Genomic DNA, 72089 nt, shown 5'->3' with positions numbered 1-72089 from the left:
ACGGCGTCGCAGTAGGATATGGCCACGAAAAGGTGTGTCTTAGCAGAGGTAGCAAGCTAAATAGTTGCTCCTTAGAACAGCAACGTCAGTGGGTTTGCACAGTGCTACTACAGCAGTTCTCAATCACAACCGGTTTGATGGGGGGCCAAGTGACATAAAACACAGTTGGTACTAGTAGTGGGGCAACCTTTGTGCGCCCCACTTTCCATTGTTGCCAAATTCATTCAAGATGGCGGCGATGACGTCATCCAAAATGGCGGCATGTAGACTTGGCATCAGTGTATGACGTCATACAAGATGGCGGCTTTGGAGGGAAAACAGACCAATTGTGCTATGTCCACTACCCTAACCTCCAGAAAATATGGCGAGAATTTTGAATTTTTGCGGGAAAATAGACCAAGTGGGCTATGTCCACTAACCTAAGCCTCCAGAAAAAATAATCACGAAATTCAAATTCCAACAGGATAATGTCTTTATTATTATTGACTATCATTTATTAAAATTCATTATCATTTATTAAAATTTATAATTATTTATTATTATTTATTATTATTATTTGCCTACTTCCACTAGAAAATTTGCCCCAAGTCCAACATGATAATGGCATGGCTGCAAAACAGTACTTGTCTTTATTATTATTCATTATCATTTATTATCATTCATTATAATTTATTATTATTGGCCTACCTCCACTAACATAGAAAATCGTGCCATGTTCAAATTCACACTCCATAATATCTGGAAAACCGTACTTCCATTTATTATTATTATCATTTACTATTATTTATTAGCATTTATTATTATTTATTCAAGATGGTCGATTTTAGTGGCAAGAAAGCCAGTTCCCTTACTTCCATAACAACATGTCTCTCACAAATTGAAATTCAAACACGATAATCTGTCACACCTACAGAAAAAAAAGAGACCAATTGGGCCATGTGCACTACCCTAAGTCCACCTTATCTTACGAATTTTTCACCCTCACTTATTGTTTCGCTTCTAAGCTATGAAAATCGTGTCAAATAGTAATAAGTGCTCCGACTGACTTAGTTCATATCGTCGCCTGTAGAGGAGGCTTCCCTGATCACCGTTAGCCCGTGGCTGCTCCCAGGCGGCTGGGGTCCGGTCGCCGGGCCGGCGCGCGCTCCCCCGCCAGTGCCGCAGAGTCCACCTACGTGAACATGTTTTCGCGGAGCGTGGCCCCGAGCACTTAACGCTGGACAGGATGGAACCTGTCAACCACGTGCCAGACAGAGGACACTATCCACCCCAAATTTTCTTTTCTGAACAGGTTCGAATCTGCCGTACCTACCTCACACAACCGCCCAATATATTTGGAAAGTTCTATCACCTGACACGCTAAAAGCTTACTACCTCCGCAAGTGAATGTAACAAAGTTCGCATGACTAATTAATTAAATTGATCAATTAATTAACCTCTCTGGTGCGGAAAAGTGCCACGTCCACCTAGACTTGGCATCAATTTTCGCCCCTGCCACGCCCACCTTGACTTGGAATGAAATAGTTAAAAGTCCCTACCGACCACCATGTCCCCTTACCGACCCATGTTCGTTGGTTAACATGTACTAATGTGGACTGCCGTTTACTAACATGCACTAATGTGTACTAACCTACATTAACCTATATCACATTTTGTCTATACAAATAAGCCAAGTTTTAATTCTGATGGTCACTTCGTGTTTCGCTACCAACACAAGAAAATTGTGGCAAACGAAGCCACTAACCTAAATCACCTGTGATGATTCAAAAAAAATCGTCAGCTTTGCCTCTCTCACACACCACGAGCGCGAGACCGCCCACGTCACAGCCTGGACCTTTATACTTGCGTCGGACATATTCCTCTGTAAATATTCTAGCTAAACTATGACCCGAATACTGTTATTCAATCCACACGGTCTCGGACATGGCCAGAGCACACCCCAACTACCTAAGCCAAGAACACCGCTCGCCCCACCTGTAGTTAACGGCTTAGGGACGGAGATATGCTGCAATCACATCCCTCGCGCTCTTGTAGCTACTTGCCTCAGCAATTCGATCTAAATAAACCTCCAAGTAGAAAAAATAATAACCAACTCGAACTCTCTCATATTCTATATCGTCCCACAAATACTTAACGTACATTTTATTTAGGCATCGAGTATATCTGTCACTCTCGTACAAAAAACACTCGACCTGATGTACCTGGTCTCATGCTGCACAGTCGGCAGACGCGCAAACAGCTCCTAATTTCAGTACACAATATCAAACTTCTCCTAAATAATGCAGTACACGTAACTGCAAACACCATCAGTACTCGTAATCTGTCCAAATAACGCATAGCAAAATAAATCAAGCCGGCCGGAGTGGCCGTGCGGTTCTAGGCGCTACAGTCTGGAGCCGAGCGCCCGCTCCGGTCGCAGGTTCGAATCCAGCCTCGGGCATATATGTGTGTGATGTCCTTAGGTTAGTTAGGTTTAATTAGTTCTAAGTTCTAGGCGACTGATGACCTCAGAAGTTAAGTCGCATAGTGCTCAGAGCCAAAATAAATCAACAGACGCATGCAATGAATCTGTCCCACACTTAGTAATACGTCCGACAACGCTCAATTCGCTGAAAGGTCTCTGTTCGACCCCTCAAACATGACTTGATGACAGCCGCATTCACACCTAACACCTGAGAAATTCATATCACCTAGACGCCGAACATGACTACACAAGCCTGGCCGCGCCCGTCGTCTGTCACTGTCCTAACTCAGTGAGGTCCAACACACATGTTAAGGCCGCATTCCATTGTTTGCCGCCCTATTTGCGACACATCTCCACCTTCATGTATGTTGTCAGAATATTCGAGATCGAATTCACACAATCTAAAACGATCATCATACTTGGTAAAAAAAAATAAGAGCCCAGTCAACCTCTCCGAAATTGTATAGCGCCCCCCAGAAATAGTTAACGCTCGCTTTTGTGTTTTCTTAGCTTATTTGTAAATTCAAATTCTTACCCTAACAGAACTTGTTCACGAAAATATTACTGAATGCGCTCCTAACCTCCTACCCTTCCAGTTCTCAACATACGCAGATGTTCCCAACCCCCCTATATCCCAGAACAACCGATTAATCATTCCTATTCCTTCTTATGGAGTTTACAGGCCTAATTTCCTAAGGACCCATTATCGAAGTACCATCCTGCTTTTCTTTCTGTGGCTTTCTGTGCTTACTTTTACAGAGATCGCTAAATTACCTCCACAGCCCCCTCAATTTACACCCACACACACCCACACACACACATGGTCATCTTCTCTACTCATCCCATAACATAGGCAACACTAACTTTACAATCCATTATATACAAACCCTACACAATGTAAGCCACAGTAACTTTACAATACCAACTACATGCCCCCAATTCTCTCCATTCCTAAGGAATGGATTATCCTGTCACCTTCACATTCGGAGAGCGCTTGCTCTGTTTTCTCTATGCCTGTGTACATGCACACCTCGCGGAAGGCTCCCAGGACCCAGTCCCATCGGCTTGTGGACCAAGCTTCGAGCATGGAATACTTGTGGAGGTGACTGGATACGCCTGGGTTACATTTACAGGCAATTTTAGAACACAGAACGATAGGATACGTCGTGGTCGCATGGATGGATGTGACATAAAATCGAAAGAAATGCGAAAACTGATTAGCGCATAGGTATAAACTAACTTAATATACACCGAAATTCGGTGAAAATGAGGACGTACTTTCTTATCTTCTGGTTCGCAGGGAGCAATTTGCACATGCAGTAAAGTGTGCTGCAACAAGAGGAATGTAGGAAAACGATGACATTGAAGCGAGCGGAATAAGGAAGGTAGTCAATTTTTTCTCGTTGAGTTCGTATTATAGTGTATGTCTGCTGAGGTAGCAGTGATACACGCGAGTTGTATACTGTAATTGATACTTTTGAAGAGGACAGAGAATCATTCACGTCTAATCTTACTCACCTCTGTGTTAAAGGATAACAGAGAGTGTACTGGATGATCGATTGAGACAGAGCTGTAAATAGGTACTATTTAAACGTTGACTCATTTATTCTAGAGAAAGACAGGTTACTGAAGGTCGATTTTTTTTCCAGTGTTCTATCTGGATGCTTTAGTCACGTGATATAGCCTGCGTTCTAGTCGTATGCAGCTACAATACTTTACACATTATACATTGGATGATTTACGAAAAAAGTGTCCAACTGCGTTGCGTATAAAATCACTCCGTTCTTGTTCTTCTTAACTGTATGCTATTAAATTAGGGCACTTTGAGATCTGTTACTATAGATAGATATGGTGTGCTAAGCTCCAAGACTTGGTTATATTTCGAGAAATGTGGTGCACTTGGAGGGTTTAGGACTAGGAAAGCTCTATTCAGTCAAGAGAGGTGAAGCGTAGCTATATTCGCATGCTCAGTTGAGGATTAATTGGGTAGCGATGTTGTGGGGTATGCTGGTCAATGCCAAGGTGAGGACGGTCTTTTAACGTAGGAGGGCGAGATTGCTCTGTGACCGCCATAGGCAGAGAGATTGATCGAGTACTATGCGCAAGGTCTCAGAAATATGTATAGCGTTGTCTGGTTTTTATGTGTTCGAGAATTAAGTGTGAATGGACGTACTGAACAGTCATCTATCAATGCTCGCAATGATACTTGCAAAGTAGACGAGGTATGGTTTAGCTGTGATACTGAAATTAGGAAAACATGCTGTCACATGATTGGCCACTGTTGATCTTGCTGTAAAATCTTTCGTAATATCAGTTGTGTTGGATAATATTACAGTAGATCCGTAGTGTCTTATCCATACCATCCATGCATTGGGTACCACATAATGATTGAGTGACAATGCTTGTATGAGTTGGTGAACAAATTTTGGTTGATGGACCGCAACTTCTGGGGTTGCTAGCACCGAAAACGGTGATCCCGTACTTGTGCGTAAAATGAACAATCACTAGGGATGGAAGGCAGAGTTATCATTGCGAGATATGAGTTTAATTGTAGAGGCCGTCAATCACTTTCGGGGGGTAGTTTGGAAAGTCACCACAAGGCCACCAGGCTCTTCTAGTTTCCTTGTGTTGGGGCTGTCTTTTATTTAAAATCATTCAATGTTATGCTATCGACTGTAAAAATATGATTTACAAGGTGCAAGGTATAGTTTCCTGTGAGAGGCCGTGCATCAGTCCGTCTTAATGTCTGTCCAGGGCAGGAATTCTAGCTAGTCAGAGGTCTACGGTGCGCTAAAGTACTAGGACTGTGCTTAATATCGACGCATATGAGGTGAATTTTATAATATTAAATTAAAAATATTTTTGGTCTTCTAATACGCAAGTCTGGAGATGTCTGTTTAAAAAGGAGCAGGCTCTGATTAGAAGGACTGACGCGTTTCTGCCAACGGGAAAAGGCTCTCGAATTAGCTGAACTGTTCTGAGGGCGACTTGGGTCGACTGAGGGTGCATTGATGTAAAATGGCTATTTTGTATCCTATAGGAAAGTGAATTTTATCTTTATTACAAGGACAAGGTGCGAGTCGGAATATTGTTATCATTGGTCTGTGTTTAAGCATATAATATTAAATGCCCTATCCTCGGTGAGAGAGGTGTGTATGTAGGTAAAAGTATTTACTTATTTGACTACACGTATGTGTAATTTAGTACATTTAATTGTTCACCAATTATCACTATCTGTGGAAAAAGGAATTATTATGTTCTATTGAGCTGGGTTGTATGTGGGGGGCGTAAATGCTTGAACAAAATTATTATAACGGGGTGGGTGGCATATAAGTAGAACAAGTTCTGTGAAAGTGTGTGTCGAAGGACTGAGCGAGAAGGATGACGCGACTCGTCTATGACTGTATCATTAGGACATGTAAGTAAATGTTGGATAACCTAAATTGAGGTCTTTTTTTTCTTTTTAATCATATGTATGACTTCTGCTTGGAATTATGTTTCTCTATTTGTTGTAAATGCATACTAGTATATGCTCAGAAAGGGAGAATTATTTTTATTATTGAGTGAGTTTTGGCAGGAGTGAATAGGCTTTTATATATGAGAGTGTTTAAGATTTGTGAGTGGAAATTGTCAGCGCGGCGTGAATGACGTCGGGTTTGCTGGCTGGGTGAGAGACAGTGTTCACATGTCGAGTTGGAGATGCAGAGGAGGATAGAGATCTGCGCTATTCAGCAATCCATTTGTGCAGTGTATGTTTGTTAGACAATAGCTGCAGAGCAGGTATAGAGAGAGCCCACTTCGGCATGCTGGTCCTGGGGCTGAGTGGACGGCTGTTTAGATGGATAGATATGTGGCTTTGAAATGCCGCCAACGGCGCTCGCATTTCCGGCGAATGGTCAAGACAAGGTCCTGTTGCAGTAAATGAGGTCGTTCTGTTTCTAAACAGGCTGGAGAAGGTAATGGATATGTCTTTCTCGGACTTAAATTGCAGATATCAGATGCGCAAAGATCAGGAAATGGGATCAGCTGAACGATGTGTAGGGTGTGACCAAATCCAAGTTGGAATTTTACTGTAGCATGCATGTTCGGGAAAGGTGATACGTTTCGCACTGCGTGCAGCCGTGTTGAATAATGGTAATTGAGTAATCAACTGACATGATGACAGAGCGCTCTGGTGGCTGTGATAAGAGCTAAACACAGATGAACTTGGAGCCATTTTTGTTAGGTGGTGGTGGTGGTGGTTAGTGTTTAACGTCCCGTCGACAACGAGGTCATTAGAGACGGAGCGCAAGCTCGGGTTAGGGAAGGATTGGGAAGGAAATCGGCCGTGCCCTTTCAAAGGAACCATCCCGGCATTTGCCTGGATGGTTCCTTTGAAAGGGCACGGCCGATTTCCATGAATTGTATGATCTTCCGCCAAAATTCAAACTTCCTACCAAAATCGGACGTCTTGAATGAGGCCCTCTGCTGGTGGCGATGTGTACTAACCCAGTTGGACTCCGGACCTCGTGGCGAACACACATGCATGATATAAATAATAATAAATACTAAATTATAATAAATAATAATAAATGATCATAAATGATAATAAATAACAATGAATAGCTGGAGCAGCTGTCTGAATGCAGACACATGTTGGAGTGTATCGATCTGAAAGAGTTAACTTTGATATCCTCCATACGACTGAATAGCGAAGTAATAGTATGTGTTGGGCGGCTTTGGTGGTCAAGTCAGAATTTGAGATGATGATTGATTTGGGTTGGAGTGTTATTCGATGGGATGTAGAGTGTTCAGTTGACTACTTCTGCACATTTGCTTCCTTTATTTAGTTGAGTGAAGATCGATTGTGGTGTGTTGGATACACGCTTGTCTTTTCTCTAGACCTGGGACAGACCTTAGTTGACGTGTAAATTATAGCCAAGATCTCGAATATGTTACATGACTGAGACCGGTATTCGAGAGTGGAAATATCATTTTGCGTATGTTTGTTTCTAGTTAGTCAGTGGTTTACAGAATGCTGCACATAGATGAAGTTCGGCGTTTGTAGAGAATTAATTTGAAGTCTATATCTTGGGAATTATGATGAACTAGTGATCGGTAGGGTGTAGCCTAGTGCATAATATTGAGAAGTACAGCTAAAATCGTGTAATATTATGGAGAAAGTACATATGTTCTTGCAGTCTATGAGTCTGAGGTTGTTTGTAGAAAAGCGAACAGATAAGGAAGGAGAGACAGTAAAGCGTTTGTGCTGAGGGGGGGGGGGGAATGATACTGAATGATACTGAATTTGTAAAAAGAGTTCTGAGGGTGACTTAGGTCTGCTGATGTAAGAGGAAAGATTAGCTCTGGGTGTCGAGTCTGTAGAGACGGTGCTTTCCTAGGATTGGAGAGCATTGGAGTATATAGACGCTGTAGGAATAGGAAAATTTTTTCGCGTGCTGTATAGATATACTGGATAAGTGCAATGTTTTGTGTCAAATGTGTATATACTGTATTGTAAAGTTAATGTGGTTTACATTGTGTAGCGTTTGTATATATTGCACTGTGAAGTTAGTATTGTTTACGTTTTGTGATGAATAGAGAGAAAGTCGTAAGGACGGAAGAGATATTTTCAGAGTAACAGGGGTCAAGAGAGTGTATTTCCGATACTTAGCTCTTTGTCGTATGCCCATCAATTGAGACCGCGATCGTAACATTTAACTTTAATTATAATGACATCAACGACTTCGGTATTAGAGAGTGCGAATATCATTGTTTTTTTTGTCTGTTTGTTTGTAGTTACTCAGTGGTTTACAGGATGCTGCACTTCGAAAAATTTTGGTGTGTTCTTGTAGTCTATGAGTCTGGAGATGTTTGTATAAAAAAAGCGAGAAGGCAAGGAAGACGAGAAAGTAACGCATATGTGTTGAGGGGAAGCGATCGCCGAAATTGTGGAATAATTCTGAAAGGGACTTCTGTCCGTTGATGCAGAAGGGCTGATTACCTGTGAGTGTCACGTGTGTTGAAAGAAAGAGCAGGTTTACAGCGCTTCCTTAGGAATGGAGAGCATTGGGGGCATATAGTGGGTATTGTAAAGTTACTGTGCCTTACATTGTGTAGGGTTTGTATATAATGGATTGTAAAGTTAGTATTGCTTATGTTATGGAATGAGTAGAGAGGATGTGTGTGTGTGTGTGTGTGTGTGTGTGTGTGTGTGTGTGTGTGTGTGTGTAAATTGACGGGGCTGTGGAGATAATTTAGCGATCTCTGTAAAAGTAAGCAAAGAAAGCCACAGAAAGAAAAGCAGGATGGTACTTCGATAATGGGTCCTTAGGGAATTAGACCTGAAAATTTGATAAGAAGGAATAAGAATGATTAATCGGTTGCTCTGGGATATAGGCGGTTAGAACATTTGCGTATGTTGAGAGCTGGAAAGGGTAGGATATTAGGAGCGCATTCAGAATTATTTCCGTGAACAAGTTCTGTTACGGTAAGAATTTGAATTAACAAATAAGCTGAGAAAACACGAAAGCGAGCGTTAACTATTTCTGGGGGGCGCTATACAATTTCAGAGAGGGTGACTGGACTCTTTTTTTTTTCTACGTAGTATGTTGATCATTTTAGATTGTGAGGGGAGGGCAGCACTGGGACGTGTGCGGACGGTGTGTGTGTGAACTCGCTCTCGGCTATTCTCACATCAGACTTGAAGGTGGAGATGTGTCGCAAATAGGATGGCAAGCAATGGAATGCGGCCTTAACATGTGTGTTGGACCTCATTGAGTTATGACAGTGACAGACGACGCGAGCGGCTTGGTTTGTGTAGTCAAGTTCGGCGTCTAGGTGACATGAATTTCTCAGGTGTTAGGTGTGAATGCGGCTGTCATCAAGTCATGTTTGAGGGGTCGAACAGAGACCTTTCAGCGAACTGAGAGCTATCGGACGTGTGACTAAGTGTGGGACAGGTTCATTGCATGCGTCTGTTGATTTATTTTGCTATGCGTTATTTGGACAGATTACGAGTACTGACGGTGTTTGCAGTTACGTGTACCGCATTATTTAGGAGAAGTTTGATATTGTGTACTGAAATTAGGAGCTGTTTGCGCGTCTGCCGACTGTGCAGCATGAGACCAGGTACATCAGGTCGAGTGTTTTTTGTACGAGAGTGATAGATATACTCGATGCCTAAATAAAATGTACGTTAAGTATTTGTGGGACGATATAGAATATGAGAGAGTTCGAGTTGGTTACTATTTTTTCTACTTGGAGGTTTATTTAGATCGAATTGCTGAGGCAAGTAGCTACAAGAGCGCGAGGGATGTGATTGCAGCATATCTCCGTCCCTAAGCCGTTAACTACAGGTGGGGCGAGCGGTGTTCTTGGCTTAGGTAGTTGGGGTGTGCTCTGGCCATGTCCGAGACCGTGTGGATTGAATAACAGTATTCGGGTCATAGTTTAGCTAGAATATTTACAGAGGAGTATGTCCGACGCAAGTATAAAGGTCCAGGCTGTGACGTGGGCGGTCTCGCGCTCGTGGTGTGTGAGAGAGGCAAAGCTGACGATTTTTTTTGAATCATCACAGGTGATTTAGGTTAGTGGCTTCGTTTGCCACAATTTTCTTGTGTTGGTAGCGAAACACGAAGTGACCATCAGAATTAAAACTTGGCTTATTTGTATAGACAAAATGTGATATAGGTTAATGTAGGTTAGTACACATTAGTGCATGTTAGTAAACGGCAGTCCACATTAGTACATGTTAACCAACGAACATGGGTCGGTAAGGGGACATGGTGGTCGGTAGGGACTTTTAACTATTTCATTCCAAGTCAAGGTGGGCGTGGCAGGGGCGAAAATTGATGCCAAGTCTAGGTGGACGTGGCACTTTTCCGCACCAGAGAGGTTAATTAATTGATCAATTTAATTAATTAGTCATGCGAACTTTGTTACATTCACTTGCGGAGGTAGTAAGCTTTTAGCGTGTCAGGTGATAGAACTTTCCAAATATATTGGGCGGTTGTGTGAGGTAGGTACGGCAGATTCGAACCTGTTCAGAAAAGAAAATTTGGGGTGGATAGTGTCCTTTGTCTGGCACGTGGTTGACAGGTTCCATCCTGTCCAGCGTTAAGTGCTCGGGGCCACGCTCCGCGAAAACATGTTCACGTAGGTGGACTCTGCGGCACTGGCGGGGGAGCGCGCGCCGGCCCGGCGACCGGACCCCAGCCGCCTGGGAGCAGCCACGGGCTAACGGTGATCAGGGAAGCTTCCTCTACAGGCGACGATATGAACTAAGTCAGTCGGAGCATGGACCACGTGCCGAGTGCACAGAGTGTTGCCGCGATCTCGAGGATGTGTACTAACTCTATTGGAGAACAAGTGATGACGGTACTGTTTGAAATAAAGACTTCAGTCCTTTTGCCACGAATTCACGGGAGGTGACTTACATTAGTAAAAGTGCACTTTATTACTATTTGACACGATTTTCATAGCTTAGGAGCGAAACAATAAGTGAGGGCGAAAAATTCGTAGGATGAGGTGGACTTAGGGTAGTGCACATGGCCCAATTGGTCTCTTTTTTTTCTGTAGGTGTGACAGATTATCGTGTTTGAATTTCAATTTGTGAGAGACATGTTGTTATGGAAGTAAGGGAACTGGCTTTCTTGCCACTAAAATCGACTATCTTGAATAAATAATAATAAATGCTAATAAATAATAGTAAATGATAATAATAATAAATGGAAGTACGGTTTTCCAGATATTATGGAGTGTGAATTTGAACATGGCACGATTTTCTATGTTAGTGGAGGTAGGCCAATAATAATAAATTATAATGAATGATAATAAATGATAATGAATAATAATAAAGACAAGTACTGTTTTGCAGCCATGCCATTATCATGTTGGACTTGGGGCAAATTTTCTAGTGGAAGTAGGCAAATAATAATAATAAATAATTATAAATTTTAATAAATGATAATGAATGTTAATAAATGATAGTCAATAATAATAAAGACAAGTACGGTTTTGCATGCATGATCCTGTTGGAATTTGAATTTCGTGCCTATTTTTTCTGGAGGCTTAGGTTAGTGGACGTAGCCCACTTGGTCTATTTTCCCGCAAAAATTCAAAATTCTCGCCATATTTTCTGGAGGTTAGGGTAGTGGACATAGCACAATCGGCCTATTTTCCCGCCAAAAGCCGCCATCTTGGATGATGTGATGCACTGATGCCAAGTCTACATGCCGCCATCTTGGATGACGTCATCGCCGCCATCTTGAATAAATTTGGCAACAGTGGAAAGTGGGGCCGCACGAAGGTTGCCCCAGTATTGTTACTGGCCATAATAGCAGTGCCAGTAACGTTTAACTTTCAGCTGAACGCTGTTGCTACCAAACTTGAGTTTTTCATGTAAATTCCAGAAGCATCCCTACCTGCCGAATAGGAGAAGGAAAGGAATCTAAATATGGTTCGCCAGAAGCTCTTTGGAGGTGCAAAGCTAGTCGTGAGATTGGCCGGAGCTTGTTAAGTGCCTGTGGATTGATGGATCGACCGCAGGAAGGGAGAAACAGTGCACAACCAAGATTCTTCCAAAACCCATGTTTTTGTACTGAGAGTGATTTCTCAGTCAGATCGCTGAGGCGCCGGCTCCGTATCAATCGTGATTAGTCTCACTAAGCTCCGATATGTTTGCTGTTTTCAAGTTTGTACTTAACATGCTTCTAGTGTTCTTGCTTCTGTTAGCGCTCATCTCTTGGATTCAGACACTGTGACTTCTGCTGCGCAGCTAACTGCCTCCTTTGTTTTTTCTGCTGTTTATAATTAGCCTTCAGTGTAGTAATTAATACGATCGCTAATGAAGAGTGTTAATCAGACCTTTGAAGTCCACGAGTCTCCTGCGGCAAGCGTTCTGTCGCGTCCGAAAATGCGCACCTCTTGTAGGTTCCCTGTGACAGTGTCTGGCGCTGTTCCAGGTCATCATCCTGCCTTCACTGGGAATTATTCTTCCTGCATTTGCTCCTCACCGCTCGGAAATTGCAGACTGACCTCAGACCCCAGTATGCCCCCTGTCTTGTGTTACGATACGACGTATTACACTTGTCACACATATTGTTGTTTACGTGCAATGATTTATTTGCTCACTAAATTTTTTGTACACTTACACAACGATCTACAGCCTGTAACTACACATTTGTGCATACACAATGATCTACAGCCTGTAACTACACATTTGTGCGTTTTGTCTCTCGTTTGCGTAGACACATTTCAATGTTTACCTGTTTGTTGCATTTGTTCCGTGTATGAGCGTTACGAGAGCACAGGATCTTACAATGCCGTGCACTCAGTTTATATTCTTACAACTAAAACAAGGAGACTATAGTTTTGAAGAGGAACGGAGGTGAGTTAGTATACTCTTTAAATTATATTTTAAAAAAAATTCCACTCTAACGTCACTAAATTAAGTTAGGTCTGAATATCTTGCTGAAAAGTCTTTTTTTCCCTTTCCAGTTAGTTCACTGAGTCATAAATGATTGCTGAGACCATCCGGTCCAGTACATCAATGTTCATCCAAAACGATCTTCAGACCCGTTTCCAGCGCTAATTGGAGCTATTGCACGTTTCCGTGTTGAGTGATGATTATATACGTCTTTTTATGTTCTTTGGAGGTTGATAAAGTAGATTGCCCTTTTTGATTCTCTACTTATTCACATTTAGTTAGATCTGTTTTGCGTAACAACGATTTAAGTTTTCATGTTTGTGTTTGTCCAAGCCCCACTGTAATGTATAAGAAATGGGTTACTGGTGGAAGGCACACACCCTGTCGCTGGTGGATTGTGCTTCTTTCTGGAAAGCACTAGGGAAAAGAGTAGAGAACAGAATGCTGAAATGAAGGCCGCGGGAAGGCAGAGATAGAGGACTGTCGGAGAAGTGTCCTGTAGTAGCTGCAAAGCCCACCATACAATCGGTGTTATGTGCGAGGCAACTCCGCGTCGAATCTAGGTTTGTTACCACGAGGCAAATCTGACCGAATTTTCTGACCGAGAGCCTTGGTTCGTGCGCAATCGCAATTTGGTGTCTGGTATGGAGACGCAATTCCGAGTCCTGTATCGAGCAGTTGGGGCTTTAGTACTCCGGTCGAGTCACAGCTGCGGCGCGCAGTTCACTGCTTTGCAGACTCCCGATGCTACAAGGTAAGCATTGCGCTGCTCTGGCTTGATAAGAATATTGAAGGGGAATTTCTCACCAGTTACAGAGTTCGCCTCCGCAAAAATCAGCAACAGTACCTCCACATATTTAGGCCGCATTAGCGGGCAGTTTTCTGTTCATCGTCTCTGTCAATCCGGTGAAAGATAGCGTTACCCGCAGTCTAAATAGGAACAGTGAATGGGTCTCCACCCATTCTCGGCTTTGTCAACTGAATTTCAGCAGTTTTTGTATACCTTAGAATTATAAATATTTCTGTTTGCTCGTCGAATTTCACCCTTGTTGTTTTCGACAATAAATCTGTGTAATCACACTGGACACCTTCAGTTTCAGTGGAAATAAGACCCTACAACTCTTTTTAAATTAATTTATGTGGGAGGTTCGTAGAGTAGGTGAGAATCTGACACAATACTTTCATTTCAGTCTCTCCATTAAGGCCAAAATATTAATTAGATATAGTCAGATATTCGTTGCTTATGGTTTAATACTGGTGTAGATAAGAGTCGTTCCGCCACGTTTACCTGACATTGGAGTAGAGGATGGTATCCCACATTACTAAAATAAACTCGCACCACCAATGTTTCTTAAGTGCAACAGCTATTTACTGGTCTTATATAAGACGTTACTGGTTGACTACAAATGTGTAAAAAATAACAATACGTAAACAGTAGTACCATTAACAAGGGAAATTGTCACTTGTAACATTGAACAAGCAAGCATCGAACAAAAAAGTTTTCTCTCATATCTACTACTTACCTTTTATATAATTTAATGTAAACACTTCTCTGTAATAGTGTATTAAAAAGAAGCTAATTTGCATCTAGAAGTAGTTACGTTTCACTACGATTACAAGCAGATGCCTGAAGATATATATAAGAATATAAACATACTTTATATGTGGCAAAACTGTTTCCCCTTATAAATCTTACAACACAATTCGGTTATGATCACGAGAATGCGGAGCAAATGGGACTGTTTCCTTCAGAGAAACTATCCCCCCCCCCTCCCCCCCCCCCCCCCGCCTCACAGCCGTGACGTAAGTCATTTGCTGAAAACATCTGAGTTAATAGTGTGCTTCCGTTTGTTCTGTCGCATGACTGTATCTCTTTTATGCATAATATTTCGGCGAACGATACAGCTGTCGATACACAGTGCTCGGCAGAACACCCAGAAGCACACCGTTAATCAATTATGCCGAGAACAGCTGAAAGACTAAACTGAGGTGACGAAAGTCATGGGATACATCCTAATATTGTGTCGGGCCTCACTTTGCACGGCGTAGTGCAGCAACTCGACATGGCATGGACTCAACAAGTTGGAAGTCCCCTGCAGAAATATTGAGCCATGCTGTCTCCATAGCTGTCCACAACTGCGAAAGTGTTGCCCGTGCAGGAGTCTGTGAACTGAATGACCTCATCATTACGTCCCATATATTTCCCTCACCATTATGTCCCATATATGTCCGATGGTATTCATGTCGCGCGGTCTGGTGTCCAAATAATTCGCTTCAACTGTCCAGAATGTTCTTCCAACCAATCGCGAACAGTTGTCGCCCAGTGACATGGCGCTTCGTCAACTGTTAAAATTCCATAGTTCTTTGGGAATATGAAATTTATGAATGGTTGGCTAAAAATAGTCTCCAAGCAGTCAAAAGTCAGTCAGTTATGGGTTTTGTTGGACCAGAGGACCCAGTTCCTTCCATGTAAACAGAGACCACGCCATTATGAGGCCACCATCTGCTTGCACTGTGCCTTGTTGACGACCTGGGTCCACAGCTTCCTGGGGACTGCGCCACACTCAACTCCACCATCATCTCTTACGAACTGAAATTGGGATTAATCTGGCCAGACCGCGGTTGTCCAGTTGTTCACTAGCCGAGAAGAGGCGCTGCAGCAAAGGTATTGGCGTCTGTCGTTTACTGCCATAACCCACTACCGCCAAATTTCGCAGCATTGTTTTAACGGATAAGTTTCTCGTACGTCCCACACTGATTGCTGCGGTTATTTCACATGATTTTCTGTAGCAGGGAATAGAGGGGAACCAGCGGAAAAATGCTCCTATCAGAGCACAAAAAAAGCAAATATGCTCCTGTTTAGCCGGCCGCGGTGGTCTAGCGGTTCAGGCGCTCAGTCCGGAACCGCGCGACTGCTACGGTCGCAGGTTCGAATCCTGCCTCGGGCATGGATGTGTGTGATGTCCTTAGGTTAGTTAGGTTTAAGTAGGTCTAAGTTCTAGGGGACTGATGACCATAGATGTTAAGTCCCATAGTGCTCAGAGCCATTTGAACCATTTTGCTCCTGTTTATTAAAAGAAAAAGGGGAGTACCGGTTGCCTCATTCTACCTTCCTCAGCACCTTCATAAATGTTCCCAAAAATTTTGGCATGGGAACATATTCGCGCTTCTTTCATGCTGACAGAGAAGGAAATCACGGCAGTGTGAAAGAGACGGAAAAGTAACAAAAACAGAAAGATAATAAGTGGCTGTCGTATAAAAAGAGCAAAGGAGAAAATGGCAGTGTGAGAGAAAGAGACGGACACGTGGCAGTGGAAAATGGGTGACAGTGACAGAACAATGCTAGGAAAGAGAGAAGGAGACAGTGCCAGTCGCACAGGAATAAAGAGAATGGGAGAGTGGAAGTGGGTGAGAGCCATTGCTAATAAGAAAGTCTATGACAATGACAACGAGAAAGCGACAGATAGTGAAAAGAGACAGCAGCAGTGAGAAGGAAGGAATGAGATAGTAGCAGTAAGAGAGAGCAATAGGGAGACAGACACAGTGAGGGAGACAGTATTAATAGGACAAAATGCAGGGGACTGTGGCCGTGACATGGGAGACAGCGACAATGCCAATGGCAATGAGTTAGGCTGAATGAGTGAATGAGTATGGGCAACAGGGAGTGGACGGGTACGAGTGACTTTCATCGATAGCGATAGTGAGAAGTGAGTTGCATTTACATCGTAAATGAAATGTAGGAACAAAAGTGTCGGTTCTTAATTGAAAAATATGCACACTTGATATTTATCTATTACAGCGTCATCTGTCACGAATGAAAGACAATGGTATTATCGTACGCTGCACATATTTTTTAAAGTATAATTTGTATATGCAATGAAAATGGGAGACTACCATTTGGAAATACAGAGTTGACCACGTCAACTGTAGAGGGACGGTTAGGGGGTGGCCAGTTGTAGCGCAGACCTATGTCCCCTTTACTAATATTATTGCCATGGATAAGCGTCTTAATTTGTGTCTTGTCTACTTCTCAAACTCTCGTGAGACATAACCTCAACCATGAAAGTAAGTATTTGTACCACCACTTTTAAAACGAAGAGATCTCTGTGTAGAGTGCGGCTCGGTACCGCGCAGCAAGGTCAAAGCGGGCCCGAAACGGGCGCAGTGCAGCCCCGCCTGTACTCGGCGGCTCGGTGTCTCCGGAAGTCGGCGCCGCTCGCGAGCGCTCAGCGCGCCAGACAATGGCCAATCGGCTCAGCGGCAGGCGCCTTGTCTGCGCCAGCCGGCACAATGCGAGTCCAGAGGAGGCTCCGTTCTGCTCCACCCTGCCGTACTGTGTGTCGCCTCGCCAGACCGCCAGCACGCCTCGCCGCACTACAATTCTGCCAGCGCGGAAGCCACCTCTCAGATGCCCGCCTAAGAGCCGACCGCTGTATAGCGCCTACGACGTCAGCCACGTTGGTCCACACAATGCAGCCAGATCCGACGGCAGCTGTAACTGATTTGGTCACACCCTCCGCTTCCTTCCTCACACCCAGTCGGCCAGCCAGCATCTTACTGCATTACTGTAACACTGGATACTGCCGGGAGTTCTATGCTAGGACCATTTCCTCGTATACCTCAGTCCTCAATTGCACTAGATAACTGCAAAGCAAATTATTTGAAAAAAAAAAAAATACAACAACCAGCCACGTTTTTATAAAGCATATTTTCCTTCTTCGATGGACCAAGTAAGGACCACGCGCCAACTTCAATTCCTTATTAATTGTTCTCTTCTTTTCCTCCAGTACTCTTTCAATTCTTCGCCGTGTTTTTTCTTCTTGTCTTCTGCCCAATTTAGACCATTTGTTTTCGACTCTTATCCCTTGGAATCCTTCCAAATTCAATACTTTCTCCCTGAACACTGTCCATTGTTCCTTCGGCTTTTATATTAATTCTACCTAAATCCTGTTTTTACTCCATGGACCGAACTTGTTGTTAACTTCATATCCCTTTACGTCCCTACCCTTTAGATACGACTAAACACTTCCATCTGCTGGGGCTTGAACGTGATAGCAGTCAGAAACGTACGGTCGTGGCGATTACTGTAGTTCATTTAATGCCGCAGCACGCCACTAGATCGCAGCTTCATCTAGTTCGCGAAGTTGCTAGGCTTGTTTTTTTCCAGTGTCGTTGCGTGAGATGTAGTGGCTTCGTCTCATCTGTAGCCGTTGTGTTACTGCATAATTCTGAAAAATTGCTTGGATTCAATTGGTATCTCGATATCCCTAAGTATTTGTGTATTACCAAAATATCTACTTTGTGTGGTTATTGCGACTGTGGTGCCTGAAAGTGTGTCTACCATCACATTCGTGAGGGTTAGGCGTTGCTCCATTCTTCATTTATTGAAGCTAGTTTTGTTCAACTACAATTTTTGCATGCTTGCATGGTGATTAACGCAATAGTATAATCTTGTATGGAATTACTTAATGTACTTCCAAATACGATTAATTAAACACCACTGTCCTCGAATTGCACATGCTGCAATGTATTGGAACATCTTAGGTAATGAATGGACTTACTGAGGAAAATATATTGAAGTTGTTTAATGGATCAGATTTAGAAGTATGCCAGAGAACATTGGTGCATCGAATTCCGATTTTGTGCAGATGAAATACCAGTTGAAACTATATCAGAATCCTCAAGGAATAATAATCAAACAAAAGAAGAATCTCTCTTAAAAGTTAATTCTGCACGAGTAATAAAGAAACAAAATCTATCAGGCTAAAAATACGTGTGGAACAAACATTTATTTAAACCTAACCATCACCCAGGAACGTTGGATTTTTCTACAATTCTGGTACAATTTATCCCTTGTCTCTAGGTTACTGTAATATATTTTGTTCCGTTTTCAAGTAAATTTTCTTTTTAGTTTCCAAGTCCATTGCGCAACCCCCTTCTGTATTTTACTGTGAATTTTACAAATGAATTCTTTAAGACTGCTAAAGAACTTATCAGCATAATGTGTGGAAGCATGGAAAAATATTAAAATATTAAAATAAATTCATGAACCATGGACCTTGCCGTTCGTGAGGACGCGTGTGTGTCTCAGCGATACAGATGGCCGTAACGTAGGTGCAACTACAATGGAGGGGTATCTGTTGAGAGGCCAGACGAACGTGTGGTTCCTGAAGAGGGGCAGCAGAAATTTCAGTAGTTGCAGGGGCAACAGTCTGGATGATTGACTGATCTGGCCTTGTAACACTAACCAAAAAGGCCTTGCTGTGCTGGTACTGCGAACGGCTGAAACCAAGGGGAAACTACAGCTGTAATTTTTCCCGAGGGCATGCAGCTTTACTGTATGGTTAAATGATGATGGCGTCCTCTTGGGTAAAATATTCCGGAGGTAAAATAGTCCCCCATTCGGATCTCCGGGCGGGGACTATTCAAGAGGACGTCGTTATCAGGAGAAAGAATATTGGCCTTCTACGGATCGGAGCGTGGAATGTCAGATCCCTTAATCGGGCAGGTAGGTTAGAAAATGTAAAATTGAAATGGATAGGTTAAAGTTAGATATAGTGGGAATTAGCGAACTTCGGTGGCAGGAAGAACAAGACTTTTGGGAAGGTGAATACAGGGTTATATATACAAAATCAAATAGGGGTAATGCAGGAGTAGGTTTAATAATGAATAAAAAAAATAGGAATGCGGGTAAGCTACTACAAACAGCATAGTGAACGCATTATTGTGGACAAGATAGACACGAAGCCCACGCCTACTACAGTAGTGCAAGTTTATATGCCAACTAGCTCTGCAGATGACGAAGAAATTGAAGAAATGTATGATGAGATAAAAGAAATTGTTCAGGTAGTGAAGGGAGACGAAAATTTAATTGTCACGGGTGACTGTAATTCGATAGTAGGAAAAGGAAGAGAAGAAAACGTATCACGTGCATATGGATTGGGGGGAAGAAATGAAAGAGGAAGTCGCCTGGTAGAATTTTGCACAGAGCATAACTTAATCATAGATAACTCTTGGTTCAAGAATCATAAAAGAAGATTGTATACATGGAAGAAGCCTGGAGATACTGACAGGTTTAAGATAGATTATGTAATGGTAAGACAGAGATTTAGGAACCAGGTTTTAAATTGTAAGACATTTCCAGGAGCAGATGTGGACTCTGACCACAATCTATTGGCTATGAACTGTAGATTAAAACTGAAGAAACTGCAAAAAGGTGGGAATTTAAGGAGATGGGACCTGGATAAACTGACTAAACCAGAGGTTGTACAGAGTTTCAGGGAGAGCCAAAAGGAACAAATGACAAGAATGGGGGAAAGAAATACAGCAGAAGAAGGATGGGTAGCTCTGAGGGATGAAGTAGTGAAGGCAGCAGAGGATCAAGTAGGTGAAAAGACGAGGGCTAGTAGAAATCCTTGGGTAACAGAAGAAATTTTGAATTTAATTGATGAATGGAGAAAATATAAAAATGCAGTAAATGAAGCAGGCAAAAAGGAATACAAACGTCTCAAAAATATCGACAGGAAGTGCAAAATGGCTAAGCAGGGATGGCTAGAGGACAAATGTAAGGATGTAGAGGCTTATCTCACTAGGGGTAAGAGAGATACTGCCTACTGGCAAATTAAAGAGACCTTTGAAAAAAAGAGTCACTTGTATGAATATCAAGAGCTCAGATGGAAACCCAGTTCTAAGCAAAGAGGGGAGAGCAGAAAGGTGGAAGGAGTACATAGAGGGTCTCTAAAGGGGTGATGTACTTGAGGACAATATTATGGAAATGGGAGATACGATACTGCGTGAAGAGTTTGACATAGCACTGAAAGACCTGAGTCGAAACAAGGCCCCGGGAGCAGACAACATTCCATTCGAACTACTGACCCTGGGACAAACAGTCCTGACAAAACTCTACCATCTGGTGAGCAAGATGTATGAGATAGGCGAAATACCCTCAGGCTTCAAGAAGAATATAGTAATTCCAATCCCAAAGACAGCAGGTGTTGACAGATGTGAAAATTACCGAACTATCAGTTTAATAAGTCACAGCTGCAAAATACTAACGCGAATTCTTTACAAACGAATGGAAAAACTGGTAGAAGCCGACCTCGGGGAACATCAGTTTGGATTCCGTAGAAATGTTGGAACACGTGAGGCAATACTGACCCTACGACTTATCTTAGAAAATAGATTAAGGAAAGACAAACCTACGTTTCTAGCATTTGTGGACTTAGAGAAAGCTTTTGACAATGTTGAGTGGAATACTCTCTTTCAAATTCTAAGGGTGGCAGGGATAAAATACAGGGAGCGAAAGGCTATTTACAATTTGTACAGAAACCAGACTGTAGTTATAAGAGTCAAGGGGCATGAAAGGGAAGCAGTGGTTGGGAAGGGGGTGAGACAGGACTGTAGCCTCTCCCCGATCTTATTCAATCTGTATATTGAGCAAGCAGTAAAGGAAACAAAAGAAATATTCGGAGTAGGAATTAAAATCCATGGAGAAGAAATAAAAACTTTGAGGTTCGCCGATGACATTGTAATTCTGTCAGAGACAGCAAAGGACCTGGAAGTGCAGCTGAAAGGAATGGACAGTGTCTTGAAAGGAAGATATAAGATGAACATCAACAAAAGCAAAACGAGGATAATGGAATGTAGTCGAATTAAGTCGGGTGATGCTGAGGGAATTAGATTAGGAAATGAGACACTTAAAGTACTAAAGTAGTTTTGCTATTTGGGGAGCAAAATAACTGATGATGGTCGAAGTAGAGAGGATATAAAATGTAGACTGGCAATGGCAAGGAAAGCGTTTCTGAAGAAGAGAAATTTGTTAACATCGAGTATAGATTTAAATGTCAGGAATTCGTTTCTGATAGTATCAGTATGGAGTGTAGCCATGTATGGAAGTGAAACATGGGCGATACATAGTTTGGACAATAAGAGAATAGAAGCTTTCGAAATGTGGTGCTACAGAAGAATGCTGAAGATTAGATAGGTAGATCACGTAACTAATGAGGAGGTATTGAACAGAATTGGGGAGAAGAGGATTTTGTGGCATAATTTGACAAGAAGAAGGGACCGGTTGGTAGGACATGTTCTGAGGCATCAAGGGATCACAAATTTAGCATAGGAGGGCATCGTGGAGGGTAAAAATCGTAGAGGGAGGGCAAGAGATGAATACACTGAGCAGATTCAAAAGGATGTAGGCTGCAGTAAGTACTGGGAGATGAAGAAGCTTGCACAGGATAGAGTGGAATGGAGAGGTGCATCAAACCAGTCTCAGGACTGAAGATCACAACAACAACAAATGCAAATGAACTTAAGACCTTTACAGCTGTTAACCTGATTATGGGCTGCATCAGATTTCCTCCGTTCAGATTATACAGGAGAAGTGAGTATGGCTGTCCTCCAGCTTCAACAGTCATGTCAAGAGACAGATTTCTTGCATTTACAAATGCTTTTCACATTGTTGGTTTGGAAAGTACAGCCAGTTCTTGAGGCAGTACGAAATTTGTGCCCGAGTCTTCCACAGGATAGTAACATACTCAGCTGATGAGAAAATCTTACCATTTATTGGTCGCTGTCCACTGAGGCAGTTTACAAGAAACACACCTCGACTAGTCGGATTAAAGAATTTTTTACTCACCACATCAGTTGGTCTTACATTAGACTTCTAAATCTGGCGAGGTGATTCAACTCCTCTATGGACTAAGAAGTTTGGATTAGACCCCTCTGTGATAGTAAGGTTGGCAAAAAAACTCAAGAAAATATCATGTATTTCACAGATATTTCACATCATTGCCTTTCGGGAGAAATTGAGTAAAATGAAGCTCTGCGGAAATGAAACAATTGTGGCCAACAGAACAAAGGGCTTGCTTCTCTCTGAGGCAAGCAAGATGGTTCGTGGACAAACTATAGATCATGACGCTCAAAATCGTGATTTAATACCACAATTAGTCATTTCTTTTCCTGTTCCATTCGATACAGCGAAGGAAAAATGACTATCTATATGCCTCTGTGTAAGCCTTAATTTCTAGTATCTTATCCTCGTGGACCTTACGCGCAATGTATGTAGGCGGCAGTAGAATCGTTTGTCAGTCAGCTCCAAATGCCGGTTCTCTATAGTTTCTCAATACTGTTTCTCGAAAAGGACGTCGCCACCCCTCCAGGGATTCCCATTTGAGCTCTCGAAGCATCTCCGCAACACTTACGTGTTGTTTGAGCATACTGATAACAAATCTAACAGCCCTCCTCTTAAGTGCTTCGATGTCTTCCTTCAGTCCGACCTGGTACGGATGTCAAACACTAGAGCAGTACTCAAGAATAGGTCGCACCAGCATCTTATACGTGTTCTCCTTTTCAGGTGAACTACTCTTTTCTAAAATCATCCCAATAAACCGAACTCGACCGTTCGCCTTCCCTACCACAGTTCTCACAAGCTCGTCCCATTTCATATCGCTTTGCGATGTCACGTCCAGTTATTTAAACCACTTAATTGTGTCAAGCAGGTTACTACAAATGCGGTATCCGAACATTACACGTTTGTTCTTCCTACTCATCTGCATTAACTTACATTTTTCCACCTTTAGAGCCACAGTACTTGATCAAAAGTAGCCGGACACCACCCAAAACATACGTTTATAATACTGCATGCATTTCGCTGCCACCTACTGCCAGACACTCCATATCAGTGACCTCAGTAGTCATTAGAAATCGTGAAAGAGCGGAATGGGGCGCTCCGCGGAACTCACGGACTTCGAACGTGGTCAGGTGAATGGGTGTCACTTGTGACGATGATGCTGATGATGTTTGGTTTGTGGGGCGCTCAACTGCGCGGTTATAAGCGCCCGTACAAATTCCCAACCTTTGCTCAACCCAGTCTCGCCACTTTCATGAATGATGATGAAATGATGAGGACAACACAAACACCCAGTCATCTCGAGGCAGGTGAAAATCCCTGACACCGCCGGGTAGTCACTTGTGTCATACGTCTGTACGCGAGATTTCCACACTCCTAAACACGCCTAGTTCCACTGTTTCCTATGTGATAGTGAAGTGGAAACGTGAAGGGGCACGTACAGCACAATAGCATAGAGGACAACCTCGTTTGTTGACTGACAGAGGCCGCCAACAGCTGAAGACGGTCGTAATGTGTAGTAGGCAGACATCTATCCAGACCATCACATAGGAATTCCAAACTGCGTCAGGATCCACTGCAAGCACTATGACAGTTAGGCGGGAGGTGAGTGAACTTGGATTTCATGGCCGAGCGGCTGCTCATAAGCCATACATCACGCTGGTAATAGCCATACGACGCCTCGCTTGGTGTAAGGAGTGTAAACTTTGGACGATCGAACAGTGGAAAAATGTTGTGTGGAGTGACGAATAACGGTACACAATGTGGCGATCCGATGGCAGGGTGTGAGTACGGCAAATGCCCAGTGAACGTCATCTGCCAGCGTGTGTGGTGCCAACAGTAAAATTCGGAGGTGGTGGTGTTATGGTGTGGTCGTGTTATTCATGGAGGGGGCTTGCACCCCTTGTTATTTTGCGTGGCACTATCACTGCACAGGCTTACACTGATGTTTTAAGCACCTACTTGCTTCCCAACGTTGAAGAGCAATTCTGGGCTGAAGACTGCATCTTTCAACACGGTCGATCACCTGTTCGGAATGCACGGCCTGTGGCGGAATGGTTACACTACAATAACATCCCTGTAATGGACTGTGCTGAACAGAGTCCTGACCTGAATCCTATAGAACTCCTTTGGGATGTTTCGGAACGCCGACGTTGTGCCAGGCCCCACGGACAGACATCGATACCTCTCCTCACTGCAGCACTCCGTGAAGGATGGGATGCCATTCCCCTTAAAACCTTTCAACATCTGATTGAACGTACGGCTGCGAGAGTGGAAGCTCTCATGAAGGCTAAGGGTTGGCCAACACCATATTGAATTCCAGCATTACCGATGGAGGGCGCCACGAACTTGTAAGTCATTTTCAGCCAGGTGTCCGGATACTTTTGATCACATAGTGTAGCTGCCATTCGTCACAAGAACTAGAAATTTTATCTAAGTCGTCTTGTATTTCCTAAAGTCACCCAACTTCGACGCCTTACCGTAGGCTACAGCATCATCAGCAAACGACCACGAATTGCTGCTCACCCTTTCGGCCAAATCATTCATGTATACAAAGAACAACAGCGTAGTCGGCCAATATATTCCTTTCCTCTAAGCATATCTCGCGAAAAGACCAAGAAGGTCAATCAAATCAGAGAGATTCTTGCCCACATTGAGGATTTCTAGCAGTCGTTCTTCCCGCTAAAATTGCGCGGCTGGAACAGGACGAAGGGCCGGCCGCGGTGGCCGTGCGGTTCTAGGCACTTCAGTCCGGAACGGCGTGACTGCTACGGTCGCAGGTTCGTATCCTGCCTCGGGCATGGATGTGTGTGATGTCCTTAGGTTAGTTAGGTTTAAGCAGTTCTAAGTTCTAGGGGACTGATGACCTCAGATGTTGAGTTCCATAGAGCTCAGAGCCATTTTTTGAACCAGGACGAGGGAAAAGTGGCAGTGAGACACAAAACACCCTCCGCCACACACCGCAACCTGGCTTGCAGAGTATAGATGTAGCTGTAACGTAGAATCAGACTACGGCAGGATATTAAGGCTCCATAAGTCATAACTGTTACAGTGTTCGATATTTTTATTTTTGCTACGAAAATCTTCTGGTTTTCACCGATCTTCAAAGGACGTAATACATTTATATCTTTACCAATACTAACTTTTTGTCGTCTGTTTACAAAATTCGCCTCACCAGACAAGAAAGGCAATATTTTATGAATACAACATCAACGAATCACAGTTGGAATCGGTTGACTCATACACAGACTGTCGTTAGAAGACCTGCACCCAGACGGACAAGGCGGTTTGCGATCATTGTTGGCAAACAGGTTGATAGTACCGCGCGTACGTAATGATTCACTTTCGAATTCGAAGGAACAACATCACTGCGCTGCATGGTTGTGAACAGAAGCCTCCAGATGACGCGGCATGGAGTCGTAAAGGTCTGGGATGTAGTCTAGTGATACATCATTCCATGCTTTTTGTACCTGAACGCACAGTTCCGGCAGATCCGTGTATGGAAGTGAAGTGCTGATGAGGCGCTCTATGGCACTCGAGGTTCGCTAGTGCCTATATATTTGTACCCTTTGTCGTTAGAGGCGTGTAACATGGCGGTCTGTAACGTAACCACCTCGCTTCGGGAGAAACTGCGTTCTGTAATGGGGTTCCGAATTCGACGATTTCACCCTGTCCTTCAGCATGATAGTGACAGACCACAGACGAGCGCTACGACATCTGCAACAATCTGACGCCCTGGGTTTCCTGTAGTCGATTACCCTCCATACAGTCCAGACTTGGCCATATCAAATTCTCATCTGTTTCGGAAACTTAAAGAACACCTTCGAGGAACACATTTCGATAGTAATAAAATTATGCAAACAGAGGTGAGATGCCTCCGTCAAACGTTCTACTGTAACGGTATCAACTAAATGGTCTCTCATTGAGTGAAATGTGTTCATCATCAAGTTCACTATGTTGCGAAATAATTATATAGACATAAAGGATAAAGATGTAGAATTAATCTTCCTGGCAGACTGAAACTTTTTACTGGACCAAGACTGGAACTCGGCTCCTTCGCTTTTTGCGAGCACGGGGCCTATCAACTGAGTTACCCCAGCACGACTCATAACCCGTCCTCACAGTCACATTTCCGGTAGTATCTCATCTTCTACCTTCCAAACGTCACAGAAGATCTCAGCGCACACTCCACTGCGGAGTAAAATATTCGTTCTGAGTGCTGTACGATGTTTATAACGTTTGTTTTATTTAAACAGCTGTAAGGGTTATTAATTTTTCCCGAGGACATGCAGCTTTACTGTATGATTAAATGATGATGGCGTCCTCTTGGGTAAAATATTCCGGAGGTAAAATAGTCCCCCATTTGGATCTCCGGGCGGGGACTACTCAAGAGAACGTCATTATCAGGAGAAAGAAAACTGGCATTCTACGGATCTGAGCGTGGAATGTCAGATCCCTTAATCGGGCAGGTAGGTTAGAAAATTTAAAAAGGGAAATGGATAGGTTAAAGTTAGATATAGTGGGAATTAGTGAAGTTCGGTGGCAGGAGGAACAAGACTTTTGGTCAGGTGATTACAGGGTTATAAATACAAAATCAAATAGGGGTAATGCAGGAGTAGGTTTAATAATGAATAAAAAAATAGGAGTGCGGGTTAGCTACTACAAACAGCATAGGGAACGCATTATTGTGGCCAAGATAGACACAAAGCCCATGCCTACTACAGTAGTACAAGTTTATATGCCAACTAGCTCTGCAGATGATGAAGAAATAGATGAAATGTATGACGAGATAAAAGAAATTATTCAGGTAGTGAAGGGAGACGAAAATTTAATAGTCATGGGTGACTGGAATTCGTCAGTAGGAAAAGGGAGAGAAGGAAACATAGTAGGTGAATATGGATTGGGGGGGAAGGAATGAGAGAGGAAGCCGCCTTGTAGAATTTTGCACAGAGCATAACTTAATCATAGCTAACACTTGGTTCAAGAATCATAAAAGAAGGTTGTATACCTGGAAGAATCCTGGAGATACTAAAAGGTATCAGATAGATTGTATAATGGTAAGACAGAGATTCAGGAACCAGGTTTTAAATTGTAAGACATTTCCTGGGGCAGATGTGGATTCTGACCACAATCTATTGGTTATGAACTGCAGATTGAAAGTGAAGAAACTGCAAAAAGGTGGGAATTTAAGGAGATGGGGCCTGGATAAACTGAAAGAACCAGAGGTTGTAGAGAGTTTCAGGGAGAGCATAAGGGAACAATTGACAGGAATGGGGGAAAGAAATACAGTAGAAGAAGAATGGGTAGCTCTAAGGGATGAAGTAGTGAAGGCAGCAGACGATCAAGTAGGTAAAAAGACGAGGGCTAATAGAAATCCTTGGGTAACAGAAGAAATATTGAATTTAATTGATGCAAGGAGAAAATATAAAAATGCAGTAAATGAAGCAGGCAAAAAGGAATACAAACGTCTCAAAAATGATATCGACAGGAAGTGCAAAATGGCTAAGCAGGGATGGCTAGAGGACAAATGTAAGGATGTAGAGGCTTGTCTCACTAGGGGTAAGATAGATATAGATACTGCCTACAGGAAAATTAGAGAGACCTTTGGAGAGAAGAGAACCACTTGTATGAATATCAAGAGCTCAGATGGCAACCCAGTTCTATGGAAATGGAAGAGGATGTAGATGAAGACGAGATAAGATAAATAAGCATTGAGCTCAGAAACCGCACTTAGTTCCAGTAATAATTAGTTACAGCTAAACACATTGTAAGTAGGCTGTTTAGGTTTTTATACTGGTAACACCACGTAGCGCTCTGTATGAAAATACTGGCTGTGCTGTGTGCAGTCTGTGGCTAGTTTGCATTGTTGTGTGCCATTTTAGTGTTGAGCAGTTGGCTGTGAACAGCGCATAGCGTTGCGCAGTTGGAGGTGAGCCGCCAGCAGTGGTGGATGTGGGGAGAGAAATGGCGGAGTTTTGAAATTTGTAAGACTGGATGTCTTGAACTGCTATATATATTATGACTTTTGAACACTAGTAAGGTAAATACATTGTTTTTTCTCTATCAAAATCTTTCATTTGATAAATATGCATATCAGTAGTTAGTGCCTTTAGTAGTTTGAGTCTTTTATTTAGCTGGCAGTAGTGGCGCTCGCTGTATTGCTGTAGCTTGAGTAACGAAGATTTTTGTGAGGTAAGTGATTTGTGAAAGGTATAGGTTAATGTTAGTCAGGGCCATTCTTTTGTAGGGATTATTGAAAGTCAGACTGCGTTGCGCTAAAAATATTGTGTGTCAGTTTAAGCACAGTGATGTATAATTGTTCTAAGGGGACGTTTCAACATCCACACTCTTAAGCTTTACATTGCTACGGGGCGGTAAATAAAGAAGTGCGGTTGAAGCGTTTTCACACGAAATGTGCATATACAAATGTTGGTTAAAAATGTTATTGCAAATTTTGGCTCTCACCTAAGTATCAGGGGATGATTTCCACACTTGGTGCATTAGTGCACTGTTCCACACCCGCGCATATGTTATAGTTTTTGAATTAATTGTTCACTCAGACATGAGTACAGTTTATGCTAGGGAACAAAATTAGGTGATTATTATAGCAAAATCAGTTTATCGCGACACAGTTCAATCACTATTTATTGGCGTTCACACAATGAAATTAGCACTGGTGAGACGGTTCACAGTTTTACTTTAATAATAATTTGACTCCGAGCCCCCAATAGCAGTAATGTAGACTGATATAAACGAACATTACTCAATCAATTCGAACAGAACCAAAAGTCCCACTGTCCTCTTTGTTCTAGCACTTTTGGTGTGAAATCGCAGATCGCCACATGTTCACTTACGCCGATGTATACCTCGTAATTCGCACTCACACAAATAATCGTAGCACTTCCAGTTCACAAAATATATGCTTGCACACTTGCACTATTAAGCAATACTCTTTGTCGAAATAAATCGGCGTGAAAAAGAATTGTCAAACGAACACATGGTCCGCCCTCAAGTGGGGGTCGCTCGCCATCCACCCCCCAAAACGACTGACCAACGACTGACCCTTGGCCGTCTTGTGCTTCAGTTTGGAGTTGCAGCGGATTTCCTACCGCGCAACAACTGGGTTTGTGGAAGTCTGTAATAGCTTACTGCTATTTTTCCTTCTAAGAGTAGGTCTGCACATATTAGATACAGTCTTTAGGTTGTCTTAGTTGCTCAGCACTGGAGCCTTGAGATGATTCGTGGGTTGGCTTGGTTAGTCCAGCCTTAACAAGTCTGGCCACCTGGTGGTGTTTGACCAGTGTGGCCTTTGTCCGAGCTCCCGTATTAGCGTGTTGCGGTGTTGTCGTCGAACTTCTTGGCTGTTCCCTTAAAGCGCCTTCGAAGTGGCAGAATGTCGGCGACGAAGTGTAGATCCTTCGAGGGAAAATCTCGTGGGAGGTGTAGTGCCAGTTTCAGAGCCCTATTTTAGATCGTCTGAAGTCGGCGTAGGTTGGTCTCCAATGTGTTACCCCATACTACCGCTGTATGTTCCAGCAGGGGGCGAATTGTAGCCTTATACAGCGTGAGACCTAAGTGGGCAAGAAGCGTTGATGTTGGGTTTAGCACAGGGTATAGCAGTCGTAGTCTACCCTGTGCTTTCGCGCTCACCTCTTCAATATGTTGGCGCCACGTTAGGCGTTTGTCCATTGTGGCGCCAAGGTATCTGACACTGGCACTCCACTCTACTGGACGTCCTCGGACTGATATGCGTGGCAGTCCCGGTGGAATGTGTCGTCTTGAGATCAGGATGGCCTGCGACTTTTCAGCGTTGTAGGATAGTCGCCATTTGACTGCCCACTGCGTCAGGTCTTCTGTGGCCGTTTTTAGTCTCCTTTGGAGGAGGGCTGCACTTCTGCTGTGGCCGTAGACTGCGGTGTCGTCAGCGTACAGAGCGAGTTTGATTGGCTCTGTACGCGGCAGGTCCGCTGTGTATAACGAATAGTGTCGGGCCAATGACCGAGCCTTGTGGAACACCAGCGAGTATTCGACGCTCCGTGGAAATTCTACTGGCAGCTCGTACGTGAAACGTCCTGTCCTGCAGATAACTCTGCAGGAGACTGACATGCGGCGTCGGAACCCCCAGTACAAAGAGTTTGTACATTGGCCTTTGTGCCACACGGAGTCAAAGGCGCGAGACACGTCGAGCAGAAGAGCGCCGAAGTACTCACGCTGATCAATGGCTCATAACGCCTCTTCCGTTAGACGCAACAGTTGGTGGACCGTCGAGTGACTCTGACGGAAGCCGAATTGCTCACTGGGCAAGATGCCCTGGCCTTCAATGAGCCGGTGGAGGTATGTACAACCTCTCGAAAACTTTCGACAGAGCTGACAGTAAGCTGATGGGACGGTAGTTCCTCGCCAAGCGGATGTCTTTCCCTGGCTTGGGAAGGGCTACCACCTCAGACTGACCCTTGGCCAACACACAAAACACAAGGATGGGGCCCCTCCACGCCCGCACCAACGTGGTGACCATCACAAAAGGTCTACTGTCACCTCCGTATGCATGTTAGTTTTGAATCAAGGCGTCACAAGATGCAGGCTGTGATGTTATCCATGCGTCTGGGTAAGACTACTCATTAACATGGTCCATCAGGAGATAGAAGTGGTCGAAAGCGATCGAAGGGTAGCGGTTGTAAGAGCAGAGGAAAAAAAGTGCCAAGGCCAGCGCCAAGGGAAAAAAACCTCTGCGACAGTAGGACGGGTAGTAAGGGCAGTAGCGGCTTGCTATCTGCGACAGTGCATGCAAGGTGTGGTTGTGTTAGTTCGAGGTATCGTGCATCGTTACCTTTGTCGTTGTTGTAGCTTGTTGCGGCGCTTGCTGCTGTTGCTGCGTCCCTGCAACAGTTCAAGGTCGTTGTGGATTAGTGGGCGATCGGTCATAGATCGGCTCACGGACTGTGTAGGGGTGTGTGTGTGGCTGGTTTGCGTGCTGTGTACAGTACGGTTTCCTTGCGGTTGCCTGTTTTTCGGCTAGTCGCACATCTGGGTTTCCAGTAATAACTGTGTTGCAGGGGCTCGCCAGTACGGTCGTGTTAGCGTTCTATAGACCATAGATGTTCAGTTCCTAGCCAGTAATGTCTTTGGTCTGTTATGCTTCCATCTATGGTTGTGGTCGTAGTTACCCAGAGAAAGGATAAACGGGTTGCGCGAGTGTCTCGTGTTATTGTACAGTCGTGTGGATAGTTTTTGGAATACCTGCAAGATAGTATCTAGCCGGTATTCCCGGTGAAGGTCCGCGATGCGTGTGTAGCGCGGAGCGTTGCTTATGATTTTGAGTACTTTGTTCTGTATGAGCTGCAGACGGCGCAGGCGAGTTGGCGCAGCGTATCCCCAGACAGGGGCTGCGTACGTCATCAGGGGTCTAATAAGTGTCATGTACATGGACCTAGACACCCTCCTGTTTAGTGTGCTACGCCTGTTAAGCATAGGGTAGAGTTGTTTGAGCCTCGCGTTAGCTTTGTTGGTCACGTGTTGAATGTGGTCCCCCCAGAGTAGTTTCCTGTCCAGCCAGACACCGAGGAATTTGACCTTCTCGCGGAAACGTATTGGGCGTGTGTGTAGTGTTATTGGGTTGCAGTGCTGATGTTTGCGCAGTTGCTTCGGTCTTCTAGTGAACAGAACGGCCTCGCACTTGTCGACGTTTCACCAGCCAAGGCTCCGCCGTTCTGAGTGCGGTCTGTAGTCGTGAGTTAATGTTAGACGGCTTCCAATCTTGCGCAAGGATAGCAGTGTCATCCGCGTAGATTGCTACCGTCGTGTTATGTGTAGCTGGGAGGTCGTTGATGTAGAGGTTAAACAGTAAGGGCCCTAGGATACTTCCTTGGGGTACTCCTGCCTGTATACCATGTCGTGTCGATTGTTTGCCCTGCACGTCAGTGTTGAAACTCCTGTCCGTGAGATATGAGTGTATGAGACGTACGAGCCCGTCGGGGAACCCTGCGTCACTGAGTTTGCGTATTAGGCCGTTGTGCCATAGACGATCGAAAGCCTTTTCGATGTCCAGGAACACCGCCCCAGTTGCCTTGCTTGTGTTGTATCCGTGTGTTATGTATTCAACGACGCGGAGGAGTTGTTGTGTTGTTGAGTGGTGATTCCTGAAACCGAATTGCTCCGGTCTCAGGGTGTCGTTTGTGATGAAGTGCCTGGTGAGTCGTTTTAATATTACCTTCTCAACGATCTTGCTGAGCGCGCTCAGCAGACTGATGGGTCGGTAATTTTGTGGGAGGGAGTGGTCTTTCCCCGGCTTCCTGAACATCAGGACCTTGGCCGTCTTCCAAAAGGCGGGGAAGTGTTGGTGTTTGAGTATGGCATTCGTAATGTGTGCTAGGTAGTCTACAGCTTTGTCCGTGAACTCCTGGAGGGCACGGTTTTGAATGCCATCGTGACCAGGGGCCTTCCTAGCGGTGGTATGCATGATGGCCCATTTGATTTCTGCTGTACTAGCTTGTCGGATGTTGGTGCGCGCTGGTTGGGCCAAGATGCGTGTGACCTCCTGGTCCGTATCAAGTGTGAATGCTGGGTCTGAGGGATCCAGGTTCGGTGTGAATGACGCTGCGAGTGTGAGGGCCATCAGTTCCGCTTTTTCTTCCGCAGAATATGCTGGTCCGTCTGGCCCTTGTAACGTGGGGGTGTACAGTTTCTCCCTGGTGAAGTGTCGGGCTAGCTGCCACACGCCAGGCCGCGTGGTGTCTAGCCCTTCGAGTTTCTGGCCCCACTGTTGTGTCTTGAATGTTTGTATTTTTTCCCGGATTATACCCTGGAGCCTGTTAATGTGCCGTTTGAAGTGCTGGCGCCTGGTACGCTGCCAGTGTCTCCTGAGGCGGTTCCTCATTGAGATTAGGCCCAGGATTTCCTGGGGCAGGGCAGCACTGTGTTGTTGTGGTGTGCGGATTGGTATGGTGACCCTTGGCCAAGATGACCGCTCGCTTATATAGGCTCGGACGTCAACACCCCCCCCCCCCTCCCCCCCCCCCTCCACTTGGTTATGCAAGTACCAATCTCACCAGTTAAGATTGCAAATTTTGATACATACATCCCTCGACAAAAATAAGTACACCATCGGAACCACGCTAAAAAGTACATCTTATTTACCATGTTACATTAATTTATAGGATTATTCTATCGCCTGTAAATGAAGTTTTAGTTTTTGCAGGATTTCGCCACTTAGCGCAAATTTGTTTGTTGACATCTGTGCTGCAAAGTTTTAACATATAACTACATATAGCACCGTTTTTAGACGTAATCTATAGCGATCTACACACTGCGCTGTTAAAAATCTTCATATCTATAATAATTAATTAATTATGGGCGATAAATGTTAATAATAATTTATGAAATATTTATGAATCTTAACATATGAATATGGCAATCGATCAGCTATGACGTAACGTTTTTAATGAGTGCTCGCTCATCCTTGTAAGTTGTTATTTACTATTTTTATTAATCTTTCAGTATACGTGATATTAACCGATTTTGAGGTTACTATAACTTTCGCGTCTAGTGACTTGAAATAAAAATCGATCTTTCAGAAGGTGCATATTGCTGACCACAATCCACTGCCGCATTGCTCTTCACCGTAAGTTACACAGTTTTCGCGTAATGCGCGAAAAACTAATCAATGCCCCAAGCTGCAGGCCACGTGGCCGCACGGCCGCAGAGACCATCCCACCGACAGTTGCAAATCTCGCGCGGGCGCGCCACGCGCTTCCGCGAATGCGCGCCATGTAGCTCTCTCGCTCTCCACAAAGCAATCCTTTCATACTAGAAATATCCATCTAGTAACGTGGAAGTGACGGAAAAATTAATAAATATTATTTGATGACGCATATTTCTGCAGAATTTTCCTCTGAAGTTTTTCTGTTTTCGCTAAGTTGTCTAGAAGTACGTTTCACGATGATCGTCAGTGTCAGTTTGTCAGATAGATTTTCACTCTCGTTCAGAGAGACAAATATCTGGAAGTGGTATGCAGCGGTAAGCATCTGAGTGAATGAATGGTAGCAGCAAATAGCCTGCTACCTCAGGTCTTGCATCGTGCGTATAGAAGTCGAAGGAAAGCGGATAGCCTCATACAGACATAACTTTCGTAACAGGCGTGCGCTTACGATGGAGCAAGTCCAAGTGTGACAGCTGTCACAGAAATGTTTCTGAGTCTTAAGGATTATGAAATCCTAAGTGGTCGAAACAGTATATTCTGGAAACAAAATTGTATGTGCTGTGAAAATTATCTCTTCTATTAATTATTGCCGATTTAATATGTTTATTTATCAGAGGAAGACCAATCGATAGACGGTTAAAAGGTGTGAAGGAGTTTTAAAAAAAGAGGTGGGGACTGGACCAGAGTGAATACAGAAAACGGTGGGATACAGGACTAGATGCTGAGGCTTTTTTTCAAATAGACGCAGCCTGGGGATGGAAACTATTCAAGATGACGATAATGATGAGTTATTACTGCGAATACGTATGTGTATTCGAATTAGTAAGATAAATGAATATTGTTATGTTTATTAACTACGTATATGGTATCGTGAGAACTGTTTCTAGACAGCATGAGTGAGCCAGTTTATGGTATCGGAAAAAGAAACATTTGACAATAATTTGTTATTTAAAGGGGTAGTCATTTTGATATTTTTTGCTTTCATAAATTTGTTCTTTTAATAAATTTTTGGTAAAAGTTATTATGTTGTGATTGGTTCATAGCAAAAGCCGCGGGGTATCGGGGTTTATACCGACAATAATTGACTACGATGTATAAAAGAACTCTAAACAGATGTGATAATGTTTCGGAATTATGAGTTGAATTTTACCGTATAGAGTGCCGCAAAGTGGTTTCGACGAGCAAGAAAAACGAAAGTAAGGAATCCCAGATTTTATATGTAAACTGGGACCTTTGAATTAACTAAAATCCGTGTGGCGTATTGTGCTAATCGGAGCTGACAAACGAACGTTCAAAGGGATCGAGTTGTGTGTGGAATATCTGAGTGAGCATTCTGCCATAGATAATTCATTTTATAATCTTTCCAGTAAAAGGCTCGGTTAGATACCATAAGCTGGTTGTTAAGATTGACTGTGATTACGTGTGAGTGTCGAAACTGTAACTTATGATTAGCACGTGCTTGGCGGTGTTATGGAATCAAAGAAGTAACAATATATTGAAGCTTACATTCACAAACTATCTCTCCTTTAATTGCTCAGTTAAACTGAAACTAAAATCTGTAAAGCAGCCTGTAGATACGTGTAATACTACTGGTTCTACAACAGCTTCTCGAGCAGATGAACATTATTCGTTTTGTCAGAGGGCAGTTGTGTGGACTGGACTACAGAAGAAGAAATCACAGCAAGGTGAGTGGACATTTCCGGTTGGAAGTACATTAAAACCGCACCGTCGCACAGTATTGAAAGAAGTGACTGATGACGTATTAGAAGAAATGAGGGTCGGTATGGAAGACACAGGAGAATAAGTATTAGAGTGAGAGTTTAATGGAACTTTTGGAAGACTTGCTATCAAATGAAGATACAGATAAAACTCCATCGAAATTTCTAAAACCGACGGGTATAGTGGCAAACAAACGGCCACTCGGTTGTTGTTCAATATCTATGTAACTGCAGACACACCGCCAGACATTCGGAAAAATATCATCTGCACAATCCCAAAGATAGCAAGCGTTAGTTTAAGCATCCACGTTGATAATATACATGAAAAAGCAAAGAAAACTGACGATCTGTTACATGACGATCAGACTGGCTTTCGGAAAGTAAAAACACCAAAGACGCAGACGCAAGATATAGAAAATATCACGAAATATTTACATGATTTATCGACCTAGATAATGCTTTAGACAGTATAAAACTGTGCAAGATATTCGAAAACCTAAGAAAAATAGCAGTATGGTATCGGGAAAGACGGGTGATACACAATATGAACAAAAACCAAAAGGCAAAAATAAGAGTGGAGGATCAACAATGATGTACTCTGACTACAAGACAAAGATGCAGCCTTTCGCCCCTAGTGGTCCCTCTCGCATACATTGCAGAAGCAATGACAAAAGTAAAGTGTTTATTCTACCCATATTGGTTGGAGAACACAGCAGCTGTTTTCGTAAATTGCGCTGTAGGAAAATACGGCAACCAGCCACCATGGTACAATGAAATCATTTCAAAAAGCTTGTGGCTAGTTGCAGAATATCCTACAGTGTGTTAAGAGAAAGGTTCAGTGGTGGGACTTAAATTCAGATCGAAAAAAATATCTATGACAAGATTCACTGATGTGAGTGAAAGAAAGCAAGAACTGCAAGACCGGTTGAATGGAACAAGGGCGCCATGAGCACTAGAGCTGTAGCAAACCGCATGTATTCGGTACTGGTTAACAAATAGTTTGTCTGACTCGAAGTACCGAATCGCTACTCAGAAATGCATTTTGTTACTCGTTACCGTACTCCGCGTTCGACTCGTACCGCTCGGTTCTGCGCGGCCGTTTGAGGAAGGTTTACGGACGCACGCCCGTCGGCGCAGCAGTTACTATTTGGAGAATATAGTTATAACTGCACAAGCCTTGTTGTCGTGCAAATTTAGTTTCGTTAATACTGTTTTTGAAATTGGAATATTCTGAGTTAATATTTATTGTGAGGTGAGTAATTTATATAAGCATTCTTGACGAATTTGATGTGCGTGGCTCTATGATTTAGATGGCTATTGTTACAAAATATTTTCGATCTTACTTCTTGATCCGTGTTTGCAGATTAATCCTCGATGATTTGCAGGACCGCCGCCCTTAACGCAAACACACTTTTTTTAATTTTTTACCAGTAAATGTTTCAGTTTAATGGTTACTGTTTGTTTTTTGGTCTCGTTGTAATTGGAGTCCTAATTTGAAATAAAGCTCAATATGTTTTAGTTTATTTAGTTGATTGAAACATGGACATTATTTTCATTTCACTGATCAGTTATTTAAAGTACATACGTTGTATATTGCATTTGTAAAAAATTGTTTTTAGCTTCCACATTAAATCATTCAAAGCCTACTATTTATTTAATTTCATTACTAAACCCACTTCAAACGTATTCAAGTATAAAAAATACATCATAGTACCAATATCATGTATTCGGTACTGAGTAACGTTTACTTTGGTGGACACGAAGTACCGAATCATTACTCATAATTTCGTTACTCGTTACCGTACCGTGCTTTGCGCTCGGTTCTGTCGGCCGTTTTCGGAAGATATGCGCTCGCATCGGCACAGTAGAGGCTATTTCGACAATATGGTTTCTGCTGTACAAGCTTTGTTGTGTAAATTTAGCTTCATTCGAAAACTGTTTTTGGAATATTCTCTGTTAATATTTATTGCGAGGTGAGTAATTTATATACGCATTCTTGACGAATTTTACATGATTTAGTTGTTTATTATTTGTTAGTTCACTTCACTTCACTTCAGAGGCGGATGTGGCTGTAGTGTGGGTAGCCACGAGCTAAGTCGTGGGTGGGGGAGTGTTGACACACCACCGAATCGGAGCTGCCAATCTGGAAGCTAGGAAGTGCGCCTATACCATATAACTGCAGTGGTACAATGGATTCATGAATGCGCATTATACAGATTGTCATTTTCAAATGCGATACTTTTTCACTAATATCGATATTATTTTAACTGTTAATGCCACAAAACACAGCACAACAGTCACGCGGTTCGTAAATGTAGTCATACAACTAAGACCGGTCTCACTGGCGGCAATGAGAAACAGGCGACAGTCGTCACGAAATATTCCGATAGTTTCTGAAATTCCATGAGCTAACTTTGGGCCAAGCCTTCAAGATAGAATGCGGGAACAGTACTTATCGTTCATACTCGCTTCCTGACTCTTGTGTCAATCAAGACGATTGGTTAACAGTTCTGTATTGTTCTTGTCAGAGCAATTTACAATGGACAAGAAAAGAAGCAAACTGTGGAACTTTTTCAGCAGAGGTACCAATGATAAGGCAAAATGTGATCTTTTCCATACCTTATATTCCGTGAAAGGTGGCTCTACATCAAATTTAAAAAACATAAAAAAACGTCGATCATCATACGAGACCATAATTACAATTTCACCAAATCCACTAGAGCTCACCTGATCCCAAGAAGGTCGAGAATTTTCTTCTGAAACGCCAGTACCGTCTACATCAAAATGTGAAGTCGCTTCACTAAAACCTCAACCTCGACAACAACAACCAACCATTGCCACCTTTATCAAAATGCCCTTAAGTGTTGCAAGAGAAAAAAAAAATACTGAGTTAGTTTTCAATATGCTAATTAAAGATTTGCAACCTTTTTCTGTGACTGAAGATGCTGGCTTCAAAACTTTAATTGAATACTTGGAGCCCAGCTATAAATTACCAGCAACGTACATACTAAGCACAACATTACTGGATGCTCAGTATGGAAGAGTGAAAAATAAACTAAAAGACGAACTGGGAACTGGGTCTCACATTTCCATCACGACTGATGGTTGGTCTTCTCGGGCAACGACGTCCTATTTAATAGGTAAGTGGGAAGTACAAGACAAAATTTGTGTGTGTGTTACAGATAATGCCGCTAACATGAAATCAGCAATTCGGTTGGCGGGCTACGAACATATGCCTTGCGTCGCGTATACACTTAATTGAATAGTGCGTTCTGGACTAAAGAGCATTGAAACAATTATACAAAAAACTAAAACAATTGTACAACACTTCCATAGAAGTCCAGTGTCTACAAAAAAAATTAACATCAATACAAGAGCAGCTCAGGCCTGAAAAAAACCTTTAAAACTGAAAATCGACGTTGCAACTAGGTGGAACAGCACACTGGATATGCTGGAAAGGATTTCTATTCTACAAGAACCCCTTGAAGCGGCGTTTAGACTTCTTCAAAATACTGTTGAAAGTCTCCTTGAAACTGAGTTGTTAGCTCTACCAGAAGTTATCAAAATTTTAAAGCCTTTTAAACAGTTTACAGAAGAAATGTCCTCGCAAAAGCTAGTGTCTATTTCAAAGGTGCTAGCAGCCACCGATAGTGTAGCGGGGATATTTGACAGTTTGCATATTAATTTAAGTACCGAAACAGCAAAGAACTTTCCGTTTAAATTGAAGACAGAATTTAATAACCGGTTTAAAAACTGTGCTGGACATCCAGTCGTTTCGAAAGCGGCCTATTAGACCCAAGATTTAAGAGGATTGCTTTTAAAGACGAATCTGCTTACGAATGCCAAAAGCTCATTAAAAACTGAATTCAAGAACACCACTGGAAGCAGAGTTGCCCGAGTCTGAATCGGTCATTCCTTTTGACAAAGAGGACTCAATTTGGATAGAATTTGATGCTAAGGCAATGCCAAGCTCTACAACAGCAAGTGTTACCAGCATAATTTCAATGAGGCAATATATGGAAGAAAAGATATTAAGCAGGCAGAGTGTCCTTTAAAATCGTGGCAGGTGCGATCACTTCTCTATCCTGAGCTGTCATGTTTAGCAGAAAAATACTTATCTGTCATAGCTACTTCAGTACCGTCAGAAAGAGCATTCTGGACGTCAGACCAAATATATTGTCTGATAGGCGGAGTTCCCTGAAGCCGAAATCCATGGAAAAAAAATTATTTTCAAATTTGAACCAAAGGCTTCTGTAAGACATTTTTCTGTAGATTTTCTGTCTGTTGTATAGACCACATATTATGTTGATTATTGCACCGTTATTTTTTTGCTAGTGTATTTGCAACAAATTGTCTTTAGCTGTCACATTAAATAATTCAAGACTTACTGGTTTATGTTTTTATTCAATTGCTAAACCTGCTTCAAACAGGTTCAAGTACAAAAAATACACCAAAGAACCAAAATGTAATCGTATGAATGCTACTGGACTCTATACGAGTTATACAGTACCGTCGTTAACGAAAGTAACGAGTAACGATATGGTTGTAACGAGTATTGTTGTCTGTATCAACGAATACATACGGGTAAACATTTTCTCGTTACTTTCACAGCTCTAATGAACTCACACTACATATTGAGAGTAAACCGGAAAAATATTAAAGTAACGATACTACAATAAATTTATCATTAAAGTTGGCGACTAAGCAGCAGACAATGTGAAAGATCTCTGCTATCTTGGAAGCGAAATAACACATGACGGACAAAGTAAAGACAGTGTAAAAGACAGACTAAAGTAGTGGGGCAACAGTAGCATGAGCACACTTTCTAGTGTGGGTTGCCTACATTCAGGGGCAAGCATATATTCAGGGGCAAAGTTATTGTTCTCTTTTGATTCATATGTCCTTAACCGATTGTTCTGCTAAAAGGGTTAAACCGCTAGGGATAATCCAACATTTTGGACGACAGGCCTCCGCCCACTCTCCTTCCTCCTCCTCTTACCGTCACACTCCTCCTCACCCATCCCTCTGGGAACTGCCCTTGCACATATAAGTACATTTTTATATCAGTTTCATTGATTATTTAATTAAGTCGATAAATTAATTAAGCCCTCCCCCTGATAACTCCCTAACCTTCTCCTCCCACTCCACCCCACCCCTACTAGGAAATTGGAGGCTCTGTGCTGGGGAGGGAGGATCTCATGTCAGGAAATTCAATTACATAGAAGAAGGCATGTTGTTTATTTATAAAAAGAACTCAATTTCCAGGGGTTGGATCTCTCCTGCTCAACATTCTCTGGTGTTTGGGGAGATGCAGGTCATGTAAAATACATGCGGAAGAAGTAATTAAACAGATCGCTCTTTTCATCCCGACCATGCAAAGAATACCACCATGAGGCACCCATCACACGTAATTACTCTCTTAAAATTCCTTCGATCACGAACCATGCTACTGTCCTGTTCGCATCTCCTGCTCATGCCACAGTACACGCAGATCATTCGGAGTCTCACTAAACGACTTGTCCGTCACTGGTTGCGCCATGTGCCACGACTGACAGGCTGGATAACACGCTAATTCCCGAAGAAAAGAATCAGGTGGGCGAAACCCTTTGGTACTTGACGTCCGAGAAATTGCTGTCGAAACATCTGCTCTCTCTCTCTCTCTCTCTCTCTCTCTCTCTCTCGTCTTGTAGTGTGCCGCTGCCGGGCCTGCACGCGCTGTCAGTCGTGGCCAGACTGAACTGTGAACAAAGCAGCATTTACCTAGTAAACCCCTGCGGAATACCGGTGCACACGAAACGCTTTCCTTCCAAGGAAAATGCCTGACTGAGAATCAATCCAGAAACACTGCTGAAGTTCATAAATTATTAATTTCCTGTCCTGTGATCATGATGTAGAGTATATAAGGCAGATTTGTAGCTGTCTCTTACAACCAAATTGATGATGTCACAATACTAGTAGAAGGCTGACTCGAAATATACTTAAAAAAAATAGTTACATACAAAGAGAGAGAGAGCTGTAGCTTGCTTTGCAGATGACACAGGAACTAGCAAGAGATATTTCATTCCGCCATGGACTATAAACTGCTCCAGACTTCATGTGCACTTGGCTTGAGGTACTTGAGGTACTCTTCACGAACTGCTACAGGAGTTTTAAATCTGGTGAGGAATATTACATCTTGAAGATGTTACAAATGGTGCTTCAGACGACGTGCCATGGGACTTAATAATTATATCGTTAATATGGCGTCCAAACAATTTCATTCACACAATTTAAAACTACTCAGAATAAAATAAAGACCGACACTGCCAGTAGTTTGCTGGCATTTCATTAAATAATCCAAACCTATTATTATTTGACATCACACTTGGGACTGGTGACGTATGAAATGATAGTTGGAATATCAAATTTCGATGTGAATTTACACCATCACGGTTATAGAGTTCCTGACCACTACATGTCTGTTAATGATATTTTTAAAAAAAAAAGTACTTTAGAATTCCTAAGTTGACTGGTTCTCGCAGCTACACCAGGAAGAAGGAGGGAGGAAAGGGTCTATCGTGTGATAGAACAATAACAACAACAAAAACAAATATCTAGACGATATATTGAGAAACAAGATCCATCCAGTGCTAGATGACCGAGATCGTTGAAAACACTCACATCCAACGTACTTACCTTCCGGACACCCACACGCACTGTGCCATAGTACAGTGCCAGAGCTCAGAGACAGAGGAAACTACCGCCGTAAACGCCACCCATGACTTCAGCCACGGAAGCACGTGTCATCCAGAGGAACCTGAGCGTTAGGGGTTCGAATGCTCTCAGTATTCCCTGCGCAAACAATCGTCATATTGAAGCTTCTCAAATTTCCATGGCGTATACAGGCAAGCTGGGTATTAGTTCACTACTCATCCATCCAGGAGGAGCCGTAAGCCAAATTGCCATAAGCTGGAAGCTTTCTCGGACTCTCTGATGTACAAAGGATGGGCAAGCCCTTACCTGGAGCGAAGGCGTCTACTGAGATGTTGATTCCGGCCTCCGACCTGCTTGCTTGCTGTTATGTTTTCTACAGCCATCTCCAGACTCACAGAAATATTGGGAACCAGCACATATTTATCAGTGTAACTACAATCAAATATTATGCCTGCAGCTGCAGTCTGACATCAACCGATGGACTGGAAATGTCTGCTTTTGACGGCTGTTGTTCTGGAACAAATCTCAATATCTACAGCGTACATAATTTTCCGTGTAAAATGTCTCTCTCATATCCTTACGGGTTTCGTAGTCTTGAATCTATACCTCCCTCACCATGGGACACTCAGTCATTTTCTTTGTACATCCCAGTATATAAGCAACAGTAACTTTACATTGCAACATGTATACAGGGTGAGTCACCTAACGTTACCACTGGATGTATTTCGTAAACCACATCAAATACTGACGAACCGATTCCACAGACCGAACGTGAGGAGAGGGGCTAGTGTAATTGTTTAATACAAACCACACAAAAATGCACTGAAGTATGTTTTTCAACACAAACCTACGTTTTTTTTTAAAATGGAACCACGTTAGTTTTGTTAGCACATCTGAACATATAAACAAATACGTCATCAGTGCCGTTTGTTGCATTGTAAAATGTTAATTACATCCGGAGATATTGTAACCTAAAGTTGACGCTTGAAACCTCCGACGTTCAGTTGCGTGTTGTAACAAACACGGGCATAAATTGGCCAGCCCGTTCTCCTGATCTTACACCTCTGGACTTCTTTCTGTGGGGTACCGTGATGTGCCTACAACCCCAGAGGATATGAAACAACGTATTGTGACAGCCTGCGGCGACATTACACCAGATGCACTGCAGCGTGTACGACATTCATTACGCCAGAGATTGCAATTGTGTGCTGCAAATGATGGCCACCACATTGAACGTCTATTGGCCTGACATGTCGAGACACACTCTATTCCACTCCGTAATTGAAAATGGAAACCACGTGTGTACGTGTACCTCACCCCTCATGGTAATGTACATGTGCGTCAGTGAAATAGACCAATAAAAATGAGTTAGTATGTGGACGTAATGTGCTGTTCCAGTCTCTTCTGTACCTAAGGTCCATCGGCGTTCCCTTTGGATCCCTACGTAATTCGGTGCTCTCCGATACACACGATCGAACAGCGGAGTGGTACTCGAGCGTCAACTTTAGGTTTCAATATCTCCGGATGTAATTAACATTTTACAACGCAACAAACTGCACTGATTACCTATTTGTGTATACTGTATGTTCAGATGTACTAACAAAACTAAGGGGATTCCATTTAAAAAAACGTAGATTTGTGTTAAAAAACATACTTCCGTGGATTTTTTTATGTTTTGTATTAACAAATTACACTAGCCCCTCTCCTCACGTTCGGTCTGTGGAATCGATTTGTCAGTATTTGATGTGGTTTACGAAATATATCCAGCGGTAATGTAAGGTGAATCACCTTGTATATTTCAGACAAGCAATGCAGTTATCTTTTATATGTGTACAGCACCCGGGGTTCCATTTAAAAAAACCTAGGTTTGTGTTAAAAAACATACTTCCGTGGATTTTTTTATGGTTTGTATTAACCAATTACACTAGCCCCTCTCCTCACGTTCGGTCTGTGGAATCGATTTGTCAGTATTTGATGTGGTTTACGAAATATATCCAGTGGTAATGTTAGGTGACTCGCCCTGTATATTTCAGACAAGCAATGCAGTTATCTTTTATATGTGTACAGCACCCGGGGTTCCATTTAAAAAAACGTAGGTTTGTGTTAAAAAACATACTTCCATGGATTTTTTTATGGTTTGTATTAACCAATTACACTAGCCCCTCTCCTCACGTTCGGTCTGTGGAATCGATTTGTCAGTATTTGATGTGGTTTACGAAATATATCCAGCGGTAATGTAAGGTGAATCACCCTGTATATTTCAGACAAGCAATGCAGTTATCTTTTATATGTGTACAGCACCCGGGGTTCCATTTAAAAAAACGTAGGTTAGTGTTAAAAAACATACTTCCGTGGATTTTTTATGGTTTGTATTAACCAATTACACTAGCCCCTCTCCTCACGTTCGGTCTGTGGAATCGATTTGTCAGTATTTGATGTGGTTTACGAAATATATCCAGTGGTAATGTTAGGTGACTCACCCTGTATATTTGAGACAAGCAATGCAGTTATCTTTCATATGTGTACAGCACCCGGGGTTCCATTTAAAAAAACGTAGGTTTGTGTTAAAAAACATACTTCCGTGGATTTTTTTATGGTTTGTATTAACCAATTACACTAGCCCCTCTCCTCACGTTCGGTCTGTGGAATCGATTTGTCAGTATTTGATGTGGTTTACGAAATATATCCAGTGGTAATATTAGGTGACTCGGCCTGTATACTTCAGACAAGCAATAAAGTTATCTTTTATATGTGTACAGCACCCGGGGTTCCATTTAAAAAACGTAGGTTTGTGTTAAAAAACGTACTTCCGTGGATTTTTTTATGGTTTGTATTAACCAATTACACTAGCCCCTCTCCTCACGTTCGGTCTGTGGAATCGATTTGTCAGTATTTGATGTGGTTTACGAAATATATCCAGCGGTAATGTAAGGTGAATCAACCTGTATATTTCAGACAAGCAATGCAGTTATCTTTTATATGTGTACAGCACCCGGGGTTCCATTTAAAAAACGTAGGTTTGTGTTAAAAAACATACTTCCATGGATTTTTTTATGGTTTGTATTAACCAATTACACTAGCCCCTCTCCTCACGTTCAGTCTGTGGAATCGATTTGTCAGTATTTGATGTGGTTTACGAAATATATCCAGCGGTAATGTAAGGTGAATCACCCTGTATATTTCAGACAAGCAATGCAGTTATCTTTTATATGTGTACAGCACCCGGGGTTCCATTTAAAAAAACGTAGGTTAGTGTTAAAAAACATACTTCCGTGGATTTTTTTTTGGTTTGTATTAACCAATTACACTAGCCCCTCTCCTCACGTTCGGTCTGTGGAATCGATTTGTCAGTATTTGATGTGGTTTACGAAATATATCCAGTGGTAATGTTAGGTGACTCACCCTGTATATTTGAGACAAGCAATGCAGTTATCTTTCATATGTGTACAGCACCCGGGGTTCCATTTAAAAAAACGTAGGTTTGTGTTAAAAAACATGCTTCCGTGGATTTTTTTATGGTTTGTATTAACCAATTACACTAGCCCCTCTCCTCACGCTCGGTCTGTGGAATCGATTTGTCAGTATTTGATGTGGTTTACGAAATATATCCAGTGGTAATATTAGGTGACTCGGCCTGTATACTTCAGACAAGCAATAAAGTTATCTTTTATATGTGTACAGCACCCGGGGTTCCATTTAAAAAACGTAGGTTTGTGTTAAAAAACCTACTTCCGTGGATTTTTTTATGGTTTGTATTAACCAATTACACTAGCCCCTCTCCTCACGTTCGGTCTGTGGAATCGATTTGTCAGTATTTGATGTGGTTTACGAAATATATCCAGCAGTAATGTAAGGTGAATCACCCTGTATATTTCAGACAAGCAATGCAGTTATCTTTTATATGTGTACAGCACCCGGGGTTCCATTTAAAAAAACGTAGGTTTGTGTTAAAAAACATACTGCCGTGGATTTTTTTATGGTTTGTATTAACCAATTACACTAGCCCCTCTCCTCACGTTCGGTCTGTGGAATCGATTTGTCAGTATTTGATGTGGTTAACGAAATATATCCAGCGGTAATGTAAGGTGAATCACCCTGTATATTTCAGACAAGCAATGCAGTTATCTTTTATATGTGTACAGCACCCAGGGTTTCATTTAAAAAAACGTAGGTTTGTGTTAAAAAACATACTTCCGTGGATTTCTTTATGGTTTGTATTAACCAATTACACTAGCCCCTCTCCTCACGTTCGGTCTGTGGAATCGATTTGTCAGTATTTGATGTGGTTTACGAAATACATCCAGCGGTAATGTTAGGTGAATCACCCTGTATATTTCAGACAAGCAATGCAGTTATCTTTTATATGTGTACAGCACCCGGGGTTCCATTTAAAAAAACGTAGGTTTGTGTTAAAATCATACTTCTGTGGATTTTTTTATGGTTTGTATTAACCAATTACACTAGCCCCTCTCCTCACGTTCGGTCTGTGGAATCGATTTGTCAGTATTTGATGTGGTTTACGAAATATATCCAGCGGTAATGTTAGGTGAATCACCCTGTGTATTTCAGACAAGCAATGCAGTTATCTTTTATATGTGTACAGCACCTGGGGTTCCATTTAAAAAAAACGTAGGTTTGTGTTAAAAAACATACTTCCGTGGATTTTTTTATGGTTTGTATTAACCAATTACACTAGCCCCTCTCCTCACGTTCGGTCTGTGGAATCGATTTGTCAGTATTTGATGTGGTTTACGAAATATATCCAGCGGTAATGTTAGGTGACTCACCCTGTATATTTCAGACAAGCAATGCAGTTATCTTTTATATGTGTACAGCAGCCGGGGTTCCATTTAAAAAAACGTAGGTTTGTGTTAAAAAACATACTTCCGTGGATTTTTTTATGGTTTGTAGTAACCAATTACACTAGCCCCTCTCCTCACGTTCGGTCCGTGGAATCGATTTGTCAGTATTTGATGTGGTTTACGAAATATATCCAGCGGTAATGTAAGGTGAATCACCCTGTATATTTCAGACAAGCAATGCAGTTATCTTTTATATGTGTACAGCACCCGAAAGAATTGTGGTATGCCCACACTCACACCAGCTACGAGTCTCGATTCTCTTCAGTTATATGAAACTATATGACGTTTAAGCTCTCCAGTCAGCACTTCTGGAAGGCACTGCATCCTGCTAAGACTCTCTCAAACAAGTGCTATACAGCACAGGCGTTCAGCACTGTGTGATAATCAACAATTAATAGGTTGGAAGACACCACCGATACAGGATGGGGTGCTGTATCATCGTCACTGTCGGTAGTGCAACAAGAAAAACACGAGGATACTCTAAGGGGTGCTGGTGAGGAGACGTTCTGTGTATCCATCTTTTACAACGGTATTGCCAATGCTGTTTGTACACAGTAGCACAACCAGTTGAACGCTTGTATTGCAATATTGTCAAACTATTTAAAAAATTAATCAGTCATCCCTTAACTTCGGATATCCTTCTCAATGCCTTGATATCAGAATTCACCATGCCAAATCAATCCTCTCCTTATAACTAGACATACGTAATTTTTTTCCGTGAACAGTAGTTTCATTACTTCCCACAAACGTCTGGTGATATGTCGGTACCTTTACATGTACATTCAAGTAGCATAAGGTTTCTGTCATTCATAGGTGTATAAAAATGTTATGTCCACACTCGCATCAGCTGGGTATCGTTTTTGCACTGTAAAAAAGCCTCCCGCCATCATATATTTGTGGATGAATAAAGGATGTAAATACAATTTAAAAAAGCCATAGTGACTTTTTTGTTTTATCGATTTCATCACTTCCACGAAGCCTTTTCGTGTTACTCATACTTGTAAAGCCAGTCAAGACACGGTATCATATATATATATATATATATATATATATATATATATATATATATATATAAGAAATCATTGCGAGTTCAGTATATACTAGACTACTTCCACCAGGAGATAATTTTCAGGGGCCAAGCAAATGGGTGGAGAAAGTGGAAAACTGCAGTGTGTCGAGTCTAGGCACATTTTAGTTCAAAATGGTTCAAATGGCTCTCAGCACTATGGGACTCAACATCTGAGGTCATCAGTCCCCTAGAACTTAGAACTACTTAAACCTAACTAACCTAAGGCCATCATACACATCCATGCCCCAGGCAGGATTCGAACCTGCGACCGTAGCAGTCACGGGGTTGCACATTTTAGTTCCTGTTGCTAAGCAACGTACCTCTTTAAACTTTGGAGGAGGATCACCACGAGATGGATCTGTTTTTGCAGCTGGCAAAATTGAGTTTGTTACGTAAAAACAAGCTGCGCGGGATAGCTGCGCGGTCTTCGGCGTCTTGTCAAGGTCCGCGCGGCTCCCGCCGTCGGAAGTTCGAGTCCTCCCTCGGACATGGGTGCGTGTGTCGTCCGTAGCGAAAGTTAGTTTAAGTTAGATTAAGTAGTGTGGAAGCTTAGGGGCCGATGACCTCAGCACTTTTGTCCCATAAGACCTTACCACAAATTCCAATTTCAATTTACGAAAAAACAACATGAACCTGTTTGAGCATCATACAAAGATTTTGTTTGTTACGTGTGGCAGAAACGGTGATTTAATCTTAAGAACCTGTCTCGATCCTATAATACGCGTATGGTGATGCTGACTTTTCAAAAAGGAATATCATGTAATGTAGAAACCTTCTACACGCTTGAATCCGAATAATGCTTTATTCCAAGCGTAGAATAGACTTCCGTTTGTCCCTTTCAGTGCACCAGCTTTATGTAACTGAATAATACTATGAATCCATCGTCATTGAGTTAGTCTACTACAAGTGTGTGCAGGATGTCTGTGAATAAGGTAATGCCGTAATTCTAACAGTGTATTTGAGGAGTATTAGTAAGTGTTTTGTGACCAGTATGGTCATGCTTTGGTTATCGCTATTGAAGGGAGATAGTGACTGCACAACTCTGCTTATTCAAAGACAGAGCTGTAGCCGCACATTAGAAAACTATTCTAGAGCTCTTACTTCCTAAATATGTTATGGCAATTAGCCTAGAGGACTACGGATTCGCTGGGAAAAGAGAATGTTATTGCTTACAATGTGTCTGAGCAGGCGAAATTAAAAAAAGGGTGTAATGTGCTCTCGTATATATATAGGAAACTGATTAAGAGTCGTCGCCACGTGAACGCTTTTGATTGCTACACAACTTGTACCATTACTATGTAATATATATTTTATTTGCTACCTGACGTCTTTAAAAGGGATGAACTCATTTCAAAGCATGAGCCCTACTTTAAGCACTGTGACTCGAATGCACTATGCCAGATTGATGGACCACCATCAACGTCCCTTGTCTTAGTTTAAAATTTACAGCAACATCGTTCTATGTTTCTCTTAGTCGTATCGCGGATAATTTGTTATTAAGTCTCTTTAGTCTGGAACCGCGCGACCGCTACGGTCGGAGGTTCGAATCCTGCCTCGGGCATGTATGTGCGTGATGTCCTTAGATTGGTTAGGTTTAAGTAGTTCTAAGTTCTAGGGGACTGATGAACTCAGATGTTAAGTCCCATAGTGCTCAGAGCCATTTGAACAATTTTTGTTATTAAGGTGTTTGAGTCTCAAAGTGCAGAAGAGGAAGTTTTCATTTCCAGAAAAATATTCAAATGAATGGTTTTTTATAAAAAGAGGGAGGCACGAATATGAAGCACAATGTGTAATTTGTAAGTGTTATGATTTGATTACGGCATGAGAAGAGCAGATATTAAAGATCATTTAGCTAACGTAAAGTGCAAATCAAACGTGCACTCCGGAAGCACTTATAGAGGTGGACAGTTACTTTGTTCCAAATTTATTCAAACAGGTTCAATTAGCAAGGTACTTTCATACCGTTAAAAGTCATCATGTCTTTGAAATTAGTGAACTATACGTTCACGCTAAGCTCCAAACATTTTCCGAAGCCGCAAAAAACAAATGTCGTTGGGCATGACAAAATCAACAGTAATTGCGAAATAGTTATTAGTGCCAGACACCGTCAAACAAATACACATTGATCTTTCAAAATTCCGTTATTTTTGCTACAGCTACAACCGTTCGTAATTAAAAGTGGCATTTACTTCAATATTTCACTTTTTTAGCTTAAGAGAAGTAGCCCGCTTTGCCCCGATTGCTTCTTCCCAAATTTCGGCCATTTATAGTCAATTTAAGTGAAATGTCCCGCATTGTCAAACAGAAATTATGGCAGCCCTAGATGCATAGGAAACTGAACGAAACGGGGCGAGCATTACCTACATTTAATCTTAAGTTTGGTTTCGTTGAATAGCAAAATGCCAACGACCAGCAGGACACAAGCAGCGCTCACAGATCGGCACAGACTGTCACAGAGTGTTCAGACCAGGACCGACCTGTCCAGTTCGCTCAGACCAGAATTCATCTGCAGGTGGAGTACAATACAGCGTTCCTATTGGCTCCCTGTGGAAAGTGGTGGGTGGAGGGGCAGAGGGTATATAAAGACCACTCCACCCCCATTCGCCCTGAGTCTGTCGTCAACCAGCGTAGTGTGAGGTCGATCGTCTTGCTCTCGTTTGTGTGCGTTAATCGTCAGTTTGCTCCTTTGCTGAGTGTGTGTTACAAGTCTGTGCGAAAAATGAAGTGTTCAGCTGCATCAGGCACCGTCGGTAGTGCCAGTGGCGGCAAACTGCAAAAACTGTTGGAGCAGGATGGGGAATTACGTGGTAAGTACAGAGTCAAATCGGTAACCGTAACTATTCTCTTCCACTAAGAATTTCGTAGTCTTGAATACATTTCTTCTTGTTATAATTGTAGCGCATATCCACCAACAACAAATCGTGGATGAAATGAATGGCGAGGTGCACCAGTAACAGCAATGGCAGCAGCTGCAGCAGCAGCAATATCATCGTATGTAGTTTATATATCTGTCACCGAATACGTAATACGTTGTGAGCGACGAGTGGTAGTTGTAGATGATTTCGAGGGACCAAAATTGATAAATGTTACTTTTTCACTAAGAATTTCGTATTGTGTGAGTATATATATATATATATATATATATATATATATATATATATAATTTTTTGCATTTCCATAGTACTGTGTATATATAATCAAATTTCATCGTATACATGAAAATGTCACATATTCTTTCCTATAGATTGTTTCCTGGAAGACGAAGAAGGGAGAGGGGGAGGGGTATGTGCTGGACATATGCTTGACCCTTGGACAACATGTCTAATAGTGTACTTTAAATACGGTAGTATGCCACCTTAGGCAATGTACAACGTTAAAATGATAATGGCATTGTAAAGCCGAAATTATGATCGTGTAAATGTAACACTGCAAATAAAACAACACTCTAATGGCGGTACTGACTTTAAAGAAATATGCAGGAACCATAGCAGATCTCATGAAAGTGTATATTCTAAGAAACTATTTTTACTTCCCGTAATTTTTGTGTGCATATGTTTTTATTATTAGATCACTATTGTTGCAGGCGATATGGCAGGGGGGGGGGGGGGGCGCTCTACAGATGAATCTTCTCCATTTCAGGCGATAGCGAAATGCCACAGTGGGTGGAGTAGATAGAGAAAGATCTTCATCATCATGATGTGATAAGGGAGTTGCTAAGGAGCCTTGCAGCAGCAACAGCAGACAATGTCTAGAACGTTGTACTTAATTGCGTTCGTTATTCTACAGCGCCTTTGTCAGGGGAGCAATTCGTGCAATACGCCGTGGGTCGGCTACGGGGGGCGGCAAAGGCTATAACACCGAGACGGGGTCCCTTGCGGCACGCATCGCCAGCAAGGCCGCCGCTAGTCGCCGCGCGGGAAGCCGCCGCCGCCGCTCGACGTCGCCGCCCACACAGTGGCTCCGCACTGCCGACCATCGGCGACGCTCCCTTTGGCAACTGGGTCAGGGCTGCAGCAGCCGCACAGCTCGTACTGGCCCGATTCCTCACTATCTCCTCCTCCTCCTCCACTATCACGTCCTCGCCGATGTCGCGAGGTACAACACGTTCCCCTCAACACATCACCGCAAGCAGCTTCGTCACGTAGTTGTAGTTACAGTATTAGTAACAGAGATGATCTTGTGGCTAGCGGCAGTTCCCCCTCCGTCCTCTTAGTGAAGGTCATCAGGTCAGTGACACCATACCGCAGGTAGAATAATACTCAGTGATTGCAGACACCTTTGCAGAGTGAATCTCGTTCATAAGGATCGAGATTCCGGCAAGAGGGTAGCGCGATCCTGTCGGGTTTCCGAGGGCGTGCCTTCCTGTCGTCGAAAGGGAGCTCCTCAAACTAGGCAATGATCTGCGGTATCCCGCAATTAAATGCGGTGCGGCGTTCTGCGTCGAACTGTTGCAGCCCCCCCCCCCCCCCCCCCGCCCCAAAAGCTCCCTTTGTCACTGAAGAGACAAGTCTTCATTATCTTTGGGGGGAGAGGGAGGAGGGGAATGGCGGGATAACGCGGAGGACGTCAATCGCCTGGACATCCATACACAAGTCTATGACCCGGTAAATGGACAGTCCAGCTATATCAAGCTCCCTAAGACTATAGCTGATAAGCAGACATGCATTAATGTCGAAAATAAAACCGATCAGGCTTGTTTTGCATGGTCATTTCTGGCTTGCGAGACAAATTACCATAAAAATCCACAGCACACATCTAAATACGATAGGTACTTTCATATTCATAAGTGTTATAACTTTGATTCCAATGAGTTACCCGTCAAGGTCCATGACATTCCTAAATTTAAGGCGAAGAATTGCAGAATATCGGTTCATGTTTATGGCCTGCAGAAAAAACGCTAGTCAGATGAGCAGGCAAGCATATTGTCGTCGGACCTCTCCATTTCTCAAAATTTGCCAGCGAGCGTAAGATGCATGTGAACATGCTGCTCTTCTCTGAAGGTGATAATTATAATTACATTTGGATCAAAGACACATCCCGACTTCTGTCCTCACAATTGAATAACTATAAGGGTAAAAAGCGTATTTGCTTAAGGTACCTCAATTATTTTCCTTCAAACAAGTTATTAGCAAAGCATCTTACAGATTGCACTTCCAAGGAACCGACCTCACATGCTACGTTTACAGAATAACATGTACCATATGCGTCAGTGAACGAAACTATATCGTCCTATGATTCGCGTCTTAACCGCTGCAAATCTTATGTCGGGGATAATCCTATGGTGTGGCTGCTCACTGAGGTTGAAAAACTTTCATGGCAGGTTGATAAGCTATACAACAACATTCCCATGACCAAATCGAAGGAGAATGAAGATTTGTACAATAACACTGTTGACTTTCATATTTGTGGGATCCTGTTAGACAGAAAAGCGGAAACTCCTCGTAAGGGCCACTGTCATCCCATGGGGAAGTTCCGTGCCGTAGCTCACAACACGTGCAGTTTGAACTACCAATTAACCCGTTTTCTTCCATAACTGTAATGGGTATGACGCTCACTTTCTAGTTGATCACTTGGCTGATTTCGACATGGAGAAAGATCAGGTCAGTGTCCCACCAGAGAGAGTCGAGAATTACATTTCATTCTTTAAACGAAAGACGACTTTACGCTTCCTTGACACGCTACGTTTTATGCAGACGCCACTCCAGAAACTCGTCGAAACTCTGCCTTCGCAGGGTATGCATATCACTCAGGTTTCATTCCCTGACGAGGAAAATTTTCAGTTTGTGACTAGGAAGAGGATTTTCCAATATGAGTATGTGGATAGTATGGCAAAACTCAATGAAACCAGCCTACACGCAGTAACTGCATTCTCCAGCAACCTTACAGAGGATGCCATAACGGATGCAGAGTAGGAGCATGTATGGCGGAAATCCACTTTAGAAGAATATGCACATCTTTACAAGGACACAGAAATGCGCTTGTTTGCAGACGTTGTCGAGAAATTCCGGAGTCTATGTATGCATGAACACATATTCTCTGGATCCTGCCTTTTATTACACGGCATCCGGGTTGTCTTGGGACGCAATGCTCAGGAAAAAAAAGTGCTACATCGAATTATTGACGGATGCTGACATGCTTCTTTTCTTTGAATGAGGAATCAGCAGTGGACTTTGCCAATGTGTCCGTAGGCACGCAAACGCAAATAACCCCAAAGATGCGTGACAGGTTCAAAGCATCCCTTGATTCGAGTTACATAAGGTACTTGAATGTGAATAATTACATGGGCATGCCATGCAGCAGTCGCTGTCGATTGGTGAGTTTCTATGGGCGTCCCAAGACAATTGCAAGGGATTAGGAAAAATCGTGGGGATGTTGCACCTAATTCTTATGTAAGGTATATGGTGGAGGAAGAATTCACATACCCTATTAGTTTGCGTTATAAGCACATTGATTGGCCGCAGTGTCCAGAGCAACTAGTTCCGTGAGGAGGCTCCACCCCAAAACTGATGACAACGATGGGAAATAAGCGCAGATACGCGATTCATTATCGTAATCTCCAGCAGTGTCTCAGCTTGGGGATGGGGTTGGTTAGACTCACCCAGGCTATCTCCTTCAAGCAGTCCCCCTGGTTGAAGGAGTATATTGATTTGAATACAAGACAGAGAGCTTCCGCGACGTGTGACTTTGAGAAAAATTTTTATAAATTAATGAATAATTCAATTTTCGGTAAAACTATGGATAATTTGAGGGAACGACGTGACATTTTGATTAGGACCGAATGGGATGAGCTTTATGGCGTAAGAAAAAGCACTGTCAGACCAAATTTTAAGTGGTTCACCATATTCAGTATGAACTTAGTCGCTGTGGAGATGGCAAAGATAGCCGAGCGGTCTAAGGCGCTACAATCATGGACTGTGCGGCTAGTCCCGGTGAAGGTTCGAGTCCTCCCTCGGGCATGGGTGTGTGTGTGTTTGTCCTTAGGATAATTTAGGGACTGATGACCTTAGAAGTTAAGTCCAATAAGATTTCACACACATTTGAACATTTTGATGGCAAAGACTGCAGTATAGGTTAAGAAATCTATTTATGTGGGGACATGCACACTAGAACTACCAAAACACCACATATACCGCTTTCATTTCGCAGATCCTAAACACTTTATATGGGCCCAGACAACTTCATCTATTGGTGAAGAATGAGATCCGTATGAGGTAATGAGGTACCACAGTAATGAATTCGACACGTCCTCATACATGGCCGACAATCTTTAGACAGTTTCTCCTCCACAGAACAGGTAGGTTATCAGCCTTGTGAAATACGAGGCGAATGGATTGCCAATTGTGGAGTTTGAAGGTCTGCAATCAAAAATGCAGGTGTATCACACACCGGAAAGTGCCACACAGAGGCGGGTTAAGGATGTGCATCGTATGGCATTGAGAGCCCTCTCTATTGAAGACTATTTCCTGTGCCTGAACGGCGGTGTTCATGGTGCTGCATCTGCCACATATGGTATGGTGCGGCAAACTAGTATCCGATCAAGAGGACACAAGGTGTACGCTGTGCTGCAGTCTAAAATCGGCCTGTCGCCTTATGACGATAAAAGAGTCATTTGTAATGACAGGACTGAAACTCTCCCGTACTCATACGACTCCCTTGCAGTGAAATAAGTGTGGGGGGCTCTGATTGAGTGAGAGGGAGAAAATGAGTGAGTGAGTGAGAGACTCTGTAGAGTAGTACTATGACCTTTTTATCATAGTTTAAGTAATTTTTTGTATGTGTGTGTGTGTGTGTGTGTGTGTGTGTGTGTGTGTGTGTGTGTGTGTGTGGTGTAAATATTTATTTGTTTATGTGTACTATGAACACACATATATATATACTCACACACCACTTGTGTGAAACAAGATAAAGAACAAGGAAAAACGTATCCATATGCACACCATGCGTGTGGAAAAAAGTTGAAAAAACATAAACAAAATAATTATTAAATATAAGCATAAACAAAAAAATACTTGTATATTTATTTATTCACACGCAAGGAATGTGTACCCCGCAAATATATATATATATATATATATATATATATATATATATATATATATATACACACACACTCCTGGAAATGGAAAAAAGAACACATTGACACCGGTGTGTCAGACCCACCATACTTGCTCCGGACACTGCGAGAGGGCTGTACAAGCAATGATCACACGCACGGCACAGCGGACACACCAGGAACCGCGGTGTTGGCCGTCGAATAGCGCTAGCTGCGCAGCATTTGTGCACCGCCGCCGTCAGTGTCAGCCAGTTTGCCGTGGCATACGGAGCTCCATCGCAGTCTTTAACACTGGTAGCATGCCGCGACAGCGTGGACGTGAACCGTATGTGCAGTTGACGGACTTTGAGCGAGGGCATATAGTGGGCATGCGGGAGGCCGGGTGGACGTACCGCCGAATTGCTCAACACGTGGGGCGTGAGGTCTCCACAGTACATCGATGTTGTCGTCAGTGGTCGGCGGAAGGTGCACGTGCCCGTCGACCTGGGACCGGACCGCAGCGACGCACGGATGCACGCCAAGACCGTAGGATCCTACGCAGTGCCGTAGGGGACCGCACCGCCACTTACCAGCAAATTAGGGACACTGTTGCTCCTGGGGTATCGGCGAGGACCATTCGCAACCGTCTCCATGAAGCTGGGCTACGGTCCCGCACACCGTTAGGCCGTCTTCCACTCACGCCCCAACATCGTGCAGCCCGCCTCCAGTGGTGTCGCGACAGGCGTGAATGGAGGGACGAATGGAGACGTGTCGTCTTCAGCGATGAGAGTCGCTTCTGCCTTGGTGCCAATGATGGTCGTATGCGTGTTTGGTGCCGTGCAGGTGAGCGCCACAATCAGGACTGCATACGACCGAGGCACACAGGGCCAACACCCGGCATCATGGTGTGGGGAGCGATCTCCTACACTGGCCGTACACCACTGGTGATCGTCGAGGGGACACTGAATAGTGCACGGTACATCCAAACCGTCATCGAACCCATCGTTCTACCATTCCTAGACCGGCAAGGGAACTTGCTGTTCCAACAGGACAATGCACGTCCGCATGTATCCCGTGCCACCCAACGTGCTCTAGAAGGTGTAAGTCAACTACCCTGGCCAGCAAGATCTCCGGATCTGTCCCCCATTGAGCATGTTTGGGACTGAATGAAGCGTCGTCTCACGCGGTCTGCACGTCCAGCACGAACGCTGGTCCAACTGAGGCGCCAGGTGGAAATGGCATGGCAAGCCGTTCCACAGGACTACATCCAGCATCTCTACGATCGTCTCCATGGGAGAATAGCAGCCTGCTTTGCTGCGAAAGGTGGATATACACTGTACTAGTGCCGACATTGTGCATGCTCTGTTGCCTGTGTCTATATGCCTGTGGTTCTGTCAGTGTGATCATGTGATGTATCTGACGCCAGGAATGTGTCAATAAAGTTTCCCCTTCCTGGGACAATGAATTCACGCTGTTCTTATTTCAATTTCCAGGAGTGTATACACAATCATTATATGCGTCTTGTAAATACATTAGTTTTTAATGCTATTTTGTCTAAAACTGACATGGTGAGACTGTGGCTGTGTACAATTAATGTAGGTTAATTCTTACAAAGAAGAAAACAGCAACCAGCCACTATTAATGCTGCTATTTATTTAGGTAAATAGCGCCGTTACCGGTTTCGAACTGGCAAGTTCATCATCAGACAGCTGTTCACATGATTTTCAAGATACACTTCACATTATCATCCGTTTTCGATTTTTATTATTCCACTGTGGCAAAGTATTTTTGGTGTGTCGTTGCCCTACGGTAGAAAACAGTGTTAGAAACGCCCTATGAGAAAATAATCAGCCTCCAAACGATGAAATACAGCGTAAATAAATATGTGAGGAAGTGGTTATGGTACTTACGTCGAAAATTCCACGCGGTTTTGTTGCGAAGTTGCAGGATTGTGTTTTTCGAATATTGCAAAATACATCCAGCACTTATGTAATTTGTACATCACCATATTGTGCAAAGCACCACGCACGCGCGCGCGCGCACACACACACACACACACACACACACACACACACACACACACACACACACACACACACACACCAAAAAGAATTTGCCACATGTGAAGTTTTCACAAGATTGCCGATTTACAAGCACAACAGTGTCAGAGAAGTTCTCTCTCAGAGACATTACAATATATAGCTTGCTGTGCTGGTACTGCGAATGGCTGAAAGCAAGGGTAAACTACGACCGTAATTTTTCCCGGGGGCATGCAGCTTTACTGTAGGGTTAAATGATTATGGCGTCCTCTTGGGTAAAATATTCCGGAGGTAAAATAGTCCCCCTTCGGATCTCCGGGTGGGGACTACTCAAGAGGACATCGTTATCAGGAGAAAGAAAACTGGCGTTCTGCGGATCGGAGCGTGGAATGTCAGATCCCTTGATCGGGCAGGTAGGTGAGAAAATTTAAAAAGGGAAATGGATAGGTTAAAGTTAGATACGGTGGGAATTAGCGATGTTCGGTGGCAGGAGGAACAGGACTTCTGGTCAGGTGAATACAGGGTTATAAATACAAAATGAAATAGGGGTAATGCAGGAGTAGTTTCAATAATGAATAAATACTAATGTTACGGATATGCTTCGGGAACTCAAATGCAAATCCCTGGAGGCAAGAAGGACTTCTTTTCAAGGAACAGTGTTGAGAAAATTTTGGCAAGTGGTATTTAAAGCTGACTGCAGAACGATGTTGGCTAAACCATACACTGTGCGTAAGTACCACGAAGATAAGATATGAGAATTTAGAGCTCATATGGAGACATACAGACAGTCGTTTTATCTTCGTTCTGTTTGCGAGTGGAACAGGAAATGAAATGACTAGTAGTGGTACAGAGCACCCTCCGCCACGCACCCTAAGGTGGATTGTGGAGTATCGATACAGATGTAGACGTAAATATACTGCATTTAATAAAACGTCAAACTATGTTTACCCGTAACAAACGGCAGAGAGTTTTCAGCACTGTGCCACGTGTTAAGTTTGGTAAACGCTCATTTAGTAATTCAGCGCATCCTTTGCCGGCACACACCCAGTTTACGTTTCCGACTTTGATAAAGGTCAGATTGTAGCCTATCGCGATTGCGGTTTATCGTATCGTGAAATTGCTGCTCGCGTTGGTCGAGATCCAATAACTGTTAGCAGAATGTGGAATCGGTGGGTTCAGGAGGGTAAAACGGAACGCCGTGCTGGATCCCAATGGCCTCGTATCACTAGCAGTCGAGACGACAGGCATCTTATCCCCATGGCTGTAACGGATCGTGCAGCCATGTCTCGATCCATGAGTCAACAGATGGGGACGTTCGCAAGACAACAGTCATCTGCATGAACAGTTCGATGACGTTTGCAACAGCATGGACTATCAGCTCGGAGATCATGGCTGCGGTTCTTGACGCTGCATCACAGAGAGGAGCGCCTGCGATGGTGTATTCAACGACGAACCTTGGTGCACGAATGGCAAAACGTCATTTTTTCGGATGAATCCAGGTTCTGTTTACAGCATCATGATGACCGCATCCGTGTTTGGCGACATCGCGGTGAACGCACATTGGAAGCGTGTATTCGTCATCAAATGGTTCAAATGGCTCTGAGCACTATGGGACTTAACATCTGTGGTCTTCAGTCCCCTAGAACTTAGAACTACTTAAACCTAACTAACCTAAGGACATCACACACATCCATGCCCGAGGCAGGATTCGAACCTGAGACCGTAGCAGTCGCGCGGTTCCGGACTGAGCGCCTAGAACCGCTAGACCACCGCGGCCGGCTATTCATCATCACCATACTGGCGTATCACCCGGCATGATGGTATGGGGTACCACGTCTCGGTCACCTCTTGTTCGCATTGACTGCACTTTGAACAGTGGACGTTACATTTCAGATGTGTTAAGACCAGTGGCTCTACCCTTCATTCGATCCCTGCGAAAGCCTACATTTCTGCAGGATAATGCACGATCGCATGTTTCAGGTCCTGTACGGGCCTTTCTGGATACAGAAAATGTTCGACTGCTGCCCTGGTCAGCATATCCTCCAGATCTCTCACCAACTGAAAACGTCTGGTCAATGGTGGCCGAGCAACTGGCTCGTCACAATACGCCAGTCACTACTCTTGATGAACTGTGGTATCGTGTTGAAGGTGCATGGGCAGCTGTACCTGTACACGCCATTCAAGCTCTGCTTGACTCAATGCCCAGACGTATCAAGGCCAGAGGTGGTTGTTCTGGGTACTGATTTATCAGTATCTATGCACCCAAATTGCGTGAAAATGTAATCACATGTCAGTTCTAGTATAATATATTTGTCCAGTTAATACCCGTTTATCATCTGCATTTCTTCTTGGTGTAGCAATTTTAATGACCAGTTGTGTAATTAAAGCTGTTACTTCTTAAGAACACAACTGAAGGTCGAGAAACAATCATGCACCGGTAAGCTAAAAAAAATTGTTACTGGTGAGTGAGTAATGTCAGTAGTCTCGTTTCCTTTTTTCGATGCAAGCGCACACACACAAACAATTGGCCTCCCCCTGGAGACGTCACGCTGAAACCGCGTTACTTTCAGCCGTGATAATGCCTTCAGTCAAATGAGAAAGTGTCCCCACGATTCTTCTACAGCCGCCATATATAGATAGAACGATGAACTACATGCCTATTGCACTGCTTAAGAGTTTCACCTGTCCGGAACTGTTTTCGTTGGAAATGTTGGTTATTGTGATAAACAAGACGTGTCAAGTCTTATTCACTTCTATCCTTAGTTTTGTTCCATTACTCTGTTGTGAATTGAATGTTCATACATCCTTTTCAACAAGGATAATGAGGCTAATGGTCAGTGAGGTGCCAAACTCCTCTCAAAGAAGAAAGGAGGCAGTGTTAAGATATGCAAATATAAAAGGATAAAGTCATATTAACCTCGTTGGGACGATGATGAAAGGAAAACGAACTGATGACGTCCGCACATAATTAATTGGACTGCATTTCTTTCGTAAAAGTATGCAGTGTCTGATTATAATGCTTAGCTGTTATATTTAACTTTACAAATAACAAAATTTAAATAATTTTAAATACCAAAAGGTAGTAATTTATTTTCTTTGTTTCCTTTAGAAGAATCCCACAAAAACGCTTTGTAAGAATACATTCACATCAATGTGAAGAAATTTTGATGTAGTTGTGCAAGCTGCAACGTAAAGATGCCCGGGACTTTTGTTTACCTGATTTTATTACGATGGACGCTGTAGAGTGCAGCAGTGCAGGAGAGGAATGAAAGGAAACGAAAACTGAAACGCCAGATTCAGCTACTCGTCATCATTCTTCAACACATAAAGGATTAATCAAAATGGCAATTCCACAGATGTACCCTGCATATCGAAATGCCTTTTTAGCTTTCCATGGGATTACAAGGCCACGTCTTAGGTACATCCAATCCTCTATAGCCTTTGATTATTCATTGCCTAAGGATCAGAGTGGAATACACGGTTACAGACCACGAAAGTGTCATGAGCAGATAAAGAACTTGGTGGTTCAACATATTAAATCATTTAAACAAAGAACATCTCATTACTCAGACAAAGAAGATCTAAACCGCAAATTCTTATCATAAAAAATGAATGTTAATACAATGCTTACAATATTCCTTGAGATGTATGAGAAAAATATGTAAGTAGGCTGTTTAGGTTTTTTATTGGTAACGCCACGTAGCGCTCTGTATGAAAATCACTGGCTATGCTGTGTGCAGTCTGTGGCTAGTTTGCATTGTTGTCTGCCATTGTAGTGTTGGGCAGCTGGATGTTAATAGCGCATAGCGTTGCGCAGTTGGGGGTGAGCCGCCAGCAGTAGTGGATGTGGGGAGAGAGATGGCGGAGTTGTGAGAGCGGATGATCTGGACAGAGACAGTAACTTTGTAAGACTGGATGTCATGAACTGATATATATAATATGACTTTTGAACAATATTAAGGTAAATACATTGTTTTTTCTCTATCAAAATCTTTCATATGCTAACTATGCCTATCAGTAGTTAGTGCCTTCAGTAGTTTGAATCTTTTATTTAGCTGGCAATAGTGGCGCTCGCTGTATTGCAGTAGCTTAAGTAACGAAGATTTTTGTGAGGTAAGTGATTCGTGAAAGGTATAGTTTCACTTTCGTTTATGATCAGGTAAGTACATTGACGTCAGCAGAACTTTGCTTACAGAGGACGATAACTACGACACTTCCACAGAATTATCTTACAGCAAGATGCACATTTAGCGCTACAGGACACGCATTTGAGTGATTAATTTTGTACTTAAACCATTTATTTTTCAAGATTTTTCAATTACAAAGAAAGTTTTCCGTGATACATTTCATTCCATTGCTGTAATCTGTAATACCTGAGCGTATAATTACATTAATCCTCAGGGGGGGGGTACACGCTTACTTTGTGTACCATGTGTGTGGCAAGCACAAGGAGCCCTAGCTAATATGTTATTTGCTTATACAACTTTACACATCGTTACCATATTTCTCTAACACATAATTACACAGCTATCTGATCATTTAACTGAGAGAGACAAACATTTTTTTTATTACGTCAGTGACACATGTTTATGCAATTACACAGTTGGATAACTTCACACTTATGAAATTGTATTTTGTCTGTACTTTGTGAACTGTCGATATTTTTTTGGAACCATTGTGATACTATGAGAGCTTTGAATGTCGCATTTGGTATGGGGTCATGATTTTTAAAGTACATTTGAGGTAGATGACACTATTGAAATGAGCAGATAATTTTGTAGGTTTTGAAATTATTGCAGAAAGCTATGACGTTTTTGAGATTTGACTGAGGTATTACGATGTTATTTTTATGAAGACGATGTGTATTATGCTGTTGAGGTATGTTTATGATCAATAAGATGATGCTACAGTATATGAGGAATTTGATTATGCTACATATTTATTATGATGAAATATTGAAGATGTGTCGACGAATACGTATATGAATAATGAGTAGTGGTTAGGGACTCTGTTTTGTGGAAAAGGATGTTGGAAACCAAGAATTGTACTTTAAGAGTTATGAAATGTGTGTAAATGCGTGCATGTATTACAATGCCGACGAAAATTTTTTGGACACATATTTACAGGATTTTGTTTCTACACATTTGTAACGGAAATTCTCGACCTGTGAAATTTTTGTATGAGACTGTCACTGTAGTGGAAACTGCTGTCGTAAATATTTCGTTAAGAAAGGTAAGTGACCTTGACGTAATGCGTTTTGGGCGCCCAGCTGAGAGATAGTCGTCTGAAAAAAAAAAAAAAAGCCATTAGGTGGAGAAAGAAAGAGGCCATTAACCTCGCTATTGACATTCCTTTGTAGAAAGCATCGCAAATATGACACGCTATTACTTGGAAATATAAGATTATACAGTGGAGCACGTACTTTGTGCTACTTACTGAAATGCTTATGAATCGATGGGAAATATTCTTACATCTGCACACCTGATTACGACAAGTGTCTTTCTACGAGAATTGAGAGAATTTCTACTAACTTATGAAATGCCACATGACAATTGAATGATATTGTTATTCTTTGCTTTACATAGTTGGTTATTTCATTTGATATCTGGTTTCCTGCTGTGCTGCAGCATTGGTTCTATAAAATAAAATTAAATGCATTTGCTAAGGTGAAAACTTTCTGCCAACAGATCTATTGAATAATAATTTTATGATCCACATTCTTCAAAAAAGGAGCACTTGGAATGGAAAGAACAATAAGAAGGGATTAACAACAGTAACTGCATACATAATTTTCTTTTCAACTACTTGGTAATTTTTTTTGCTAGAACAACTTCTTGTGGTGCACCACTTTAGTTACATAGACTTTAAGATGTGAATAGACATTTCCTTTATCTGCATTGTTGTCTTTAGTGTAATATTTTTTTTGCTTGAGCTTTGTCATATTTAGGTATAAGTTATAGCATTTGCTGCTGCTGCTGTTTACCAGGCATAGTGTTACTGAATTTGACTTTGTATTATTCTGTCAAGCCAGTTTTGCTAATGACTTATTTTTATTGTTTGCTGTGCATTGCCTTATATTAGTTGTAATATTGCATTTGCTTTGCTAATTTATGCTGCTTGCTTTGCCAATTTGCATTTTTTATCATTGCTGTTTGCGTTAATTGTTTTGTGCTTCTGCATTGCCTTCTCCCTTAGTTTAGCATCTGAGATCAGTAGATTTAAGTTAGCTTAAGAGGGGTAGACTATATAAGAGAATGAGTTGCGATGAATTGGAAGAAATGTATTGTGAAGTTTTACAAAAAAAGTACAGAAAGCAGGTATAGATAGGACTTTTTGGGAATAATGAAGAACGAAGGGAGATCACCAAGAAGTAAAGAAAGTTTTGTTTTCAAAACTGCAGTGAAACAAACCCTGTCCTTTCCTTGTGTTATCCCACTATGTGTTTGTGTACCCTTGTATATTTGTGTTTTTCCTGTCTTTATGTGTTTAGCTGATACGAGTTACGTTGTGGAATTTTTCTAATAATATGTTATTTTCTTTGTAAAGATGCTTAGACATTATTTATTCTGTTTTGTTTTAATGCTCATGTGTGAAGTTGATGTTTCAAAAGTTATTCTGGTCTTTTATGTATGTACTTATGTCATAATTCCTGTAACACTGATGTATATGTTTATTTCTATTCTTTTGTAAAGCCCCTGTTACTACAAATGTTATCTGTATTGTTATGTTCTTTAATGATGTATTTTGTACCTTTGTTATTGTATTCTTATGTTATAAAATTGTAATTGACACCAGTTCATCAAATTAAGTAACTTGTAAGTTACATTTCACTGCACACGTTTCTGTTGGTCATAGTATATGCACCATATGTGAGAAGTAGGGACTGATAGTGTTTGCACGTGTGTTACTAATTCAGCAAGGGACTGGATAACAGCATTGCTGGTTCTAAGGACATTCCAAAAAAAATTTTTTGTGCATGCACAAGTGGTGGCTTATGGACTTGCTGTATTCTCCGTAAGAATCTTCTATGGTGATTGTGCACCTGCACAGTCGCAACAGATGGCTGCTAGCCATCTCTACAAGGACAACAGTGGGTCTACACCTTTGATGACTCATCAATACTATTATTTCTACAAGGACTGCAGTGGATCTGCTCCTCTGGTGGCCCACCAATACCATAATCTCTACCAGGACAACCGTGGGTCTGCTCTGTGATGACCTACCTACCAATATTCGTCAAAACTTCGACTGACTCTGCTATGGGTTTGCTCTGTTGTGGCCCATTACCTGTCTGCATGTCAAGAGTCAGCACTGTCTTTCCGTTGGAAGGACATCACTACTTCTTCAAGACTGCATGGAAATCCACTACTTCCATGTGCATTTTCTTTTACTGCTCAGACTGTGAGAAAAACACTGCTATTTTACTGTGATGAACGATCAGGACTGTCTTTATGGACTGTGTGAAAATTTTAGCTTTTGACCAACATTGTATCAATAAGCGAGTGCATTTGATTTCTTTGCTATTGCAAATTTTTTCAAATCTGTATTGGCCACTGCCCAAAACAATTTGTACAATTTTTTGTGGGGAGCATGGGGGCTACCTTGAGGTAAATAAGCATTGAGCTCAGAAACCCCACTTAGTTCCAGTAATAATTAGTTACAGCTAAACACATTGTAAGTATGCTGTTTAGGTTTTCTTATCAGTAACGCCACGTAGCGCTCTGTATGAAAATCACTGGCTGTGCTGTGTGTAGTCTGTGGCTAGATTGCATTGTTGTCTGCCATTGTAGTGTTGGGCAGCTGGATGTTAACAGCGTGTAGCGTTGCGCAGTTGGAGGTGAGCCGCCAGCAATGGTGGATGTGGGGAGAGAGATGGCGGAGTTGTGATAGCGGATGATCTGGACAGAGACAGTAACTTTGTAAGACTGGATGTCACGAACTGATATATGTAATATGACTTTTGAACAATATTAAGGTAAATACATTGTTTTTTCTCTATCAAAATCTTTCATATGCTAACTATGCTTATCAGTAGTTAGTGCCTTCAGTAGTTTGAATCTTTTATTTAGCTGGGAGTAGTGGCGCTCGCTGTATTGCAGTAGCTTGAGTAACAAAGATTTTTGTGAGGTAAGTGATTTGTGAAAGGTATAGTTTAATGTTAGTCAGGGCCATTCTTTTGTAGGGATTATTGAAAATCAGATTCCGTTGCACTAAAAATATTGTATGTCAGTTTAAGCACAGTCTTGTACAGTTTTTATAAGGGGACGTTTGAAATATTCCACAAAAGTCCCAATGGACCGTTTTTTCTTGGAAGTCTAATATTAAATCTGGAGTATCTAGGTCTGATACATGTAGAGTTTGTGACTTTGTAACGGTCAAAATTCAGTCAACATCTGGAGGCAAAGCAATCAGTGAAAGGGAGAAGGAATTCCATCTCCGAAAAGCCGAAAAGTTTCAGGAAAAGACAAGGAAACTGCAACAGTATACTTACAAGAGGGAAAGCTCTGTAATTTCCTTTGATTATCGTGAAGGGTTTGACAGAGCACTAAAATACCTAAGTCGAAACAAGGCCCCGGGGGTAGACAACATTCCATTAGAACTACTGACAGCCTTGGGAGAGCCTGGCCTCACAAAACTAGTGAGCAAAATGTATGAGACACGCGAAATACCCTCAGACTTCAAGAAGAATATCATAATTCCAATCCCAAAGAAAGCTAGTGTTGACAGATGTGAAAATTACCGAGCTATCAGTTTAATAAGCCACGGCTACAAAATACTAAAACGAATTCGTTGCAGACGAATGGAAAATGTGGTAGAAGCCAACCTCGGAGAAGATCAGTTTGGATTCCATAGAAATGTTGGATAACGTGTGGTAATACCGACCCTACGACTTATCTCAGAAAATAGATTAAGGAAAGGCAAACCTACATTTCTAGCATTTGTAGACTTAGAGAAAGTTTTTGACAATGTTGACTGGAATACTCTCTTTCAAACTCTGAAGGTGGCAGGGGTAAAATACAGGGAGCGAAAGGCTATTTACCATTTGTACAGAAACCAGATGGCAGTTATAAGAGTCGAGGGACATGAAAGCGAAGCAGTGGTTGGGAAGGGAGTGACGGGGTTGTAGCCTCTCCCCGATGTTATTCGATCCGTATATTGAGCAAGCAGTAATGGAAACAATAGAAAAATTCGGAGTAGGTATTAAAATCCATGGGGAATAAATAAAAACTTTGAGGTTCGCCGATGACATTGTAATTCTGTCAAAGACAGCAAAGGACCTGCAAGAGCAGCTGAACGGAATGGACAGTGTCTTGAAAGGAGGATATAAGATGAACATCAACAAAATCAAAACGAGGATAATGGAATGTAGTCGAATTAAATCGGGTGATTCTGCGGGAATTAGATTAAGAAATGAAATACTTTAAGTAGTAAAGGAGTTTTGCTATTTGGGGAGCAAAATAACTGCTGATGGTCGAAGTAGAGAGGATATAAAATGTAGACTGGCAATGGCAAGGAAAACGTTTCTGAAGAAGAGAAATTTGTTAACATCGAGTATAGATTTAAGTGTGAGGAAGTCGTTTCTGAAAGTATTTATATGGAGTATAGCCATGTATGGAAGTGAGACGTGGACGATAAATAGTTTAGAGAAGAAGAGAATAGAAGCTTTCGAAATGTGGTGCTGCAGAAGAATGCTGAAGATTAGATGGGTAGATCACACAACTAATGAGGAGGTATTGAATAGAATTGGAGAGAAGAGAAATTTGTGGTACAACTTGACTAGAAGACGGGATCGGTTGGTAGGGCATATTCTGAGACATGAAGGGATCACCAATTTAGTAATGGAGGGAAGCGTGGAGGGTAAAAATCGTAGAGGGAGACCAAGACATGAATACACCAAACAGATTCAGAAGGATGTAGGTTGCAGTCGGTACTGGGAGATGAAAAGCTTGTACAGGATAGAGTAGCATGGAGAGCTGTATCAAACCATTCTCAGGTCTGAAGACCACAACAACAACAACAACAACAACATGCGTGCACAAATACACACAAACCAGATATTTTATGCTCGACAGTTAAAAAATGGTTCAAATGGCTCTGAGAACTATGAGACTTAACATCTGTGATCATCAGTCCCCTAGAACTTAGAACTACTTAAACCTAACTAACCTAAGGACATCACACACATCCATGCCCGAGGCAGGATTCGAACCAGCGACCGTAGCACTCGCGCGGTTCCGGACTGAGCGCCTAGAACCGCTAGTCACCGCGGCCGGCGCTCGACAGTTATGGTGGCAGTTTGTTTCCGGTATACACAGTTTCCGTGACGGTAGCGCAGCTCTATATGGGTATTGTGAGGGACTGGGAAGAGAGGCCAAATCGAGGTGACGTCACGTGTTTTCCATAACATTAGGATCTGGAAAATAAGAGAGATGATATTGGTTTTGGTTTCCTATGGGTGATAAAGTTCTTTTACCTCTTGATGGACTGTCTGAAAATGTTCAGTAAAATCACTCACGTGTTTTCGGTTTGGGTACATTCGTACTTTCCCAATGAACAGCATTTTACACTCATTTCTAAAAGAAAAGCCGTGGAGACCGTAGAAACTCCACAGCAGTGGAATGACATAATGTTGTCATGTGGAATAAAACTGAACCCATTTAAGCTTGTAAATGTTGTACAACAAAATATTTTCAACGTAAAGGAAGCTGCAGATGCTTAATTTCTGAAAACTACAAAGTGACCTCTTCAGCTGAAGAAGCTTATAATATACTGTGTGGACAGACAACATCCACTTGTACCTGTGCGAGAGAATTACACCGGACGTGGAGTACGTGCATCACACGAAACAAGGAACAAATGCTATCAGATCTTCATTTTCCTCAGCCGTATAAAGGACCAGTCCGTATCAATGGTGCAAAAATGTATTATTTTGGGAAGTCTGTATCCCATACTGACAGAGAAGGAACGAAAGCTCTTTAACTGTTTTAAATGAAGTAACGAGAATTGTGGTTACACAGATGAATCAGATAATAGCAGCGGTGAAGCGTTATGAAAAAAAAGTTGAAAAAAATAAAGGAAGCAAATTACCTTGGTTCATCATTGCTCAGTTACGTTGTAACATTAAAGATAGCAGAAACAAAGTTAGTAAATATCTCACTTACGTTGTAACATTGCAAAATTAACGGAGATAAAGCTATTAAGTAAGATATCTTCTTTTTTCCACGATTTTCCTACGGAACCAGCCTATGTCCTTCCATACCCGTGTTTACTACAGCATATCTTAATCATAAGCAATCACGAATAAATCTATTTATAGGTTAAAGAATAGCATTGATAGTTTAGTCAGGGTATAATTTAAGACAGTTCAACTATCTGAGAACTGTTAGCTGCTAGAAGGTTTCTTCCGTCCTCTGAAAAATTATTGACAATGTTCAAGGGCTGTTTTTGTCAAAAACCCTTCATTTTGATCCCACAGAACTATCACATTTCGGGGGTGTTGATTAATATGTATCACGTGCTGCTACAAATAGTCCCGTCTTTGGGATTAAGACCAGGTGATTTAGCGGACCGTTCGATTTGCGGTAGGATGCTGGAATATTCATCAAACCAGGAATGTATGTGTGCACCCCCGTGATGACAGATTCTGCCATTCTAAAATACGGGAGTCTCCGCAGCCTCCTCATACATAATGCAGAAGACAAGGAAACACTTGCTCACCAAGATTAAGCATCCCAATGTCCTCTGTAACCTGAATACATTGCCGCAAGTCATGGTAAAGCAACCCCAAAACTTCGTACTACCACGGTAGAGCCTCCACAGACTTTGGCTTAAACGTCACATTGGGCCTTCCGTGCACCGGACACCTCCCTTCAACTGAAGAGATGTCCCTTTAAAAGCCCCTAGTCAGCTATCGTCCAGTACCTAGACCTCTAAAGTCGTACAACGTAACGTGACACTGTGACCAACAGCCTTCTACGACACATTTGACTCCAGATGTCCCTAGTATGAATTTCGGTTTTCAGTGTTGATTCGGAAACTGGTTGACATGCATCTGCATTCACTGACAGCAACAATCCCTTCGGTTATCTGGTGTGAAGCCATTGTACAACTGTGTCATGAATCGGTACCGAGGATGTTACGCTACTGGTTGTCAAATGTGTCATATTTTTGTAACATGTTTCACTACTACGTTATCAGCTATCAAGTGCCATTACGCGCAGAGGCATGTTGCAAAACAGTCACACATTTGACAACTGGTGTCGTAACATTCTCAGTATCGAATCCCTCTCGGGTTTGAAAGCAACTGTCACCAACAAGGCATGACTCTCGCCTCTGGTCACTGATATGGTAGGACATCAGGACATGTTCCTCCGGGAAGGACTAAGCCAAAGTCAACGATACACGAAAAAATACACTTTTTTCTTTATTGACTGAGACACTTTGGAGAACTCAGGCTGGCGGCATGCATAGAACGAATGAGCAACTTATGGTTTTACAGACAAGCTCAGCAATCTGCAGAATTAGAACAAATATTTAGAGAGACAGTAATTAAAACAAAATCTAGCCTAAACAATTAAACAAAATTTGATTTTACAGTCAGGCTCAGCAATCTAAATAGTAAACAGCTTCAAATCCAAAGTTTAAACGAAGGCTTAAAATTAAATCAGATGTTAAATTGAAACAATTAAGCCAAATAAGATTTTACAGGCACTCAGCAATCTCAATAGAAAAAGAAAGTCCAAAGCTTAGACAGAGGCTCATTTAAAGCAAAATACAACTTGAACAAAAAGTTATCATTACCTTAAAGGCAGGCTCGGCAGTCTGAGTAATAAAACAGACTCCAATCCAATGTTTTACGGGAGCTTCGTTACAAAAGAATTTAGCTAAAAATTTTCATTGCAATAAAACTGGAAACGATTAAGATACTTGAAAATTACATGCACATAAATCCATAAGGTTACTCGAAATTCAGATGGAAGGTAACTTCCTCACAGTATTAAGAACAATATGTGAGATGTTGATCATGTGCCAGTCCCTTTTATTGACCTAGGTGCTTTTCTACACATGGAGTAACTTCAGCAGTTTCACACAATTACTTAACCTTAACACAAACAGCAACAAGAGCACAAGAGGAACATTGAGATTTTATTTAAACTAATAATTACAAAGATTATCTTGAGGCGCCTCTAAAGATGAAATCAAAAACAACTTCTCAATCTTAAACAACTTTCAAGGGAGGTTTACACCTTTAAATAAACATATAAAATTCAAAATAGTGCGTTTGCCTAGAGAAGGATAAGATCCCTGTTTAATGTGTGGAAGCGTATAGTCTTCATACCACTGTATTGTGCGATAACTTGTCTTGTCAGCATTTTCCTGTAAACCCATTTTCTTTGTTTTATCCCAAGACGTTTCCGATTATTGATGTGTAATACGTGAAGTCATTTTCGGCGACTCCCGGTCCTTCAGAACTCAATTAGCGA

This window comes from Schistocerca piceifrons, chromosome 3 (assembly GCF_021461385.2).
Source record: "Schistocerca piceifrons isolate TAMUIC-IGC-003096 chromosome 3, iqSchPice1.1, whole genome shotgun sequence".
NCBI classification, from domain to species: Eukaryota; Metazoa; Arthropoda; class Insecta; order Orthoptera; family Acrididae; genus Schistocerca; species Schistocerca piceifrons.
Note: the sequence above shows the minus strand (reverse complement) of the source record.